This window comes from Hydra vulgaris, chromosome 02 (assembly GCF_038396675.1).
Source record: "Hydra vulgaris chromosome 02, alternate assembly HydraT2T_AEP".
In the NCBI taxonomy this organism is placed as follows: domain Eukaryota; kingdom Metazoa; phylum Cnidaria; class Hydrozoa; order Anthoathecata; family Hydridae; genus Hydra; species Hydra vulgaris.
The window spans coordinates 35,126,694-35,198,782 of record NC_088921.1 but is presented as its reverse complement, the minus strand read 5'-3'; the positions used below and the strand labels follow the sequence as shown (position 1 = coordinate 35,198,782).

The 72,089-nt window shown below is 27.8% G+C and overlaps 4 protein-coding genes and 1 pseudogene across 4 annotated transcripts; 3 read left to right on the top strand and 2 right to left on the bottom strand.

The window, feature by feature from the left end:
* The first annotated feature begins 1,486 nt into the window (after positions 1 to 1,486).
* Positions 1,487 to 3,333, top strand: LOC136076898 (uncharacterized). Its single transcript, XM_065790715.1, has 2 exons — positions 1,487 to 1,603; positions 1,754 to 3,333. The coding sequence occupies exon 2, from the start codon at positions 1,781 to 1,783 to the stop codon at positions 2,216 to 2,218; it is 438 nt and encodes a 145-aa protein (XP_065646787.1). The 5' UTR covers positions 1,487 to 1,603; positions 1,754 to 1,780; the 3' UTR covers positions 2,219 to 3,333.
* A 22,912-nt stretch (positions 3,334 to 26,245) lies between these two features.
* On the top strand, positions 26,246 to 32,031 carry LOC100203582 (lysosomal aspartic protease). The gene is made up of 8 exons (XM_065790714.1): positions 26,246 to 26,410; positions 28,005 to 28,131; positions 28,241 to 28,364; positions 28,451 to 28,569; positions 30,570 to 30,769; positions 30,989 to 31,111; positions 31,300 to 31,543; positions 31,634 to 32,031. The coding sequence occupies exons 1-8, from the start codon at positions 26,346 to 26,348 to the stop codon at positions 31,793 to 31,795; spliced, it is 1,164 nt and encodes a 387-aa protein (XP_065646786.1). The 5' UTR covers positions 26,246 to 26,345; the 3' UTR covers positions 31,796 to 32,031.
* Positions 32,032 to 34,601: 2,570 nt separating this feature from the next.
* On the bottom strand, positions 34,602 to 34,772 carry LOC136077582 (U2 spliceosomal RNA; annotated as a pseudogene).
* Positions 34,773 to 42,393: 7,621 nt separating this feature from the next.
* LOC100207189 (F-box/LRR-repeat protein 18) lies at positions 42,394 to 64,078 on the bottom strand. The gene is made up of 9 exons (XM_065790713.1): positions 63,974 to 64,078; positions 63,747 to 63,879; positions 61,722 to 62,625; positions 61,102 to 61,598; positions 60,513 to 60,592; positions 50,785 to 50,947; positions 50,005 to 50,146; positions 42,829 to 42,911; positions 42,394 to 42,755 (listed from the first exon to the last, which is right to left on the bottom strand). Exons 2-9 carry the CDS (start codon positions 63,869 to 63,871, stop codon positions 42,599 to 42,601), a joined length of 2,151 nt encoding a protein of 716 aa, XP_065646785.1. The 5' UTR covers positions 63,872 to 63,879; positions 63,974 to 64,078; the 3' UTR covers positions 42,394 to 42,598.
* A 5,436-nt stretch (positions 64,079 to 69,514) lies between these two features.
* Positions 69,515 to 71,006, top strand: LOC100207207 (uncharacterized). Its single transcript, NM_001309737.1, has 4 exons — positions 69,515 to 69,570; positions 69,687 to 69,862; positions 70,704 to 70,841; positions 70,918 to 71,006. The coding sequence occupies exons 1-4, from the start codon at positions 69,515 to 69,517 to the stop codon at positions 71,004 to 71,006; spliced, it is 459 nt and encodes a 152-aa protein (NP_001296666.1).
* The last annotated feature ends 1,083 nt before the right edge of the window (positions 71,007 to 72,089 follow it).

Genomic DNA, 72,089 nt, shown 5'->3' with positions numbered 1-72,089 from the left:
TATGCTTATAGGCGTTATGCCGATCTTACATACTGATGTTTGTTACGTTTTTTTATTATTATATATAATAATAATAAAATGTAACTTACAAGTTAAGGTTGTTCATTAAATTGGTCAATTAAAAGGCTAAACGAATATTGTAAAGTAATCCATCTGAGAAATCTAAATTGGAATTCCAGAATTGGTAAATGTACCAAGACACAGGAAGAACTCATTCAGAAATGTGGAAGCTTGCTGCTCTTTGACATTTCTTTGTATAAGCTAGAGGAGAAGATCCAATCAGATCGGCTTTGTTCCTGTAAAGGCCAAGTCGGAGGACAATCAGTTTTTTTGGACCAGAAAGAGGTTAGATAAAAAATTTTTGTAATGATTTTGAGTCATTGAGAGATTGAGTTCTCAGTTTTGAGGCACTTTTTAGCGTGATAAAACTTGGTGTCTTTTAGATACTGCTTTTGCGTGCATGTTTGAAAAGTCCAACCTTACATTTTTCAATTTTCCACACTGGTACTATTCACTAGAACTATACGTCACTTTTACATTTGACTTGGTTTGGTGCTGTTGTTGTTGTTATAGTTACTGTTGCTACATAGTTTATTTACTGCTCATCATCAAAGTTAGATTGTGTTGTTTTTTAGCTTACTGCTATTGTATGTTCAACATCTTTCAATCTTCAAAGTATTTACATTTATTGAGACACCTCCCTTAAAACCATGGCAACTAAAACCATGTTTACATTTTTTTATCATTTTTTTATTTTTTTCTTGTGTGTCAACATGTTAGATGCAAAACATTTGCTGCAAAGTTGTTTGGCAACTACTTCTCAACTTAGTAGCCGCAGTTGCTACAATGTTGAAGGTTAGACGCATTCTAGTTTTAAAAGCTTACTTTAGAGCTGATGCAATACAAAGTTTACTTTTGCTTTTGGTGCAGATTTAGAGTATACAGGCCCGGTTTTAAGCGTAGGCGACGTCGGCGACAGCCGACGGCGGCACTTTTCTAGAGCGGCATTTTCTTAATTTATTTTGTGTTTTCCCAAAAAAAAAAAAATTTTTTAATTTTTTTTTTGTAACAAGAAATTATTTTATTTTTTTTAAAAATTTCCAAGTTCTTCTACGTACTCACTCCATTTTTATAATTTAAAGTTATGGATTTTGTAGATTATAACATTTCCTATTTGTCCACAAATTTTTTGCTTAGGCGGCGTTGTATTTTACGGGAACTTTAATACATACTAATTTTTTCAAATAAATAATATAGTAATAAAAGCGTTTGTTTGTATACATGTTTTACATTTGGGATTTGGCGAAGAAGAAACAGTAAAAAAAAGTTTCTTTTTTCTTTTTCAGGGATGGATGTTAGCAAACCGCCAAATATACAAACAAACGAATTCTATTGGTTCATAAAATACGCTGACTAAGCAAATTAAAGTTCCAGAATATTCCTAAGAAACTTTCTTAAAAATTTTATTGAAGTTATTTTGAGATATCTATTGTAAATTGTTATAAAAGTGTATTATTAAACGAACTTTAACTTTGAAAAAAAAAAAAAATCATTATACCCTTTTATAAATTGAATAATATTTGTCTAACAATAATTTTTATAAGTAAGTAGTTAAAGTTTGTTTTTTCGTTTTCTTTTTCATGTATTTGAATAAACTTATTATTATTATTATTATTATTATTATTATTATTATTATTATTATTATTAAATATAAAAATTTAGGTATATGTATCAACGCTATATTTTTTTTAAGTTTAAATTCTTTAAACGATACAATATAATGGACCGTGGTAAGAGACAGCGCTTGTCTGGGTCACAATACAAGAAAATTAGGCTTCAACGTGAAGCAAATTCTGCCAAACAGAAGAATGCTTTGTTGCACTTTTTGAGCAGGTCATCAAGCGAAAAAGCACTGGCACCTATAGTAGCTTCAACTTCAAACCAAAATGAAGTTGAAATTGAAATCGAAAGCGGTGGAGAAATAGAATATGCGGATAGTGTTAGTGTTAATGAATATAGAAATTCTGGAAATGATATAACTGCTAAAGAACCAGAAAATGTTGATGAAGTGGAATTTATCTCCAATTTAAGTGAAGTTGTTGTACAGAACGTCGATGATATAGGACAAAATGAAAACAATGAAGATCAAAGTGGTGAAGACCCCAAAACCATAAAGATTTGCCTCTTAATTTTAATGATCCGGCAAAATGGCCTATAATAGATGGTAAATTTAAAGCATTGCTGATGAAGTAGGGTCCAATTCAAAAATTGCCGTCTTTATTTCCCGAAGATGAACAAGGTAGAAAATTTTCAAGCTTTCATTTTTATCGCCGAATGTCTAATGGCGATAAAATTAAACGCATTTGGTTGGTGTACTCCATTACGAAAGACAATGTATTTTGCTTTTGCTGTAAGATATTTAGTCTGAATAAATTCTCCCTGTCATCGCATGACGGCTGCCGAGATTGGAAAAATATTTCTGTTATTATTAAACGACATGAAACATCAAGTGGCCACACTACTGCATATCTAAATTGGAGAGATCTGGAGGTGAGACTTAAATCAGGGGCTACGATTGATCAAATTAATCAGAAAATAATTATATATATACGAAGGTCGTGATGAACCGATAGTATCACCAGAGCAAAACTTCAGAGTATCTTTTTTCAATCGAATATTGGACATCGCAATTCAAGCAATAAATGAAAGATTTACGCAATTATCGGAATATAACGAGTTATTTGGGTTTCTTTACAATATCGGCAGCAAACACTTTACGGATGATGAGTTATTGAAACACTGTAAGGACTTGCAGTTAGCGCTTATGTCTGATGGCCAATCTGATATCAACGGGGTCGAACTTTGGTATGAAATTAAAGCTATTGGGAGACGACTTGATACTTCCAATAGCGATCCAAAAAGTGTATTAAAATGTATTTACACATCTAATGTTGTCGAAGTATTCCCAAACCTTTCGATAGCTCTTCGCATACTACTAACGTTACCAGTCACAGTTGCTAGTGCTGAAAGAAGCTTTTCAAAGCTGAAAATAATAAAATCCTATTTCAGATCACAAATGTGTCAAGATCGTTTAGTTGGTCTAGCTACGATTTCCATCGAGAAAGAAATTGCTGATCATTTGGACATAGAAGATTTGGTTAAAGATTTCGCAGAATTAAAAGCTAGGAAAATTCACTTTTAATTACGATTTGTTTTTTATTTTTTCATGAATGGAATTTGTTTTGTTTTTTATTTTTGTATAAATTCAGTTTTTTTATTTACTTTGTTTTTGTGTAATTTTTCGTAATAAAATAAAAATATATTAAAGTTTGATTTTCAGTGTTTTTCTATTTTCCTTCAAATTGGAAATTATTGCATTTTTAATTTTTGCGGCGGCAAATTTGCATCTCGCCTACACATAGAAAACTGTTAGAACCGGGCCTGAGAGTATAGTAGCCGAGACGGTACAATTACTGACGCTGGCGATGGTGAAGTTGTTACTGGCATAAATTTTGATGATTAAAACGATAAAAACTTTTTTTTTCAAAAAGTTTCTATAAAACTTGTGGATGAAACATTTGGATTATTTTTCTGAGAAAAGCGCAAAAGAAAATTCATTAACTGTAAAACTTGAAAAAAATTATGTTAGTGTTGTGTGTTAGTGGAAATATTTTTTTGTTAACTACCATAATGTTTACTTTGGACAAAAAAAAAATATTTTTCGACTATTGCTAATTCTGACATAATAAAGTTAAAAAAAAAAGTTTGCTTGAAAATCAAAATAGGAAATTATTTGCGTGGTAATTTTCATTGAAATTAAAGTGCTTTTGAATTTTTGGTTTAATTACATACTCTGCAAAGAAATTTTGATATTTTTCGTTTTGTTTATTAAAATAACAGCTCGTTTTGTTTATTAAAATAACATAGGAGGTCTAAAAATCGCAAATATGAAGAATTTTTATTCAGTACAAACGCTTGGTACCTTTTCCGTTCCTTTAGAAAAATACTTTTAACTACACAAGTTGAAAGCAACATAAAAAAATGTAATTCTTATTTATAAGAAAATTTTTGATCCAAAAATAAAAGTTTTTTTGAATTTTAAAGAGGTTTAACTTCCTTTATTGCTCATTATTTTCTAAACTAGTTTTTAAAGGCTTGGTTCCTTTTCGCATGGCACGCCTCATAATTAAATTAATTTTACCACAGCTGAAACGTTTTGCAGTTGACAAAAATGTTCTAGTTGACTGAAACTTTTGAGAAATTTTTGAACATTGTCTTTGCATAAAACTTTTGAAGTGATTTACGCTAAACTCTTTTGACATGGTTATAAATATCTAGGGTAAGACGGGGGAAAATGAGACAGATTGCATTTATAATGATCCTAACTTCGCAGTTTATTGTTTTAATGGTTTTTAAAAGTTTAGTTGTGTTCTTAAATTATTTATTGTTAAAAAAAACATCTTGAGTCACTTTGAAAAGATGAAGAGAACGACAGCCATTTCATCTCTTGGCTATATGACAATTACGAATTTTGATGCGTTATTGTTTTAATTTTTTTCAGTGTTTTTTTATCTTAAGGAGTGGGAAAAAGTGTTATATTCAAAGTTAGTGTTTTATTATCATCTTTAGGCATTGCTCTTTCATTTCCATAAATTGATATTTCATTTCTATGACAAAATTGTTTATAGTGTAATAGATAATAGTGAAAGTCAATTAGTTAACTACATAAAAGAAATGGATTGCCTATAAGTGACATTCAACGAGTTGCCAGTATGTTGAAAAGTACAAAATAGTTCATCCATTAAATGAGTATAATGGTGTTGCAGGAAGAGATTTTTAAAGATTGTAAGTGGGTTTTTAAAGAGACATCCAGACCTTTCAATTAGAAAGCCTTAAGGGCTGTCTTTAAATTGTGTTTAAGGTTTAAACAGCAGTTCTGTGAATATTTCTTTCAATGATACAGAAGTTGTTACGTAGGGATGTTAAAATATGCGTATTTTGCCGTAAAAAAAAGTGTTGTAAAAATTAATCCGCATTTTTTTTGATTTAACAAAAGTTGAATTAGGCCAAACCAGACTGCACCTCTATTTTGGAGCTAAATGAAATCAAATTTTTTATTTATTTAAAAAAAAGGTAAACCTATAATTTGATTTATTTCGTGGTTATTTTTGTAAATAAAATATAGTGTAATTTTACATTTTAAGTCTTAGATGTTTTTCTGTGAACCACTGCTCCTAAAATAAGCAAAGGTCTTTTTTAATTCAAAGGTTCTTTTAAAACATTTATGAAACTACCAATCCTCAAAATTTGAAGTAAATCTGATGTGCTCATATTAAGTTTAGGTTTCCTCAAGCACCCAAGGTGTTTTTGTGAATTTGAAAATTTGAAGCATTGTTACCCTGAGTTCGCATATATAAAATTTCCGGATCACATGGTAGTTTTATTAAATTCCGATTGGTGCAACACATATTTTCTTATTTTGCTTTAAAACTTTGTACAGATTATTAAATTTTGTTTCGTTAAATACACAAGTTGGTTGGTCTACTGTTTAGCCTATAGTTTTAATTTTAGTGTATTTTTTATTAGATTTTTCATATTGAATATATCTACTATAAGTTGTTAAAAGAAAATTACAAGGTAAAGAAATAATTTTTACATTTTAGGCTAAAATCCTTTTTTAAAAATTTATAATTTATTAATTTTAATCTTAAAGATTTTTTTATATTTTTTAGTGATTCGTAAATCTCAAAATGCCTAAAAAAATATTATTTTTATCATCTTCAGTCTTTGTATGGTGATGTAACTTTTAATTCACAGATAACATGCCTCAAAGGACATGTTATTTTTTTATATTACAAAAATAAGTTTTCTTTTACTACCACAGCAAATATTGTTAGTGAAACATTTAGTTGTCAAACAACAAAAAATCAAATTAGACATTTAATGAACAACAGTGTTATTATATTCAAAAAGAACATCTCAAGGGATAGGTCAAAGTTTGAAAAAATTTGTTCTTTAGGACAATAGTTCCCGAAGCTGTTAATGACTTTTCTTTAACATCTACTCCAGCCTTTATTGAACTTTCTCAACCATCTAATTCTTCAGTAAATCAAAATTTGATAAATCCAAATGTTTCAGGGGTTGTGCTAACTGAAGTTCAAGTTGAAGATCCAAGAGAAGCCTATGTGACACCAATAAAAGCTAAATTAAAACGTCGTCTTACTTTATCATCACAATCACGTAGTGATGAAAGGAAAAAATATAGGGAAGCAATTTTTAAAACAAAGACCAAATTTAAACAAATGCCTATTGAAGTAAGACTTTTGAAGAAAAAAATTTGGAAAAAAAATTCGTTATTTGTAATCTTAGAAAAAAATTAAAATCTGTTAAGGTTGAAGCAGGTTTACACAACTGCAAAAGGCTGTTGTTATTATTAAAAAGACAGAGACAAAAATATCAGTAACTTAAAAAACAAAACTCTGAAATTCTACAACTTTAAGAAAAACTTGTTATTACTTCTCAAGTAATTAAATTACTTGAACATCAAAATCTTCTTCTTGAAGAGAAGATTCATAGTTTAGAATGCAATTTAATGGTTCAGAAAAAAAACAAAAAAACATATAATACAGAACTATGAGCACTTGTTTTTGATGCTGTGACTAACCTAGTATCTGCAAATTGTATTTCTTCTTTAATTCAAAGTTTTACTCAACATTTAGGTGTTACCATTAAAACTGTTTCTTGCCGCACTACTGTCGAACAAATGGTTAACTAGGTGTTATCACTGACCTCCAAACAGCAGAAAATGCTATATCTGAAAAGAATTTAACACTTGGATTTGATGGCACAATTCAGGAAGGTGTACATGCTAGCTGTATCCACCTTACTACTAAAACCGGTTGTCAAGTTGTAGCGCTAGATGAGTTAAGTGGTGGCACATCAGAGGACTACGAGCAGCATATATGTTCATAGACACCTAACTACTAAAACCGGTTGTCAAGTTGTAGTGCTAGATGAGTTAAGTGGTGGCACATAATATGACATACTAGCAGCATATATGTCAATCCATAGACAACTTAGCCAAAACTTATGCCTCTTTTCATTTAAAAGATTTTCAAGAATGTCGTCAAACTATAATTGCCAACATATCTAATACAATTTCCGATCGAGCTGTTACAAACGATGCCACAATAAAAAAAACTATTTCGTAGCGACTGCATGGCCGGAAATATTACTGTGCAACTAAATAAACTTTGGTACATGGATTGAAAAGGTGATCCTAAAGGATTTGTTTTATTTTAATTAAAAGAAGAACTTCCTAAAGGTTTACTTCCTAGATGCAGAGGAAATTGTTTGCATATTTCTTTTCATATTTGTGGAATATTAATTCAACATTATGATATTTTTAAAACATTTCTGACATCAGGTACTATTTCATGCGTTCGATTACAAGCCAGTTTATCCAATGTCTAAAAAATCCATTAAAAATCTAATCAAGATCACAAAATTTCTTTGATGAAGAGTTTGATAAAAAAGATCTTGTCTGGAAGGCTCTTGAATTCTGCCCTTAAGATGACAATAAGAAAAAAATGACTTCTTTTTGCTTGACTGCTATATCTGAAGCAATCAATAGACAATATAAGAAATACTTTAGTATGAAGCCCACAGAACAAATGGATTTTGAGACTTAGTTTGCAAGGCTACACAATATGGATGCTGAGGAAATGATTGGAATGTTTAACGCAGCACAGAAATTTGCACCTAATACAACTCTTTGTTACCAATCATCAAGACTGCGTGCCGGAAAAAACAATGTCATCAACTATTTAAACGGTCTTCCAAAACATGTTAAAGAGTCTGTGATGGAGTGGGCCATAAATTTTGCAACAAAAAAAAGAGAAATTAATCGATTAAAGATGTCTGAAGTCAATAAGGAGATGACATGCAGAGCAGAGGAAAAAAGGCAATAAAAGATACAAAAGAAAGGAAAAAAATATTAGATGAAACTTGTGGAAACGAGTTTCCAGACATTAGTAAAGCAAATTTTAATGATATTTTGGTTGTCATGTCTGGAACTGCCATAGGCAGAAATATATGCCATATTTGGTATGAAGATGAAAAAAGGTATATACAATGGGAAAATTGAAAAAATAAAGAAAAAGATACAGGATACATATGTTGTTGCTTATTGGAACAAGGAAGAAGATTATAATGATGCAATAGACTATGATATTACAAAAGTTCAACTTGCTTGTGACATTATACTTGGTGATCTCATGATGGCATGAACATCTTTAAACGGAACACTTTTATCCATAAATTTTTAAAATAATAAAGTTTAATTTTGTTTTTACATATAAAACTTTATATTTAGTTTTAAATTTTTTAATTATCCATTCAGTTTTACATTTACAACTAAATATTTGTTTAATATACTCTAAGCTTTATTTTGATGTATGATTTTTTAGTCAAAAGACAAAAATTTAGACAAATAAACATTTTTTTGCAAAAAAAAATTAAAAATTTTGGTTCAACTATTCATAGCCTCTCCATATATAAAAAATAACAACTTAAAAATCTCATAACTTTTGAAATACTTGAACTTCAGAGATAATTTTAGTATTTTTTAAAAATTCAAAATTAGAGGCATATATTTATGTAAATGACATTGTTTTGTTTTAAAATTTCAAAATTTTCTCATATTCCTATGTTATGAAAAAGTACAAGTTTGAACCTCATCAAATTTTTAACTGTGATGAATCAGGTATTACAACTGTTCATAAATCTGTTAAAGTTATAACAATAAAAGGAAAACATTGTGTTTCTTCTGTAACAAGTAGTGGACGAGGTGTAACGCCAACTGTTGTTTTAAACCGCTTACAGCTTTTTATAACATATAATGTGGTTAATGGTTATATGAGCATCCTGTAAAAAAATAACAAATGATCAACTTAGAGGTATATTCTCTAAAGATTATCATAAAGCTGCCTTTGTAGAAATTGCCTATGGCAATTTGTACATCTGGCTTTCGTACATCTTGAATTTATCTTTTGTGTCAGGATATACTTCCAGACATAATGTTTAATAATGACAAAAGCTCTAATCCCAACTTACATAAACCTGATAAAAATGATTTACAAGTTAATTCAAGCACCTTATTACCTTTGCCGTCAGGATGTTCAGAAAATATTGATTTTAATATAGTAATACCATGCTTTTCTAATATTTTAGCTATTTCAAAGATCACTTTATTACCAAGAAAAGGAGAAGAATCACAGATAATAACAACATCACATCATAGAAAATCACTATTTGAATCCTCTGAAAAATCAAAAAAGTTAAAAGAACAAAAAATAAATGGGTATTGGGAAAGGGTAATGAAAGAGTTAAAAGTTTAAGCGTTGAAAACTGAGAATGTCAATGTTTAAAATTTACAACTTGGGCTCATTCAGAATAATGTTAATTTTTGTTAATACTGCTGAAGCATTGTGTGATTTATGTGACTAGTAACAGTGTGTTTGATTATATGATTACCTAGTGACAGTTTGATTATGTATTATATTTGTTTGATTATATATTATGTATTATTATTAGCTGTATTATATTATAAAACATTTATCTTGCTAAACCTCTTAAAAATCTGTTTTGTTTATCATTATTTATTTGAATTACTTATTAAAAAAATCTCATTTTGCCACACATAGCGGGGCAAAATGAGACAGGATAGATATTGTTAATAAATGATCTCTGGTGACCAAACCACTGCAATTTTGCAACTCATATTTTGTTAGGTTATAGTAGGATGGTAGAAGATTTGAAAAATATTAGGTTTTTTTTCAAAAGTTCTTAGACGGTCTGTATTAGATAAATTAGAGCTTAAGTGTCTCATTTTGCCCCTCGTTACCCTAAATCAAATTTTTCAATGCAAATACATACAAACGGATAGATAACATATGTCAACTCCATCTACGGCTAAAATATAATATCTATACTTGGATAACTATAATTAGATTCATTGATCAGTTTTTACTTAATTATTAAACCAAAACCCATTTCCCAAGTTGAAAATTAGCTTAATTCAACCCCATAGTACTTAGTCTCCATTTTAACTCATAGCTTTATACAAAAAAGGGACACCATGTTTAAATCGCAAACTCAAGATGTGGTCTAATAAAAGTTGTTTATAATTTTCTTACTTATTTAAATCAAAGTAAAATTTAATTTGATTTATCAATTTTAAAATAATTTATCAATTTGACATGACCATTTTAAAATATATTTTAACACTAATCCTAATTCACGTTTCACTTTTGATGTTTTAATAAGATACTTTTGATGTTTTAATAAGATACTAAGGAGTATTATTTTGTTAAGTTTCTGCATCAAACATTGATTAAGTTATTTATATATTTTTCAAGCCAATATGCATCTATTTTACATTTTTACATTACATAACGTACTTAATATAAACATAACATATATATATATACAGTATTGGACAAAACATTTGCAACCAACATCGAACAATCCTAAAAAGTGTTCTTAATTTTACATGTCTTAAAAACGAAACGAACTATACTACCACAGCAAACAGTTCAGGAGTCTGGAGTCATAGCATGCCATGACATGAGCAATCAGCTGACAGGTGACAGCACACTGGCAGAATTTCGTTGACAAGTGCCATTTTGCAGCGTACAAAACAAGTGCAACTTTTTTGGTTTGTTTCATTTTCTTAAGTCTGGTCCGTGTCAACGTCACGAAAGTTTTTTAATAATTAAAAGAAGTATCCAGAAGTTTCCAGAAGCATGCAGAAGCTTCCAGAAGTTTCAAGAAGAAGCATCTGGAAGCATGCAGTCGCATCCAGAAATATCTAGAAACATTCAGAAGCATCCAGACGCATCCAGACGCATCCAGAAGCTTCCAGAAGCATCGAAAAGAAGCATCTAGAATCTCCAAAATCAGGGTTACACAGGTTCATTTTACTATATAAGAGACATGTAAATCGACATGTAATTCAGTCAGTATATGGAAGTCAATCAGTCAGTATTATCAAGACAGTTTATCGAAGTTAGTTTTATCAAAGTGTTTTATCGAAGAACATCAATACAAAAAGTGAAATACAACAAGTGTTTCGTTACATCAATACAGTCCACATCCAACCAAGACGTTGTGTTCCACAGAGTATTATTGTATCATCACAAGGTAAATGTAACACGGTAAGCCTTGAGTTGCGTGATTATTTTTATTATTTTTATGACATCAAGTGCAAAAATGGCTCCCGACAGTCTTGGATTGGAACTAAGAAAGAAAATTATTGGCGATTACGTAAGTGGAATGTCACAAAAAAGTATTTGTGATAAATATCGCGTGAAAAAATGGACCGTACCAAGACTATGTTCCAAATATCGTTCTACGGGGAAGTTGGCAGCAGATAACAAAGGTGGAAGACTGCGTTCCACCACTTCTAGAGAGGATTCTATGATCGTCAGATCCGTCAAGAAGGATCCCTGGATATCATCAGTCGAGATACAAAAGCAATTAGAGCTGCCTTTATCGGACCGAACGATCAGACGACGTGCTGTTAAAGCCGGATTGTTTTCTCGACGCCCTGCAAAGAAACTATTGATTTCATTAAAAAACCAGAAGAAAAGACTCCTGTTTGCTACATCTCATATTGACTGGAATGTGCAGAAATGGCGAACTGTCCTGTTCAGTAATGAATTGAATTTCAACATCATTGGAAGCGATGGCATTTGCCGTGTACGTCGACCGGCCGGAAAACGCCTCAATTTACGTTACTGCCATAAGACCGTGAAGCATGGTGGAGGCAATGTAATGGTCTGGGGGTGTTTTTCTGCTAACGGTCTAGGTCCAATACATCAAAACGATGGAATAATGGACCGTTTCATGTATAAAAATATCCTGAAAGATGTTATGTTACCTAATGCTGAATGGAATATGCCAATAAAATGGGTTTTTCAGCAAGACAACGATCCGAAACACACTGCAAAAGTAGTCAAGCAGTGGTTTCAAGACAACCACCTATCGGTGATGGATTGGCCGCCTCAATCTCCGGATCTCAACCCTATCGAGAACATGTGGGAGATTGTCAACCGCAGAATTAATCGTGAAGGTGTTCGTAATAAGGATCAACTGTTTGAACAAATCCAAAAGGCCTGGGCAGCGATTCCACAAAGTTTCATTGATCACCTGATCGAATCTATGCCTTGAAGATGCAAGGCTGTGATCGAAAACAAAGGATTCGCCACGAAATATTGATAGCGAAATACAGCTTGGTCAACATTTTGTCGAGTTGCACTTGTTTTGTCCAGAAGGAAATCAACTTTTTTTAATACTTTTAATTAATTTATTAATTTTCGTGTACAAATAATGAACTTTGTGATGAATAAAATTTGAAGAACTTTGTCTCTAAACAGTTACATAGTTATTTCTCTAAATTGAAAAAATGCAGCACTTTTATATAAAGAAACTAAATTACCGTTATTTGGTTGCACTCATTTTGTCCGATACTGTATATATATATATATATATATATATATATATATATATATATATATATATATATATATATATATATATATATATATATATATATATATATATATATATATATATATATATATATATATATATATATATATATATATATATATATATATATATATATATATATATATATATATATATATATATATATATATATATATATATATATATATATATATATATATATATATATATAGTTCTAAGTTAAGCAGCCTAAAATAATTTTATTTTCTAGCTTATATTTATTGGCTTCAATACATACATCGATTATCTTATAGCCTGCTGTCGCAAGGGAATGCCGCTACATCGACTGAGAGTTTGGCATAAGGCAGGGGGTCATCAGAAATATATGTCATCTTAGAGAATTTTTTTTATTTCAGTTGTAATAAAATGGAAAACTATGTAAACATGTGTTTTTATGAAGTCAACGTAACAGAGCGTAATGTTTTTATTTATTGTAATTAGTAATTAAAGAAAGAAAATTCGTGTTAATATTTGTTTAGATTTTATTTTCGTATATATATATATATCTATTTACATATATATATATATATATATATATATATATATATATATATATATATATATATATATATATATATATATATATATATATATATATTATATATATACATATATATATATATATATATATATATATATATATATATATATATATATATATATATATATATATATATATATATATTTATATATACATATATATATATATATATATATATATATATATATATATATATATATATATATGTATATATATATATATATGAAACTGGTCGCCAATTAACTATATACGTGAACGTGACAGAATTGGTGCTTTGATTAATATCGGTATAGAGTGCTCAATACAATCTGCTGTCCACGAAAAGAGGAAATCTGAAGTGTATAGGACAAGAGGGCAACTTAAGCTAATAAAAAATTATATTGAACGATATTAGGCATAAGTTTTAAAAGATTTAAAAAATCTTTGGATGGACAAAGAGTGAGGTAAGTTCCATGACACACTTTGATTAAATTTAATATATAGAATAAAAGTAATGTAACAAGATTTTTTTTTTGAGGAGGCCTACAAGAACAAACAACTGAAACAAACGTGGAAATACCCAATAAGCTACTAAATGATATTCAAACACAGAAAAAATTAATTCACTTGAAAATTTTCAATAAAAACGCCTAAATTAAGAACAAGTTTTGTTTTAAAAAATAATGAGAAGGAGGGGGGGGGACGTTTCAATTTTATGACATCCTTTTTAAGAGGGTAAAGGAAAAAAGAACAACCGGTGACAAAGGAGGGGGGGGGGGGAAATCGCACATGAACACATGTATCTTGAAATTTATTTCTTTTTTTTTCAGAATTCAGTATGTCCAGAATATATAAGGAAAGAGAAAGTTCTTTAAAAAAATACTTAAAGATAAATGTGAATGACGTTTTTAAAGTAAAAAGTATTTCTGGAACAGCTAAAGCTTAGAAAACTTTAATTATGTCTCTCAAAAGATATGTACATAAAAAGAAAAATTCTGCTAGTGAAATTGAATAATACGAAAATTTAGAATTTTCTAAGTATTTTCTAATAAAGAAGACAAAAAATCAATTGACTAATTGAAAATGACAAATACACTTTATTGTGGATTAGCCGACAGTAAGACAAGACAACTTGCATATCAATATGCATATGCTATTGCCTTCAATAGGAACAATGTAAATTATTTTTTTGAGAATTTAAAAAGTTTATTAGCGCGATACAACTTTGATCCTGAACAAGTTAAGAATACTAATTAGTCAAGGTATTACTACTGTCCATAAACTAAAAAAAAAAAAAAATAGCTTGCAAAGGTATTAAGAAAGATTATGTGCCATTAGGGAAGTATGACCAGATTGTAATTGTGTGTGTAGATGAAATGCTTTTTTAAACCATTTCCACCATTTATGATATTTCTCCATAAAACCAAAAACAAGAAGAGTGGACCTTCAGAAACAGAATTTCTACTATTCCATCTCATACATCCTAAAAACTACATCTTTTAGATCGTGGACGCCAAAAACACCAAATCAATTCAAAATTTATTATGATTGTTTTTTTTAAACATAAAAATTTTCATCACTTCATTTTATTTATTTTATTTAAGTGTGGTATGACATTTAAACATTTTATTTGCCCCGGATAATCTAAAACACTATCGCTTCGCATGTCAACAAGCCCAATTTAACGTGCCACATAAAATTTCTTTAATTGTGGAGTGAAAAATTGGGCTTGGTGACATGCAAGAAATAGTGTTTTAGATGTATTGTGATAAATAAAAACTTTAAATGACACGTCATGTTTAATTTTAAAAATTTGCGTGATTGCTTTAATTATAAATGCGCTTAATATTTAATATGATCCTATTGATCTAACTGATTTTATTACCTCTCCTAAGGATAAGGCTTAACTATTTGCAAAGTACTTTTCTTCTAATTCAACTCTTGAATCTTAGTGTCATACTCTTTTTGCCAATCCAATTAAACAAGTTAACCCGTTGTTAGACATTTAAATCACTCCGGTTTCCGTTGCTAAAGTTATTTCTCAATTAAACTTTTCTATGGCCTGCGGTCCAGACAACATTCCTGTCATAGTCTTACAAAAGTGTTCTCCAAAACTCTATTTAATCAATTTTAAACGCTGGACTGAATCTTGTTTTCCTGCTTCAGGAAAATAGCCATTTTTTAAAAACTCTGGTGAACATTTTAACCCTTCCACCATTAGATAAAGGCGGCGAGACTAGGAATATAGCTCTTGATATATCTAAAGCTTTAGATAAAGTTTAGCGTGTCTTAAGTTTACTTCCCTATCTTCTTAAATATCCGCTTTATTAAATTCATTATCGAAGCCTATCAGTCTTCACCATTTCTAGTAACTTCTTAGATACCTCAGAGTTCTATCCTTGGTTTTGTTTTATTTCTTATCTACATTAATGATCTGACAATCCTGAAAATCTTACAACATCTGAAAGATGATGTAAGATGTATGGAAATTTTCAACTTTCTAATGAAAGAATTAAAAATATTTGTTCTATTATTCATTCAGTATTGGCTTTTAAATAACTCCTAAATTTACTGAGGAGACTTACTTCTTTAATTAATAAAGTAAGCAAAAAACTTTTTTAGATTATTCAGGGCCGTAGGGAGGAGAAGGGGGAGCACAGGGGAGCACCTGCTTCCCCCCGCCTTGTCCTATTTGCGTCTTTCAAATGTAGTAGAATATTTACTTGAATAATAAAAATCAGAGTTAGTTTATAAAAATTAAAAAATTGGAATATTCATTTAATTTAATAGTTATTTTAGTATATATTTAGTAAATACAACACGGGCGGGTCAAATGGGGCACCGCTCTCTTAAAAAATAAGTTTATTTAATCGTCCATTTAGCGTCTAAAAACATTTAGCTTGGGTGCTATTGGTTGTTATTTCCCGCGCTACGGCACTTAGTAAATAAACAATTATAACAAAAATAAATAAACGTGGTGTGAGCTAAAAGGTTGTTTTTATACTTGATTTAGCTTCCTATTTTATCTGTTGTTTCATTTCAAAATTATATTTTTTTAATTTGAAATACAGTTTATTGGGTTGACTAATTAAGTCGTTGATTGATTAGCTGATGGTGAATGGATTTCTTGTTTATTTTTGTGTGTTGGTTTTAAAAATTTATTATAAACTTTTTACATAAATTTTAAATACAATTAATTAAAACATTTTGTAAAATAGAATATATTTTATTAAAATTTATGTAAAATAAAATATATTTAATTGTATTATTATTAGGGGAGTGCGGGGCTAGTTGCAACACTGCAGTTTAAAGGATTTTTTTTTACCAAATATTTTAAAATTATAACTATAATGATAACACGCCAGCTGTAAAAAACGGGTAGCGATTAAAAAAATTGCAAAAGTAATAATTGCGTTTTTTTGATTTAAAAGTTTTTTTGTTTACAACTGTAAACTCAGCAAAACTGAGCAAGGCCAATTTAAACAAAATATCTAAAAAAACAATGTTTAATGCAATACAAAAAAATGGTAGCTATATTATTTTATGTGTTAATTATTTAAAAATTATATTTTTAGAAACGTCACAATCAACTAAAAGAAAAAAATCAGGTTCAAAAATCAAGCATGCCAAAGAGCAAAAGGTTATGAAGGAAGCAGCCAAATCACTTACTAAAATTACAAATTTCGTTGAAAAACTGAGATCTACTCCAAACACTTTTGACATAACACAATCAGCTGACAGTGATAATAATGTAGCACAAAAATCTGGCAGTGATGATGATACAGCTTAACAGTCTAACATTGATGGTGATACAGCTCAACAATCTGACATTGATGATAATGCAGCACAACAAGGAGATACTTGTGCTCTTCTTTGTCATGATATTGGAATGTTAGACCTTGAAATACTGCCATTGTTACCCAATGCTGAAAAACTCTGTAAATCTGTATGATGAACAGCACCGACCTGTGTCAACACCACTTTCTTTATCAAATGATGGAAAAAAACGACGTTTCCCCCATTAAACTACTTGATAAATATCTTTACTTGATGTACAGTAAGGGAAAAAATGATTTATACTGTGGTGCTTGTATTTTTTTTTTTTGCCTGCTAATAGTAAGGAAAGTAAAGGGCGATTTGTTTTGACTCCAGCTGATGACTGGAAAAATTTAGCAAAACATCTTGCCAAACATGTTTCAAACAAATACTATTCGTATGCGTTGAAGTATTTGGATGATGCAAAGAGAATGTGCAACAATCCCAATACACAAATACACATAAAGCTTGATACAACATTGCAAGAATAAATTCGCTTTAACAAACTCATCCTTGAAGATTGCATTATTGAAGCAGTTCTTTTTTGGGGGGAAACAAGGTCTGGCATTCCGTGGATCTAGCAAAAAGATATCTAATACTAGTACAAGTGTCAAACAAGGAAATTTTATTGCATTGCTTCAACTTCTTGCAAAACATTATTCAGAATTACTACAGCATCTCAATTAACCAAGACTAAAGAATGCTACATATCGTTCTGGAACAATCCATGAATGAACTTATTGACATTGTTAATTATCATATGATTCAAGCTGATCTTCTCTTAGAAATAATAAAGGCCAAATTTTATACTCTTCTGATAGATGAAGTATCATTACACAACAAACAAAAGGTGGTGATTTCAATTTGGTTAGTTGACTTTAAAAATATTATTCGAGAAGAGGTTCTTGATGTTATTCCAGCTAACAGTATTACAGGTTGTGTTTTATATCATTTAACAAAGAAATGGCTCTTAGACCATGGATTAGAACTTGAAAATCTTCGTGGCCAAGGTTATGATGAAGCCAGCAACAAGCGACATGGTTTGGCAAAAGCTATTTTGACAGATAATAGCTTTGCATTCTATGGACATTGTCAAAGTCACTGCCTAAATCTTGTTATATCCCATAGCTGCGCTATTCTGCAAATACATAATGTTTTAGATAAATTAAAGGCTATAACATTATGAATTAACAATTCACCAAAGAGAAAATAACTGTTAATTAAAATATTAAAAAAAGAAGCTTGAGCTGCTCACAGAAATAGTCTCCTGAATATCTGTATTACAAGATGGATAGAGAATATTGATGGCTATCATTATTTTTTTGATGCGCTATGCTACATTGTTATATTGCGTGAAGTTATTGCCAATAAATTGCATCTGAATGTGCACAACAGTAAAAATAAAGGTTGGTCAAGCTGGACACCGGAAAATCGACAAAATGCTCTGTCTCACAAAAAATCTCTGCAAAACTTTGAATTTATTTATACACTGCTAACAATTATACGATTGACATTATATCTGAGCGTCAAAGCTCTTTCTTTACAAGGCCAAACACAAAGTAAGGTTGGCGCATACAAAGGAGTACAGAAAATTGTATTAGAATTAAAACACAAACGTGGTGCTTAGCTTGAACAACTATCTAATTCCATCTTCACACATGCTATAAGAACAACAGATTATTGGGGCGTTGTTGTGGTAACATCTAGGGTAGCTCAACGGCAAACTTATTGTCAGAACACTCCAGCTGATATTCCAAATGAGGTTTGCAAGCGTAACATTCTGATTCCTTTTTTTGGATTATATTATATCGAACCTCCAATTAATATTTAGTGAACAATCTTGTCAAGCTATAAGACTATTGTATGTTGTGTGTGAAAGCTTCAATATGTGATATAAGCGAAAGTCCTAAAGATGTTGTCAAAATCTTAAGTAACGATCTACCTCTGCCAGGAAGAAATTATTCGCTGGAAGAACCTTTGTAATAAAATGGAAGACCCAAAACCAAAAAATTTACGAGCTTCATTGTTGAAATGCGATAAGCAAGCTCTTCCAAATGCACATACACTCTTATGCATTGGCTGTACACTTCTAGTAACGTCTTGTGAATGCGAGAGATGTGTATCTGCGCTTCGCAGATTGTCAAATTATATCATAGCATCCATGAAGGACGAGCAGTTAGGAGCACTTACACCAATGCATGTGCATCGTGATAAGGTTGAAGCATTAGACAAAACAGAAATCGCAAAGTTATTTATTAAACTACATCCAAGAAGAATGGAGCTGCCACCCTTAATCATATAAAACCGATTTTTACAGCAATATTTTATTGTATCTTACTTAATTTGGTTTTCTAATTATCATTTTGTCGTATTTTAAAATTATATAATTCTCTCTATTTTGTATTATTGTATGCAATTTGTATGCCCATTTGGTGCCTTTAAAAAAAGTGCTTCAAGATATTCTGGTGACGGGCCTGCTATTTAAATCCAAATATATTTGATGCAGAAATTTGAAAACCTTACCTTCAAGAAGTAGCTGAGTTTGTAACATCTTGTGAAGATATTTCAAACTCAGCTACTTCTTGAAGGTAGCTCAGAACAAATAAAATTTATTATCTTAAATGCTAGTAATGTAACAAACAAGCCACATATAATGATAAACTAATAATTTAAAATTAAGCATAAATGTATAAATTTTTTATATATTATAGTATGTATAGATATATATATCATATCGGTATTTAGGTTGAATCCGCATTTGCTTTAGGAATGGTAAAGAGTTATATAAGTAAACTGCCTAAAAATGTCCGTGAGCTGCTGGAAACTATTGTTAATTCTTTCATTAGACATTTTATATTAGTTCGTTTCAGTTAATTGAAAATTAAACTTATATTATATATATACATTAAAATGATTTGCACTATGCAGTATCTTGAGAAGTTATTACCAATGTTTAAGTACTTATTTAAAAATTAAGGCTGAAAAACTGTCGGTATTTAACACGTACGCTGTCGAGCTATATGTAAACTATGCTTAGTTTCTTTGCCGAGCCATAATGTCTGCAATGATTAATTTTTGCCGAGGCTGTTTTTCGCGGTTTCATTCTCATTGACAAGGCGAGATATCAACATTTCAATAAATAAAATACTTTTAATCTAAAATAATTCTATAGTATTTTTTATTCTGAATATAACTGACAAAAAATAAACTCTACAAGTATACTCGTACTTTGGCAATGGAGAAGAAATTTTTTTCTCCAGGGCCGAAGTACGAGTTTACTTGTAACACCGTAATGAGTATAACTCATTGCGGTGATTACACCTTATCAAAATGTAATTGAGAACTTGAAAGTTGTAATTAAGAAACGTAAGATGTAATTTAGAACATGAAAGTTGTAAATAAGAAATCGTAAGATGTAATTGAGAAGTTAAAAGTTGTAATTGAGAAATGTTTATAATATAGATTATCACAAAGAGGTTCTTTGTATTTTTAATTTTGTTGCCTTAGTTTACCTTGTAATATTAAGTTTGATCCTAATTTGGTCAAGGTGGCTATATGAGTTGGTTTTCAATAAATAATAATATATTATCAATAAGATAAAAAAGAGATTTGTGTTTGGCGGTAACTCCATATCTTCCAAGAAAATTTCAATTTCCGCTAAAGACCCAATTGTATGCTGTCTTATATTTGACACTTAAAGTTTGCGCCAGAGTCGCAAAATGACGATTGGGTTGTCATTTCGTTCAGCACATTCAATAACTCATTAGATGAAGATAAAACATGTTTTCTTTCAACTTATTCGATTGTATGTATTTCATGTCTACAAATTGAACAAGGTGGTTCTGGTTGTTCCAAAAATGGATGTAAACAAACTTAATGAAATAAATGGACGGATTCAATTTAATAACAGGCTTTCTGTTTATAGTGTATTGACAAATAACACAATGGCCTTTCAATTCCATTACTGAATTACTGTAATGCTGATGCATACAAATGCTAAATTTGATATTATTAACTTATTAAAATGCATGTACAAGAAGATTTTTTAAAATGATGTTTAAGCTTACATTGTGAATTTGCAATTACAAATAATGTATTCTCATTTCCATATTACGATTTCTTAATTAGAACTTTTGTTTTTCCAATTACATATTGCGATTTCTTATTTACATGTTGGGTTTCTTAATTACATTTTAAAATTTCTTAACTACATTTTGTGTTTCTTAACTACATATTATGACTTCTAAATTACATGTTGTATTTCTCAATTGCATCTTACTTTTCTTTATTACAACTTTCAAGATCTCAATTACATCTTGAAAAGGTATAGTAATGTAACTTATTTGATGCAATATTATTATAAATAGTGTTTCAATTTTTTTACACATGCACATGTACATTGGGAGTTATCATGAAAAAAGGGTAATTTATATTTTGTTTCCTTAATTCTAAATTGTTGTGTTTTTTAGACTAGAAGCTAAAATATATTTGATAACTGCATTATACTGCATGTTATTAAAAATGTGAAAAAAATTTGATTTACACAACGTTTACAAAATGTTTTTAATATATTAAAAAACATTTTAGTGTGCACTTCGAATTTTTTTACACAGTATACTAATTAATGTGTTTTATAGATCAGTAATTTCTTTTTTATAAATTGGTAATTTATAAATTTATCTATCTCATATTAGCTTAACATAGATATTCCACATTTGGATCAGTACATATGATTATGGAAGATTGTGAGGATAGTGAAGATGATGATGTTGAAGATTCGGGTTCATTTTTCGCTTATACTACTACGTCTTCAAGCTTGACTGTATCAGAACCAGGTTTTGAAGATAATAACACTGAAGAAAGTGATGGCAATCAGTTTACAGACGTTCATCTAGCAGCCACTGCAGAAGATTTTTTAATGCCGCCGAAAAGAGCTAGAACAACGGGTGGTCTTGCTTATTGACAAAATCAAAACAAAGCTCAACAGGTAGATCTTATAAGTAATATTTTGCTTGACAAAACAACTTCTGAAACAAATCCATCTAGAAATTCAAAGCAATCGAAAGATGAGCCGAATATTTTAAAACAAATTTAGTTAATGCCAAACCTGGTTTGAAGATAAACATGGAGAGCAAGAAAACATTAGATTTTTTAAGACTTTTTGTCACAGAAGTGCTTATAAATACTATGGTAGTTGAAACTAATCGCTACGCAACGCAAGAAATAAAAAGCAGTGTCCCCTCAGAAGAAGCTCACGTTTTAAAAATTGGAAATCAATAAATTCAGAAGATGTGTGGCAGTTTCTTGGAGTTCTTCTTCATATGGGGTGTGTCAAAATGCCATCTTTAGAACACTATTGGTCTAAGAACAGTCTCTATAGACTATATTTATTATATAGTCCCTTATTTTCTAGAATAATGCGACGAAATAAATTCCAACTAATGTTACGGTTTTGGCATTTTATTAACAATGAAGATTTAGGTAGTGGACGCTTGTGTAAAATTATTGGACTTCTCGATCACTTATATAATACAATAGATAAAATCTACTGTTGTAATAAAAATATATCAATCGATGAGTCAATGATACTTTGGAAGGGACGTCTTGTACTCAGGCAGTATGTGAAAAATAAAAGACATAAGTATGGTACCAAGTTCTATGAACTTTGCGAATCAGATGGTATTGTACTAAAAGTAAAAAAATACTCTGGCGAGACAGCTCTTGGTAAACATTTGTTGGGACAAACGGGAGCTATTGTTTTAGACTTAATGGAAAAATTTCTGGGAAAAGGTTATCACCTGTACACCGATAACTTTTACAATTCTTTTGAGTTAACAAAGCACATGATAAATTAAAAAACATACATTTGTGGTACTTTAAGAACTGACCGAAAGTCAAATCCAAAAGAATGTACAAAAGCAAAATAGAAACAGAGAGACGTTATAAGCAGAAGCAGAGAGGGTGTAGTAGTTGCTAAATCGAAAGACAAAAGTGACGTGCTAATGATTAGCAACTTGCATTCGTTGCAAATGATTGAAGTGACAAACAGAAGAGGAGAGAAGAAAATGAAACCCAATATTATTAAAGATTACAATCAATGATTACAAATGTATGTCAGAAGTAGATAGGGTGGAACAAATAGTATCATATTATGATTGCCTAAGAAAGACAATTAAATGGTATAAAAAAGTAGCACTTCATCTCTTTGATACTTTTTTGTTTAATGCTTACTGTCTAAACAGCAAATATGGACTAAATAAAACAATTTCCTTGTTTAAGTTTAGAGAATTGTTACGGATTTATTAGGTGAACGTTTGAATGAAATTGTGCCTCGAATCACCAATAATAGCTTCCACTACTTGTCTTTAATACCACCAAATGAAAAGAAAAAATTCCCAACAAAGCCATTTCGAGTCTGCTCTAAAACAAAACGTAAAGAAACACGATATAAATGTGTTGATTGTGAAAATAGACCTCCGTTATGTAATGGCGAATGTTTCAGAATGTATCATTCAAAATAATAGGTTTACACTTTGGTTTTCATTAAATAAAATTAAACCATTATCAATATTTTACTTTTATCTGTTTTAAGCTATTTCTGTCTTTATCCGCATTTAAATTAGTTCCTTGGATTTTTAAAATAAAAAATTGAATGTAATATTTTCTATAATCAAATGTGAAGCTAAGGGAAAAAAAAAAAAGTGAATAGACAAAGCCAGTCATGCAAAAATATTATTTGAAATAAGTTAGTATAACTACGAGTTTACTCGTAGTTGGCAAACTCACGACGCCGGCTTATTACGAGTATTCTCGTAGTTGGCAAATAAATGACGCCAACTTACTACGAGCCCTCGTAGTTGTACTTACGAGTATACTCGTAATTGGTAGCGAACGTGTTAAAGGGTTGGTGGTGCTTCAAAGCCATGGCGTACTTTATAACAGGCCTATTCACCGTGCGGATGACGTCATAAACTGGAGGCGAGTTTTTTTAAGCAGAAAAAACACAACTAACGTGAATTCAACTTGAATTTTTATTTCCAATCAAAAAATACTAAATAATTTTTTTTACAAATATAATAAATTTATACATAAATTCAGTATTTTATGTTGGTTTTTTTTTTAAACTCAGTGTTAAATAACAATGCTATTTAACACTGAGTTTCAAAATTTTTTGTTTTTGTTCTTTTTCTGATCTTGGTGAATACAAACTACAATAGTTTTTAAAAAGTATGTTCGAAAGTATAACACCATGTTTTCTATTCATATTCAGTTGATATGATTCTGAAATAAGCATCATTAGATTACACAAAGAAGAAATGATAATTGATAAGTTTGTGAATTCTAACAGCTTTTGAAGATTAAAATCACCAGGAGAAAATATTGCAGCTTTGTTTGGATCACGCATACGTATATCTGCATAAGGGCTATGAACATTTACAATTCTCCAAAATTCAATTATTATTGAAAGAAACAAAATAGTATCATCAACATTTTCCAAGTCTGGATGACATTTTAAGGCACAGACTGTTTCTTCACAAAATACTTTCAGACAAGTTGAAACTTTTTGTCTTTCAATTGTTTTGGGGAATACAGCAACATCAGTAAGTTTAGACATTTTAATCATTTGCTTTGATTCCAATTTATGCAATGCTACAATGTGAGACCACTTAGCAACTTTTTTTTCCTTATTAACATAAAACTCAAGTTCCTGAGTCTTTTCAGTTATCCAATTATTGCGAATATTTTTTAAAAGGTGCACAAAATCATATAAAAGATAAATATTATCTTTTGTTTGCCAAGGTACGCCGCCTGTCTCAAATTTCTTAAAAAAGGCCTGATTTACCCTGTTACCATCACAAACTATACATACAACATTACCATCTGCTGCTTTGATGGCCGATAAAAGAAAGTTAGTTTGAATTGGTTTCACGTACTGGAAGCATTTACATAGAAATTTGGTTTCATCAAACAAAGTAACCACCATAAAACTCAAAACAGTGTTAGCAAGAACATTTGGATTGTTAACTGCTTTTCCAAACACTGTTCCCCCATGGTACTGCAACATAGTTTTAACATAAACTTCATCTAATAGAAGAATACAATTTTTATGTCTAAGGTCAGATAAGTTTGAAAACACTTTTTGTAGAAACATATCTTCATGAACAGATTTTACTTTCGATGTTAGTCTTGTTAATGTTGTAGTGCTAGGAAGTTGAAAATCTTCTCTCAGACGATTATATGTAGTACGTGACATTGAAAAATATTTAAATGCTCTTATTATTGTTTCAACAGAATATTTTTTATCTGTGACAAGTTTATCACTCATCGAAAATAGTTGCTGTTCAATAATATTTTTTTTACTGTTTATCTCATAAACATTGAAAAATCGAACTGCTTCTACAATATGTGACCATCTATTTAATATGGTAATTCTGTTCTGCGATAGTGTTTTTATTACACATTTGACTCCACAATGAAATGCTTCGCACTGAAAATTATTATTTATTTTCAGAACAAATAATGGAACACCGGTGTTATGAAAGAACTCTAATGATTGAATAAATACTTGATTGTCTGTTTTAGTGTTAAATAATAGATCAACTCCATTAAAGTTGTAACTTTCTATGTTCGTTTTCAGATCATTAAATGATTTTATAACGTCTTTTAAATTGAAAGCTGATAATTCGTCAGGTTGAAAATTTCTAGATTCAGCATGTAATCTTGAAGTAGTTCTAGGACAACCAGATGGTGAAGGTTTTACACACGTAAATACAGATTAAACTTGGTTTTACACACGTAAATACAGATGGAGGATCACGAGGTCTTTCTTTTCCATAGTCTTTTTTTAAAACTTATCCAACAGGCCAGTGCAAGCCTTTCACAAACTACGGTGTCTTTTTTATCTGGTATATTTTCTCTTGGTATAACTGGCAACCACCTTTTTCTTTCCTCTGGTATTCGAGGAAGACGAAAAGTTTTTTCTTTAGAACTTTGATCATAATTTCCATTACAATTAGTGACACAGCATTTACGACCCATGTTTATTACAAATTTAAATTTTTAACTAAATAAATAAATAGCAAGAGCTTCGACGCTTAACAGAAAATATGGTTTAAAAAATGTTAGCCTCCAGTTTATGACGTCATTCGGACGATGAATAGGCCTGTTACAAAGTACGCCATGTACAAAGCCCTTTAAACTATGACTTTTTAAAGCGAAATCTTGTGAAAATCACATGATTGAAAAACGTGTAAACCAGGTAACAATTTAGCGCAAAATTTTAAAGTTAATTTGTTCTCTATTTTTTTAAATTATAGAATTATAGACAACTTAAGCACTGTAACATAACTGCAGAGAAGTAGAGTAGGTTTTTTTTGTTTATAATCATTAACATTGGGCCTCGTAAGTAGCTAATAAAATGAAAGCCCTATCTCTGACGATCCTACTGTTATGTGCATCCCTGATTTTTTCAGAAATTCACAGGTGAATATCTATTTTTTATTTATCTGGTAGTTGATCGTCTAGTCATTTATCTGATAATTCCAACTTGTAAATATTATTAGTAGCTTCTAATATTTTTTCTCTTTCCAGCCATATGTAGAAAGTAGTAAGTTTTAAATTATGACTTCACCTATATATTATCCACGTCTTAAAACCACTGTTAAAAAAACTTGCATCGGGAATGTTTTTTTAAAAGAAGTTTTTGAAGGTAAGGATTACTAAGTACCAAAACACATCAAATTTGTTTGAAAGTTTCCATATAAATTAAAAAAGGGATAGGGAATCTAATGGAATGGGAAGCCTTTTTAACATTTATACATCGTTTCTTAGTTCTCAGTGTTTAAAAACTTTAAGGACAGTTTGTCAAAAAAACACTTTTTTAAAAAAGGTTTCCTGTAAAATGAGCAAGTATAATCTTTCCTCTATTCAAACCAAGTATTTATTTATGTTATCTTGAAGAAATGGTATTTAGGATTTTTGTTTAGAAATTATGTATATTATCCTTTCCTTTGTGTGTTATTTGTTTTGATTTTCGGGCTTAATTATTGGCGTTTTCTTATTTTAATTTGGGGCTATTACACAGCTATTTTCCATTCTTAAGTATTAGACGTTTTGGTAAAAAAACCTTGAGTTTTTCTAGCACAAAATTCACTAACATTGGATCCACCTAACCTCTAATGTTGAAAGAGCCTTCCTTTGTTATATCTTTCTAAGGTCTATACAACCATGATAATCATTGTTAAATATGTAGACAAAAAAAAATCTTCTGGAATGGCTAACTACTTAATCTTTTACTCCAACATGTTGGAAACAATGTTTGAGTAACAACTAAATCTTTAACTCCAACAGAGTAAAAAATTCAATTGAATAAATCTTTTTTTTAAAAGATTCGATTATTCCAAGCCAGCATAATTATAAGTTAAATAAATCTTTTCCTAGAAGATTTGTACTGAAGCTGGCTTTAAATGTTTATAAATCCAATTATTAACATATAACACCTTGGCCATAGCGTTAAACTTATCCTATATTGGTCTTTTATTTATGCTCATTTATGTTTGTTTAATAGCAGCAGCTTTTATTAAAGCTAAAAATTGCTCCCAATGGTCATTAAACAGCTGCAACACATTGTTTTTATTAATACTTTTAAATAATTGGCTGTTAAATTCCTGCATTAATGCAATCAACAACTTTTACAGACTTTTGATTTTACATGTGTTTTAGAGTTTTCATTTGCTTGAATCAAACTCTAAAAATTTCTTATACAAGTCGAGCAGTTTAAAAAATTTATTGTAAAGATTGTCACAAAATCAGAGTTCTTTTTGTATCAGATACAAAAAAAACAACTAAAGAAACAAAATTTTTTATTTGCCATAATAAATATCTTTCATACGTAGATTTTGCCTTACTAAACCCTAACATCAGTTGTCGTTTACAGATAGTTATATAGTATAAAGTGTCATTGAATAAATGCTAGCTTTAATTAACTATATAAGAAAATATGCATATTCTTTTATAAAGTAAATATTTTGTTTGCATTTATTTTAAAAAGGATAACTACCTTTATATTTCATCTTAGAATAAAAATAAAAAAACTCGAAACGACTGTCAGGCGCACTCTACGAGAGCAAGGTTTTGATTTTCAAAAACTTGGTTTTCAATCGGAATGGGGAGAATCACCAGAAGTTCTTCGAAACTATATGGATGTATTTATTTAACTTTATTTAGATGTATAATTAACTTTATTTATTTATTTTTAACAAAAATGAGTTAAGTTTCATTTTGTGTTGGTGAACCTTTAATTTGTTATATTAGGCACAATACTATGGTGATATTTCACTAGGCACTCCTCCTCAGCCATTTAAAGTTGTCTTTGATACTGGATCATCAAATTTGTGGGTTCCTTCATCACATTGTGGCTGGACTGATATTGCCTGCTGTAGGTGTTTTTATATTTTGTGTTGATTTTATACAGATTTACACATCTTAATTTTGTTTAGTTTTATTTCGATTTTAACTTTTAAGTAACTCACAACAAATATCATGGAGATAAATCAAGTACATATGTTCAGAATGGCACAAAATTTTCCATTCAATATGGTAGTGGAAGTTGTTCTGGATACCAAAGTATCGATACTTTACAGGTTTTTAAATAATTTTGTCATATTAATAAAATTATTAGTCAATGTGGAAGCTCACGTTTTTTTTTGTTTGTTTTTATATCTCTCCTCCATAATTAGATTATTTTTGCCATTCTTATTAATACCACTTTGGTTAACTTTTTTTAGTTAGGTTAGTTATTAAGAAGGTTGTTGAAAAAAAAAACAACTCAATTTTAATGTTGCTGCAATGAAACAAATTTTAAAGCAAAGTTTAGTTTACTGTTTATATATTCCTAAAAAAGTTTTTTACCCCATCCTCAAAAAATTTGTTTATTTTTTTTTAGAAAATAATAAACATTGAAATTACTCAGACCCATAAATGTCTCATAATATGTCCATAAAAGTACCCCTAAACTAAAAAAGTGAACTTTTTTTTCCTTGAAAAAATATTGTTTTTCAAATTCAACAAATCTTTTACTTGTAATATTTATACTTTTCAAGGAGCAAATTTAATGATTGCAAATTGCAGTATTTGGAAATGCTTCTGCTTTTTAAAAATTTAGTTTTTTAAAAACTGCTAACTCTGTTTTTATCACAAAACTCAGTTGTTATTCAATAAGAAATAATAATATTTATCTTGAAGTTTAAAATCTCATTATAAAACCATATTATTTATTAAACATACTGTGCAAAGTGATATCAGTGGTGTACACTGGATTTTTAGATGCTTGAGTTTTGACACTTGCAGGCATTGTGCAAACTCCAAACTTTTGTATGTTTATGCTTATATCAAAAAAGAATGTTTTGCAAAGAATTGGGGTGATTGGAGCTTGGGAACAAAAAAACCCTAATTTTTGGGCCCACCCAGCCCTTAATGTGGAAGCAACTAGGTTATATAATATTTTCTTTACTATTTTTATCTAAATTTATATTCATCAACAAATTTCAAATTTCATGCAATAATTTCTTATTTTTCAAAAACTATGACCATATAAAGTTTTAACCCCCCTCAATTTGAGGGGGTGTAAACATTGCAGGGTCACAAAAACTGAACACTAAAAGATTATTGCATGAAACTTGAAACTTGTTGATGAATATAAATTTTAATAAAAATAGTAAAGAAAATATTTTATAAACCTGTTGCTTCCACGTTAAGGGCTGGGTGGGCCCAAAAATTAGGGTTTTTTTTTCCCAAGCTCCAATCACCGCAATTCTTTGCAAAACATTATTTTTTGATATAAGCATAAACATACAAAAGTTTGGAGTTTGCACAATGCTTGTAAGTGTCCAAACTCAAACATCTAAAAATCAAGTGTACACCACTGGATATATTAAAAATGAAATATCTGCAAATCACAACACTGTAACTGTATTTAATTATCTTTAAAAAAAACACTACGTTCATTTCTAATTTAAATCTTATTTTCAATGTTTTCTTATAAATCAAATATAACTGTCAGTTACATGCTTGTAACTCTCTGACCCAGATATTTTATGTAAAAATAAAGATAGAAATTTAAATTTTATCTACATATTTTAAAATCTTTTCATTGTTATTATCAATTTATGTCTGATTTAGAACATTTAAATTTTTAAATAATTCTTTAAAGTTTCCCCCAACAAAGATCTGATTTTATTGTTTTGTACAATGTGCAAATAGATTTAGTATAATTCTTTATTGGTTGATTTTAAAATTACCGTGCATATTTGTGACCTTTGTAATGATTTTTTTATAATTTTTTTATTTATAATACTTCAACTAACTGGTGTTTAATAATAAACAAAATGTAAGTTGTAAGCTATATGTATGTTTTATGTAAGTTTTGACTGTTTTTAATTTCTCAGTCATAAATTTACTGTTTAATTTTTTCATTAATTTTTGCTATATAATAAATTGACCCTTTTATTAAAACTGTTCACAATTTTTCATAAACTAAGAGTTTAAAAAATAAAACTATTTCCAGAGTTTGCAATCACTTAATTTGTCTTTTGTGTAATATTTTCTAAATAAGCTAGATCATATATGACCTTAATATTTGTAGGTTGCAGACATTATTGTAAAAAATCAAATGTTTGGAGAAGCAACCTCTGAACCTGGTATTGCTTTTGTTGCTGCCAAGTTTGATGGATTGTTAGGAATGGGTTACAGTCAAATATCTGTAAATGGTGTTGTTCCACCATTCTATAATATGGTTGATCAAAAGCTTGTGGAGGATGCTGTGTTTTCCTTTTATCTTGATAGGTAAAAAAATATATATTTATTCCAAAATCATTTTAATACTTTTTTTAAATTAATTCTATTTAGAGTGACTTATAGTTACAAATTAAGTTTTTTAATTTAATTATGCTCATATTTTTAATTACATTTGCTTTAAGTATTTATATATAAGTATTATAATGTTAGTATTTTAATATTAGTTTTTTTTTGTTATTTTGACAAATAAAAAAAAATATTTTTTAGGAATGTTAATGATTCTACTGGTGGAGAACTTTTATTAGGAGGAGTAGATTCGTCAAAGTTTGTAGGAGATATTACATACACACCAGTTACCGTTGAAGGCTATTGGCAATTTAAAATGGATAAGTATGGTTTTAGTAATACCAACTACTTTATAGTTCTTTTTTTCAAATTTATTAAAAAACGAAATTATAACAATGACCATTTGTTATAAAATTTTTCGTTTTATTTACAAATATTTTTTTGCGTTTAAAGTTTATATAATTTACTTATATTTAATTATTTTATAGTTGTAATTTTATTTATAAATTTAGGGTTGTAGTTAATGGTGAGCCTATGTTTTGTGCTTCTGGTTGTAATGCTATTGCTGATACTGGTACGTCTCTGATTGCTGGGCCAACAGAGGAGGTTAACAAGCTTAATCAGATGATTGGAGCTACACCTATAGTTGGAGGGGAATATATCATTGATTGTGCTAAAGTTCCGACTTTGCCTTCTCTTGAGTTTTGGATTGGTGGAAAGAAGTTTGTACTAAAGGGTTCTGACTATGTTTTAAAGGTACCTTTTTATTTACCTTTTTGTGTTTAATTTTAAAGTTATCAGAAGCCGATTATAAATTATTTTTTATTAATTTTATTTTATTTCAAGGTTTCGACATTAGGACAAACGGAATGTATCAGTGGATTTATTGCCATAGATGTTCCTCCTCCTAGAGGACCTTTATGGATCCTTGGAGATGTTTTTATTGGTCCTTATTATACAGTTTTTGACCTCAAAAACAATCGCGTTGGATTTGCTAATACAAAATAAGGAGTTAAATAATGTTTATTAGTTTTTAATATCATCTGCTCTTACATATTTAAACTTCCAACTGCTGATTGCTACTGTTTTGTTTTTAAAGATTTTAACTTTCAGTTTTTTTTTTGTAATTTATTAAAGTTCAACTTATCTATAAATAATTTTATATGTTATTAGATTTTTTTAAATGTAGTTTATTTTATAGGTCGTCTTTTGCGATTGAAAATTTATAATAATTATTCTTTTAATTTTGCATTTTTTATTTAGTTATTTTATTACTCAAAAGTTGATTTTCTTTCGATTGTTAAAAACTTGAGCAAGAAAAGTTTCGATGCATAACCTAATAGGAATGAATACGCTAAAAGTGCGGACGTAATAGGAATGAATACGCTAAAAGTGCGGACGTAGCGCAGTGTTTAGCGCGCTCGCCTCAAAAGCTAGAAATTCATGATTCTAGCTAGAGATCCGTGATTCTGGGCAAGTTTTATAACATCGGTAATGATGGATGCGTGAACTTCCTTTCAAATGCTTTTCCACGGTGCTCTGTGATAAGATCGTAAAGACTTCTTGGGGCGTCTAAATTTAAAAAAATAATACATCAAATTAAAACGTTCAAGAATATATCATCAAGAGGCGGTGTTTTCTTTAAGCTTGTTAAATGAGAGTTAAGAAAGATCAAAATTTTTAATCTTCGAAATAAAATGCTTGATATTTCAAAATTAAATTGATAAAATAAAGCCACGAAAGTAACTCGAAAAGCATCAATAAATCAAATTTTTTACCAATAGATTTATTATTACAAAAATAAAAGCTAAAAGTATTATTTTTTGTACTAAAAAGCGGAAATAAACTTAATTTACATCTAATAGTTCAATAAACTAAAGATTGACATGTTTTGAAATCTTGTGCAGTCTTGTTAATTTTTAGTCTAATGAACTATTAAATTAAAAAGTTTACTTTTCGCTTTTTAATACAAATAAGGTTACATGTTTTAGCTATATTTTATTTTCTACTTATTAGTGTTTTTACAATAAGTTACGGTATTTAACAATGCGAATTATTGTTACGTCGCAATATTATCAAACTGTTCAGAACTTCACTGCTCAGGAAGAGTTGTGATATATCTGTGTGAGCATATCTGTGTTCCCTAGATATGTTTGTTAAATGTTGTCAACAACACTGCACCAATATAAAATGTTTCACATTTCGATATATATATTGATATAAAATGTCCCCATTTGATATATATATATATATATATATATATATATATATATATATATATATATATAAATGTAGCTGCAAAAATTAAATATCAAACAATCTTTAAATCTTCCTTGACATCTAATAATGCTGTTATGCCTAATCATGAACTATGGAGAAACTACTAGTAAAAAAAACAGTAACTTTGTAAACCTAACAAAATTTAAGGTTTAGATGATGTCAGCAGTAACGTCATTATTAAACCAATAAAAGGTATAACAATATCACTTTTACATATTTTTGATTTATTTCTGAAATAAAACCTTCGCATTTTTAGGTTTTTCCTGAAAACCTAAAAATGCGAAGATTTTGAAGCGTATTATGACTTTATTCTATCTTAAATGTTAATAATATTCTTTACAATAAAAAGTTTGGATATAAATCTAGTCATTTTTGTATCTAAAATTAATATGCTACTAATTAAACAAATACACGGTGTAAGAATTTTCAGAAATATGGATCAATTCTTATAGACTAAACTTCTTTTTAATAAATTCAAAATACTCAACGTATTTTAACTTTTTTATCACATTCTTATGTTTATGTTCAAAGTTGATAATAAAACAGCACCCATCTTATTTAACTCATTTTAAAAAAAAATTATTGATGCTCAACACGATTTTCAAAAAAAAATTATTTGTAACCAAAACATATTATTCTGCTATCAGTCCTCGTTTAGAAATGTGTAAATAAGTGAGAACAAACTTTTAATATGTTCTTTACATATTGTTATACAATTTTCATATTATAACTTTTGTATATTATAGTTTCTAAAAAACTTAAATAGTTGGAAAGTTTGCAGATATATCTGCAAACTTTTCAACTTTCGAAAAGTTTGCAGATATATCTGGTATCTCAATATTAGCTAAATAATGCTAAAAATATTGCACCAATAAAAAATGTCCACATTTTGATATATATAGCCAATATTGATTTTCAATATTGGCTATATAAACTGCAATATAACGCAAACATATTTTTTTTTTCATTATCATATTATAAAAGCACGGAGTTTGAAGCAAGTCATTTAAGAACGAAAACAGTAAATGCATATAAACGTGTATATGCATGTATATAAATGCATGTATATATATACATGCATATATATATATATATATATATATATATATATATATATATATATATATATATATATATATATATATATATATATATATATATATATATATATATATATGCATATATATATATATATATATATATATATATATATATATATATATATATATATATATATATATATATATATATATATATATATATATATACATATATGCATCTATATACATGTAATTTTTTCTTTTTTATTTACCGACCAACTAGAGACACCTGCAGCTGAAACTAGACTTACACACGACCCTAGAAGGCAGTGTTATTTGGGAGCCGAGACTCCGTGTTTTGGCCCATTTAAGGGTTAGTTATGGCCCACTTAAGGGTTTATTTGCCACTCAACCGAAACGGAGCAGCGCCAACTTAATGATTTATCTCCATTTAACGTCCGAAGTGGACAGATCGCTTTGCGATTTCCGGACGTAGAAGGAGACAACGAAAAAGCGACTACGCCAAGAACCTTTGTCGACTGTCACGGTTTTGATCTTGCGCTATTTCTGCTTTCTAACAACACCGTAAACAATAGAGAGATGGTCTGGATCTAAAATAAGAACAGATACTACACTTGATCTTAGCCAATAGGCCGAGAAGCCTAATGGCTAAGATCCTATATGTATACATGTCTTATACGATACATGTAATATATGTATACATGTAAGCGATATATGTAGCGATACATGTATGTATGACCAAGTAAAACAAAAGGTAACGCAACTAAGATTATAATACATCTTTAGATTATTGTTTCAATATGGTTTAAAACCTACCGAATTCTAAAGTAAAAATCTAATAAAAGTAAAAATCTAATGAAAGCCTATAATTAACATAATTAAAATCTAATAAATTAACGAAAAAATATCAAGGCAATTTGTTTACTTAACAAATTTTGTTACATACGCCTTTGACTACAAAGAATGTCAATGTTAAAATGCTAATGAGACAAAGTTGGCATATCAATATTGGCCAATATGAGCATACCAATAACGGCTCCAATATTGGCATTCCAATATTGGACAATATTTGTATTACAGATATTCGAAAAGTCTTTTTTTAAATCTATTCATCACTTATTAAATCTTATTTATCACTTTCGAAAAATCCTTAAGGTAAAAAACAGGTGAGTATTTAATCTAATATTCTTAACAATCTTTTTCCTTTATAAAATTGACAAATTTTTCAATAAACGTTGTAAAACTATTACTGAATTTTTAGATTTTTTATTTCGACGCAAATTGTTTTTTGTAAGCGTATATTTTTTTAATAAATTAAATTTACTTGGCTTCACTTGTTCTTTGTCAAGTTTTAAATTATGGTTAATTACAAGCTAAAAAATAAATTTAGTTTATAAAAAATTGTTATACTGTCACCGCGGCACAGGCTTTAGAAGCATGAGACCGAGGATTCAAAGTTTGCTCTGAGTATATCTCGCACTATTGGTAAGGAAGGATTAAACTTCCTAGCTTAATACTTAGAAAATAATAATACTTAGATAATAATAACTTAATACTTAGATAATAATAGAGGATTGAACTTCCTAGCTTAATACTTTTCTGATGTACTCCGTGGTAAAACCGTTAGGTTTTTTTGGAACACCTAAAAAAACAAAAAACAAAACAAACAAAAATTTTGTTTTATAAAACTTATGAATGTTCTAAAAAAATTTCTCATTAAATAAATATGTTTTTAAAACCCGAATTCGGTTTTCAGTTAAATTCGGTTTAGAAGTCCAAATTCGTCTTTCATTTAAATTCGAGTCTTAAAAAGTCAACTTCGCCAGTCTTTAGCATGGGATAAGTAAATTTGTCTTTAAAATTGATATGACGAGCAGCATGCTTCTGTTGACGATAAACAGGCTCCAGTTTAGATTTATTAGGATTAAACCAAGCAATATTATTTTAAATGATAATGGATAAAGGAGAAATATATTTGAGTTAGACTACGTTGGTCTAAAACACTTTTAGCTTTATACAATATACTTTTAGCAGCTTTATTACACAAAAATTCAATGTACTATTTCCAATGGATCAGTTTCATTGCTATAAACAAACTATTTTCTGTTGCTTCAATAACTTTTAAGTAATATTAAAACATTTTCTTGAGTTCCACAATACTCTATCTAATTTTTTAAGTAGAATTTCCTGATTAGTAACATCAAAGCTTTTAATAACTCTATGAAAAATCCCAAATAATGCATTTTGGGAATTTTCAAAAGGTTCGGCAATAATATGAGTAGTTTGCAGTATTGCGAGTGGTGTTGTTTTTTTGTGTTTTTTTTTAAACCCGTATTGACTGACATATAGTATATTATTTAAAGTTAGATGATTATAAATTGTTTTAAATAAAATTTTTTCTGAAAATTTAGAAAAAACAAACAAAACAGAGATTGAGCGATAATTTGTAACGTTGGTTGTATCAACTATTTAAAAAGTTAATTATTTTAGATCTGGAAAAAACTTGGGATATTTTTAGATCTGAAAATATTCCCTGTTTAGTAAACAAAGTAAAACTTTAAACAGTATATGTTTTAAGGGTTCATACGAGTCAATGACAACAGTAGCATTTATACAATTGTGACCAAACTGATTTGTTTGACTTAAGCACTTTAAAAAATTGTTAAAATTTTTTAAAGTATAATTCAAAAATAGCAAAGTCCTTAAATTGTTTCTGAAAATTATAATTATTTATACTGTTTGCCAAAAAAAGAGTATTTTTAGCTTTAGGATTTTCGATTTAGGAAAACTGATACAAGAAATTTGTTTAACTCATTGCATATCATAGGAAAAAAATTTATCACTAATTGTAAAAGTGTTGGACGTTGCGCATGTTCTTGTTTTCTTTCTTACATGCTCGTAAGTTATCTCAGAATTTCTCATGTGCGTTTTGAATTATGCTTATTCATATCAAGTAAATGAGGTAATTTTTAAAAAATTTTTCTACGTCTTTCAAAATTTTTAGCACAATTCTTATAAAGAACCTTAGTTTCCTCTGTTTTGTTTTTAAGCATATGATATATAATTTTTGCTTGATTTTAAAGGATTTTGTGTAGCCTTTAGTAAACCATGGTGACATTAAACCTTTAATTTTTTTATTTACAGTACATTTTGGAAAATTGGTATCGTTTATTTTATAAAAAAAGTTTTAAAGAATGTGTCAGAAGCTTGATTAGCGATTGCAGAATTTTTTACTTAATTTCAATGAAGTGACTGTTCTTAAAAAATTGTTCTTAAAAAGTTTTAAAGAGGCTTGATTTGTATCTACAGAATCTTTTATTAGTTTTTAATGAAATAGAGACAATTGTTCTTAAAATGATTTTAAACTTCCTGAAGTAAAACGTTTTGTAAACGTTACTTTTTCTGGGATATTCTAACAGTAACAATGTTAGTTGAAAAAAAGTTGGGTTAAAAATAAGAGATATCGATTTTAGTTTTACCTTTTTTGAGAGGTTTATTAAAATCACAAATTGTTATGATATTGTCGATGAAAGTAACTGATGTTGAATTTATTCCTTTAGATTCGTTAATTAACGGATTCACGTCGTATTTATTATTAAACTTTTTAATTCCACAACTGAAGTTGTATTTAAAATAATACAAATTAATGTAATGTATTAAATAGTGTAATTTCTTTTCTTAAGTCCTTTTTTTTTTAAGTATTATTTAAAAATACATTGAATCTTTAATTTGACCAGAGGGTGATAGCTTAATGATGACTTATCATTAATTTTTTTGTTTTTTGGTTATTATTTCAACTGTTAAATTTCTTTTTATTTCTTTTTGTTATTATCTCTCTCGTCTCTCCTTGTTACTCCCTTATTACCTCTTGTTATTATCTCTTTGTTATTAGCAGAATTATTCTTATTAGGTCTAATAAGATAATAAGATTGTTTTATCTTTAAAAATTGAAAATTTTATGACGTAGGTTCTGTTTATTTAATTATTTTCACTTTTTTATTTTTTTCTTACTCGATGCATCCATTCAATTCACCAATTGCCATGAAGTTTTTATTATTTATTTTCTAATTCCTCATCCTCCTTATTCTAAAAGTGTTATGTCATTTTCTATCCTCGAGCTCTACCAATTTATGCTTCATGGTTTCTGTTACACTATTTTCTAAGTTGCATGCATCGTTGCGTGTAAGTCTTGCTTCTGCAAGTTTCACTGAGTTTTTATCATATTTTTCGGTCAAGAAATTAATTTATTACTATAAACCTTATTTTAAAGTCGTTATCTTTATAATAATAACAACTGAATACTTTTATTCATATAAATATATATATATATCTTTTTATTCATATATATATATATATATATATATATATATATATATATATATATATATATATATATATATATATATATATATATATATATATATATACATAATACATATCCGCAATCACTAACCCTTTCGAAACATTGTTTCAATAATTTTTTATCATAAGAGGCTGCTTTACCTATTTATAAAAAAAGAAGAGTACAAATTAAAATTTAGGGTAGATGCCAAGGCATCAGCCTGTACCAATCAATAAAGACTGGTTTCTAAAAAATAACATTGCTTCATTTTCAAAGCGGTGACCGCGACGGAAATTTTTAAAACTTTTAAGTCTCATTTCACCATATATACTTTAAAATGCTGGAAGTCGACTACCAGTTATTTAGCTGTTTTTTTATGTTTAGCCTTGAATCTGTGTTTTGCTCAAAATTTTTTATAATTTAATCGGAAATTTAATAGGATCAGTAGAGTACATGTTCTGAATGTTAATATTTATTTCTGTAATTTTTCCTCTAAATGTTGTTAAATACCTTTGCAAATTGCTTAACTGTAAAGATTTAGAAAAAAACGATGAAAATTTTTTTTTTTTTGGTAGCATTCGTCACTATATATTTTACATACAAGTTAATATTAAAGTTAATACTTTTATACATTTATTAATACAAGTATATTTATATGTATACATTTATAAATAAGATAAAAATTAAAATGATGACAGGAGCAAGTAGAAGATATATTATTATTATTATTTATATTTGTTTTAGGAACGGTATTTTCTTTAGTAGATTTTGTAAAGATGAATTTTTTGAAGTACTTGTTGAATCATTATCTAAACTATTTATAGGAGTAGCATAAAATTTTCATTCCATTACACAATTATTATTATATTTTATTGTTGTTAACTTTTTAAGATCAGAAGAAACAAGGTCAACATTGTAAGTTTGGTTTTCTTTGACATAGTCAACATCAATGACGTAATAATATAACTAGATGCGTAACTCGCAGCTTTTTGCGTATAACTTAGTGAAGCCGGCGTCCGGCATATTACGGTACGGCATAGAGAGTTATATATCTAAATAATAATCAGTCATGAAATTTTGATAAATTAAACTTGATTAATTAAGCATCTATAGAGATTTAATTTTTACTATATTTTCAATTTATATATATATATATATATATATATATATATATATATATATATATATATATATATATATATATATATATATATATATATATATATATATATATATATATATATAAATGACTAATGTATTTCAAATTTTTGTATAATTTTATTTTATTTGAGACCAGACATGACCTAAATTTAAAATATTGATAATGTTGGGGATTCGTAAAATATTGAGTTCTTGAGGCATCTATAATGATTATTAAAGCAAATTTCAAATCACGAACATTTACAAAACTAAAAACATATAAGTTTCAAAATAACAGGGCCGACAACACGGGTTGTGAAGTGGGGGAGGGAGAGGGAGGCACAATTGTCAATCCTTAAAAAAAGTCTGCTATACTTAAAATTTCCTTAAAAAAAAAAAGTCCTTTAGAAAAAAGTGTGTGAAGGGGAAGGGGGGGGGGGGAGGGGGGAGGCACGTGTCCCCGGCCTCCTCATAAAAATGATCAACATGCAAGTCCTTATAAAAATGATTCGACTACATCTAAATCAGTCGATTTATGTATGGATTGATGGACTTGTTCTATGAAACTTTGAATAATAAAATAAATAATAAACCTAACTATAAGTAAACAGCAATATTTAAAAAACATAAAACTACTTAGAAATTAAAACTAAATAAAATTACTTAGACATTAAAAAGAAAATTTCCTAAATGAAGATTTGAACCTTCAACCCTGTCGGCCACGCCTCAAAAAAAGCATTTTATACATCCACAGAAGAACGCGTATAATGCATTGTTTAGAAAAATTAAAGTATTTAAATGTTTTTTTGCGTACAAATAAGACTTTTATAGCGTAAACATTATTTGCACGCACGTACAAATAATGACTTCCTAATAGTAAAGTGCAATTCGCAAAGTAAAATGAAATAATAAATAATATTATTTCATTTTACTAAATACAATTATTAGTACGCCTTGTAATAACGTATACAATTGATAATAGTATTACTTTTTAATTATAAGTGTATTATTATTATCGTTTGTATTAGTATTATACTAATACTAACGACAGTTAATAATAGAATTATAGTAATACAAATACAAAAACAAGGCGTGTTATACTTATTATAAGTGTTTTATCATACCAGTGAAACGACACGCCTTGTTTTTCGTGATTTGTGCATTCATATGCACAGCATGAAATAACCATATGCTCTGCAATTTTTCAAAAAGAAGTAGTTGCTTTTAAAAATTTAACAGTTAAAACTTTTTTGAGAACTTAAGTCCAGTTAAAGAGTCATATATCTCTATGTTACGCTATCAGAATTTAAGATCTTTGCCGTAACGCAAGATGGCGGAGGCTGGTTTCACTTTTTAACTTAAGTTACACATCCAGTTATACCAAGGAGGTATAATAGCTTAGTCTATGATAACTCCTTGATTATATTTAAACGTCATTGGTTATGATCTACCAAGCAACAAGCAGCCATTTTTGTAAAGCGATAGCTGAGCTGGTCAAATAATGATGCGGATATTACACTTGACTTTTATTAAACTTTGTAACAATGTGACTCAGGAATTTATGTATCTTTTATTTTAGACTTTAAATTGCTCTTTATTTTTAGAATCTTCTGAATTTTGAATTCTTTTGGTCTGTTATGATAACTGTTTTTTGTACAATTTTTTTAAATCTTTTTTCTTACAAGACGTGCTGAACTAAGTTTAATTTGGCAAAGCAGAATCATAGGAATTTAACCTTTTTTACTCCAACAAGGCCACTTTTGAAGTTGTTCAGTACATGAAAGTTATAGTGTTTTTTCTTAATTTTAATGAATGTGTTTTAGAAATAACAATAATACAAGAACGTGGCAACATAGCCCTCCCACACCAACTGGACATTCACAAAAGTATTTCTGTGGAATGTTATTTTTAAATAATATTACAGTAGGACGAATTTGTTCTACATAAGATTTTTTTATAAGTTCTCTTACAAACAACGTATTAGTTAAACCAAAATCCGTTAAAGCTTTAACACTCACATTTTTATTGCTCGTCAAAGTAGAATATCTGTTTTTTTTTGTCCTAAACAGCCTTCTCTTTTATCTAAAGCGTACTTTTTAAATATATATGGAATTATAAAAGGGTACAACGAACCGTCACTATTCCAAGGAGCAATTAAAGGTGGGATGCTTGTAGTATTCAAGAAAGTTACGAATACGAAACGCCTTTCTGCCTTTTTTTCTAGTTTTGAGTTAGGGAAGAATACAGTTTAAATTTATCTATTCTGATACATAACTTATGTAAAGTGCCACTTGTAGATAAGCCATGGTCAGTCAGCCATTTTATACAATCGTTTTTTTTGTTCGAAGTATCATCCATTGTTTTTTATTAAAAAAAGATTTATATAATATTTTGTAATAGCGATTTGATTCATTTATCCCCTATAAAATTGCACAGAAATCTCATACTCACCCTGTATAAAAGTCCCTAATTGAACTTGAAGCATTATTTTAATTTTTGGTTTAATTAAAGACTCTGCAAAAGAAAACTTTTTATCTTTTTTGTTTTGCCTATTAATTAAACTCTGCGTTGCGTAATTTACCTTTGGATAAAATAAATATTTTTTCGTCAACCATTCATGTTGTTGTTGAGCATTATTAAAAATTAGCTTCTGGTATCCGAAAATTTGAATCACACGACAAAAAAACAACAACAAATTTTTAACTGAACTCAGCGCGCGACTATGATTAATCGTAAACTTTCGTCATTGTTTCAATAGTATATAGACACATTTAAGCTACTAAGTTATAAATTTTTAAAACAAAATTATTTAATTATAATTATGTACAAAAAAATCGTTGTGATTATGATATATGTACAAACAACCTGCGATTGTAATCAGTGACGGATCCAGGGGGGGGGGGGAAGGATGGGTGGGTGGGGTATGCATCCCCCCCCCAACCAGAATCTGAATCACCAGAATCCTGCGATAGTAATAGCGTATAAATATCAGGGAATAGTTTGAGTTTTGCACGATGCAACGTAAGATTCAAACTTTATCACATCACGCAAGTAGATGTAAGGTACTTTTTTAAGCCCTTCTTCTGTGAGTGAGTTAAGATAAGAGAGAACGGTTATACAAGACGAACGTCTCGCTTTACCAAATCTAAATGCAATAAATTGTATTCATATCGTTAAAAATAAAACAATTCTCTAGTTAACATATAACTGTAACTCACAAATGATTAAGCTCTGTGTGAATTTTCTTCGAATCGGATGCTGATGCTCCAGAAAATAAGAAAAAACCTACAAGGTTTTGACACTAAAAAAAAAAAAAAATTATTTGAATAAATTAATAGAATCAATCAAACAAAAACAAAACTTTTACCCCAAATTTTATTGAAAAAGCATCTTCTTTAGTTAACTTTTACAAATACGGTCTTAAAAGTATTTTAAGACCATATTTGTTGAAGGATTTTGCTTGTTTGATTGTTGTAAGAATGATTGTAAGATCGTATTTGTACTACTTGTAGCAAGCAAATTAAATAATGAAGAGTCAAGATATAATAGAATGTAATCTTATTTCCTGATCTGGTTTTCTCTTTCGGATCGATAATTGTCTGTTTAAATTGCGCTTTAAGAAGAGATATCATTCTATTAAAGTTTTTTAAACTTTTATTTTATTAATAATAAAGAAACTTGTACTATTATGGAAGGGCAGAAAATCATTATGGATTACCGAAGAACAAGTGTATTCCAAAACTTTTTTGAAAAATAAAATAAAAAAATAAAACAAGTTGATTTTGATCAAAAGCGATAAAAGAAAATTAAAAAAAAATTAGCAGAGTTTCAGTAAAAGATGAAACTGGTCATGGCTATGTATCCAAATATGACCAGGATGCATAAAAAGCTCTTTTCACTCAAAATGCTTAAGTAACCCATCTTGAATCTAAGGGAGAAGCTCGTGGTAGTATTAACCTGTTTTTAAAAACCAATTTCTACCACTTGTAAAAAAAGTACATTGTAAGTTAGTACAACTTTACTTGTACTAACATACATCTAATTGATGTTTAACTGTCTGCATCAAACTTTAATGATCATACCATACTGATATAGACGGTAGAATAACTACATAAAAATGTTCATTTTATTAAATGTTCTTTTTTTTCAGATCAGGGATGCAATCGTAGTTCATGCAGCCGATGAATGTAATTGCAGCTATCAAGTCACATGAAACTCTTTTCAAAATATTATAAGCTTAGTATTATAATCAAAAACTTATTTCAAAATAAACTAATTACAAAAATTCACTTCTTAAAAAAAAAGAAAAAAAAAAAAGATTGATGACAAAGTATTCATCAGTCTCACACAATACTTGAAAGTGACTTACATTGTCAAGCATACAAGAAGAAGTAATCAAATACTTACTGATAGTTAAAAGTTCCACAAAAAGATATGGTGTGATTAGAGGTCAAAAAAAAAAAAATTTGGAAGAATTAGTGCCGTTGGTCACCTTGGACAATAGAATAACAATCCACAAAGTTTATATAAAAAAAAGTTTTGCCAGCAGTTCAAAAATATGGCAACAAAGAGTTCAGCGACAATTGGAATTTTTGGTAAGGTTCAAAAATAGTGCAAAAATTTTTTAGTTGTAATTGACAAAAAAAAATTGTTTAACAAACTTGCCTCACCTTAATCCGTTGGACTACTTTATTTGGGATGAATTTGTTTATTGAATAAACTAATGTAAAGTACAATTAAACAAAAATTTAAAGCTTTAAATTTTTCATTTTAATGAAGCTTGCAGTTAAATGAATTTTTAGAAAAATCATTGGAAATTGTGTGCCCTGAACTTACAGACTAATGTTTCATGCCTATAAATAACATAAACTATTTGTATTAATAAAAAAATGATTTAAAGAGAGAAAAAACAAAAAAACCAAACAACCAATATCACTAATAGGCCAGGTGAATAAATAAGGGCTCATCATTTTTGGAGTAATTGCTCAACTTTATGTGAATAAAATTTTTGAGCAAGTGCTCTTTTTTATGTAAAAGCTTTTACTCTGAGCAATTGCTTATATAAGAAAAAAAGTGCATAAATAAAAAAAGCGATAACTTATAAATGGTGAGCAATTGCTTTTAATTTTACGAGTATCTATATAAGTGGCTTTTTGTTTTATTTTTGATAATTGGATATTCATTTTATCTTTTTGCTACTTTATTTTACTATTTTTTGACTTTTCATACATACATACATACATACATACATACATACATACATACATACATACATACATACATACATACATACATACATACATACATACATACATATATATATATACATATATATATATATATATATATATATATATATATATATATATATATATATATTTATATATATTATATATATATATATATATATATATATATATATATATATATATATATATATATATATATATATATATATATATATATATATATATATATATATACATATTTTCTATCAGTAAGAAAAAATACATACAATGCAGTATTATATAAAATAATATACACATAACCGGGACAAAAAGAAGACAATGTTTGCATATATATATATACATACATATACTTTATTCACATATTTTTGAGTACATTGAGCCATGAGCATTCACTTTTTAACTTTTACTTTTGCTCACTGCTAGTGAGTAAAATTGTTTTTTTTTGTTCAGCCAGCCTAATATTTGGGGAGATAATAAAATAATAAAAATGGGCCGTTATTTTTGAAATCTCGTTAAAGTAACAATTATAAAAACCTGAATTGTCTCTTCATGAAAAAGAGAATCTATATCTGATTTCGCTTAGACTAGATTTAGTTTTGAAAAATAAAACTTAACTTTTTTCAGAGAGATCTTCAAAACTTTTTTAATAAAAAAGATGATTAATTCTAATACTTCAGTTCGATATAATATCATAAATTTGAATCAATAACAGGTTTAAAGATTTGTATTGATTAAATCATTTTTAGGATTTACAGTAATAATTATATGGTCAAGAAAATTAAAAGCATTCGATGCCACATTAAACACTTTATTGGATTTTTGGAAGATATTTCTTGAAGTTAAGTATCATAAATAACTGAAAAATATTAGAAAGAATTTGATTTTGATTTTTGTTTCAACGTGCAAATCCGAGACTTTGTTTTCCGTGTCAAATCAAAGTATTCGTAAAAATATTAGAAAGAATTTGATTTTGATTTTTGTTTTAACGTGCAAATCCGAGACTTTGATTTTGATTTTTGTTTCAACGTGCAAATCCGAGACTTTGTTTTCCATGTCAAATCAAAGTATTCGTAAAAATGTTAGAAAGAATTTGATTTTGATTTTTGTTTCAACGTGCAAATCCGAGACTTTGTTTTCCGTGTCAAATCAAAGTATAACATCTTCGATCATCCTTAAATAAACCAGTGAGGATTTGTCAGAGTTAGTTTAAAAAACTTACCAGTTCAGCTCAAAATTTTATTTATAAATAATTCTCTAAAATTGTGATGATGTTTTGCACATGTAAAAATGTTTAACAAGACAATTGTAAAACATTGAAATAGCAGATTGTAAATTTTAACTCCAACAAAACTCAGTTATTTACTGCAAACAACTATCGCAGTACTGTCAACATTCCTATATTAATGAATGGCAAACCTCTCATTGATTCTTCTTCTTTATGTCTTTTTGGATTATCTTTTACTACTGACCTTTCATGGAAATCATATATACAATCAATTGCTAAATGAGCATCCATTTTCTCTCTCCTGATTCTATTCTTTACCTCTACAAATCTCTTATTTATCCCTGTATGGAATACTGTTGTCATATTTAGACTGGTTCTTCAAATGATGCTCTTTCTCTTCTAGACAAGATCCAAAAACTGATTGTAAACGTAGTTGGACTTGCTCTATGTGCTAAGATTGAGCTTCTTTCCTATCTTTGTAACATATCTCTTTTTTCTACAAATACTATCATGGTCCTCAAAGGAGCTATCAATAGTGGTTGCTTGCAGCCTTGTTGGGAGTGAATCAGAATAAAAAAAAAAAAAAATTATGCTGTAAAAATTATTTTTTGCTGAACAGCGAAAAAGTTATCTGTTAATTGTAAAAATTTAAAAAAATGTTTAGCAATTTGTTTTTATTTAAAAACTTTAGTTTTATTTTGTAGAAACTTTTTAAACTTGGTGCTTTATAGTCATAAGCAAATTTTAAAGTTCAATTCAAATACATTAAAAAAGAATTCTTAGAAATAATAATTAAACAAATCAAAATAGAATTTTTAACCAAAATTTTTTAATAGTCATGCAAACTTTTTATTTTAAACTTAAATTTATTTTGTTTCCATTCATAATGTTGGAAAAATTAATACCCATTGCAATTTTTAAAAAGGTTATGGCCTGTATATGCTTCTTCATACTAAAAATGATTATAATCGTTCTATAAAGGAATTTCATCATTATCATTCTATAATTTATCTATTTTTTTGTGTGTGCTGGTTTTGAAGAAGCAATGACACTTCTCCCTCAATAAATAAAACTGAAAACAAACTTAAAAAAGATTATTTTGAATTGAATTCAAATCTACAAGAATAAGTTACTAAAAAATTTATACCTTAACGAAAATCTGACAAAGCTATTTTTTTTTAGAATGAGTAATGAGTAAACTTAAAAAAGAAATGAGTAATTGTTATTACATAATAACCAGATAGCTGTAGTGGTGTAGTGTTAAGCGCTGCTTTGTAAGTAAGATGCTCTGAGTTCATACCCAAGTAGTAACATCTTCAACTTGTTTCTCTATGCAACAGTCAAAAGATACTCAAAAGTTGTGTTTTAGAGTTAAAGATTTTACAAAAACAATTTAAAAAAGTGATTGCATGTTATGTGATTGCACTGAATGCTACCAGTAGCAGAGTGATAATACTGACTTGAAAAAAATTACTGGAGAATTTTTTTTAAGTCAGGATTATTACATTTTACTGGAAGAACTTAAACATATTATTGGAGCGAATAACTGGAACATATTTGCTGGAACACATTACTGAAACATAATTCTGAAACAAATTAATGCAACATATTACTGGAAGACAGTTATATTTTTGAGTTCTTCTCCCTACCCCTCTTCTCCTCCTTCCCTAATTAACTCTTTCACTACCGCAGTTTTTTTAAAAAACTTTTCGCCGTGAACGCTCTAATTAAAAAAAAAAATTAAGATCACATATTATTCAAAACTAATAGAAATTCAAGTAATAAATCTGTTTGAAACCATAACAAACTATATATATAAAGAAAGCTAAAAAAAAGATCTTTTTAAATATATAAACATTAAATACACAGCGTTTCATACTGGAAAATGCAAAGAGTTCAAAAACGTTGTTTTTTATTAAAAGAAAAAAAAATTAAATCAAAAATAAAATTCTTTTATATATTTTAAGAATAAAATATTTTAAAAGACATTTCTAACAACTTACATAGGGAATGGAATCATAAGTAATAAAAATAGTTTTACTTTTCTTTTGAGAACAGAAAAAAGCTAAAACCAGTTTTTTTTTAGAACTGAATTTAGAAATATAAAAAAGGAAAAAAATCAATTAGTTTGTAAAATGTGCTTAAAAAAAAAAAAGTACTTTCAATGATAAAAAAAATTATCTGGAATGGTAAATCAAAAAACAATTTTTAGAATGCAAATGAGGTTCATTACTGCAGCCAGAACATATAAAATTTGTGCGCTTTCTATTGACAGGAGTACTACAGACTACACAATTTCTATCGCTTTCAACATATTTAATCAAATGTCTTTTCTAAGACTGGATTTGAAACTTGTGGAGCTTTTTTTAAAAGTGTAGAATTATCTTCAATAAGATTCTCCATAAATTTTTTTAGAGTAATTCTTTTTGAATTATGTGGACGAGTTAACAAATATAATATGTAAGAGTTAGCTTGAGTTACTTCTATCAGCCAATTAAATATTCTTTTCCACCAATTAACTGTCTTTCTATCTAAATTACTGTAATATGAAACAGATTGGTCTAAATGATCACAACCATTCATTGATAGATTGTACCAGTGAATAATTTCTGGTATTTCCCTGACTCCTTTGCGACGAGAAGATACTACAACAACATTTTTTGCAAACTTAGTAGAAACAGCTACTACCCTTTTTACTACATTTTTTAGCTTTCTTATCTTGCCACTGAATAAGTAAAATTCCAGATTCACTGTGATAACAATTTGTTTGTAGATGTTTCATTCTACAACCTTTTTGGAACTTGATACTATCTGGAAAATTCTTGCGATTTTTTTGTAAGGTTCCAGCGTAGTGAAATGATTTGGATGTTAGATAGGAGATCAAAGAGTGTGTTGTGTAATATCTATCAGCAAAAATATTGTGACCCTTTCCAAGAGGTTTAAGTAAGTATTCAAAATTTTTTTCCGATTGTTTCATTCCATATGCATCAGAGTTTTAAGATGTATCACTTCCAAAGTAGGTAAGGATGTTAAAGGCATAGCCACTAGCACTGTCACACAAACCAAATGTTTTAATGCGGTATTTTCTTGGTTTGCTGTGGTTATACTGTTTATTTTTCCATCTACACTTTATATTTAATGACCATTTCATCAACAGAAACATCTTTCTAAGGATAAAATGCTTTTTGATAATTTGCAATAAGATTTTTCATAAATGGTTCAATTTGTTCTTTTGCATGGCTTTCTTGAAATGGAGCAACATGAAGCATTGTGATTTTCTTGAGATGGAGCAACACGAAGCATGAATGATTGAAATTATGATGATTTTTAATCATCATAATTTCAATCATCATTTTAATCATTTGTGTTTATCTTGTTTAGTTTTATCCTAAAATAAGGAGTTGATTTAAAGACATTTTTTTGAATACATGAATTTACCGTAGGACGATGTTAAAAACAGGTCTAGGTTCGTCCCTGACACCCCAGTGCAATGAACTTATTTCTCTATGAAGCAGCCTCGTTCATCAAGTGTTTCTGAGTTTAAGGCTTGAAAAAAGGTTGGTAGCAATAACATAAAAATAACAACAAACAAACAAAAAGCCTCCTCCGCTGTAGTGGAATCCTTAGCCATGGGGAGGTAAATATAATTATGCTTTCTACAAGTATTAGATATTTTTACTTAAAAAAGAACTGATAAAGAAATTAATTGATTGTGCCTATGACTAGCAAATAAATAGCAATTTTTTTTTAGTTAAAAAAACAATTTTTATGAAGAAAATACTTTTTACATACTAAAATAATATTTTTTTGCTTTCAATAATACCATTTAAAAAATGTTAAGATTCACAAAATAATTAGCAATTGTTAAAATAAATTACAATTATTAAAACAATTTTTATATTAGATGTAAAATATTTTACCTGATAAAACAAGTTTACATAGTGTTCAACTTTTTTTGGAATTTTCCCATTTTTACTGATAAGACATAACAACTGAAGATTCTTACAGGAGTGGAAAGCTTCAAGGATGTTTTCCTTCAAATGGAAATAAGGCTGATCCAATCTATATGATAGAATTTTGTTATAAAAATTGGATGACCCTATATATCATAGATATAAAGTCTATATACCAGATATAAATAACTATTATTGGGATTATATTTTCTGTTTCCAATGACAAATTATAATAAATTATAAATCAAAACAATAAATTATAATAAAAATAATATTACTTTACTATAATATTTTTGAATGATGAACTAGATTAATAATTAATACCAAATCAATTCTTTTAAAATATATAATAGTATCTCCCCAAATTTTAATGTCAGTATCTCGCCAGGTTTAAGGAAACTGTAAAATATAATATTTAAGCTTCTAGTTTCAAATTTAATAGAAAATGTTGGTGTTAAAAAAACATCTGAACATGTTTAGTAAGATTTAATAAGAAAAAAAACAAAGAAATAAATTCGCAAACAAATGAATAGCAAAACTTAATATTATACTATTATCAAATATAAATACAAATAATTAAAATTCTTTGAGCAAATCAAACACAAATAATATTCAATCCTACCAACTTAAAAGAAAAAAAAAACTGAGCTTTTTAACCTAACTTGAAATATTGCTTTTTGAACTTCTTTACCCATCTTATGAAAAATATTGATATAAAAAATAATAACTTTAAAGTTAAAAATTGACCTAAACTTCTTGAGTCTTTTACAATTTAGAACTGCTTGTCTCAATGATGAGAGAGATCCTGAATGTCCACTTTGTCCACAATGAGCAATTGACAGTTCTTCTAATAAACAACACGAGCCAGTTATCTGACATAATGAAGAAAACATTCCAACACCTGACAAGCCTGAAAAAAGTTAAAACTACATTGAATTATACTCCAGAAATTTTGTAAGAAAAATTTTTACAAAATTTCTGGAGTATAAAAAAGTGTAAAAATGCTTAATGCAACTAATAGGGTGTATACATTTATATATATATTATATATATATATATATATATATATATATATATATATATATATATACACCCTATATATATATATATATATATATATATATATATATATATATATATATATATATATATATATATATATATACTAATAGGGTGTATATATATATATATATATATATATATATATATATATATATATATATATATATATATATATATAGTGAACTCCTATTTCAAACCTTCAAGGGACCTAGAAAATAGTTTGAGTTATCAGGACATTCTATTACACGAACTTTTGCAGACAAGTAAAAACAATTCAAGTTATCAAAAGTTTTGATTTCAAAGGTAAAAATAATACATTATAAATTAAAAAATGCTCTTGCTGCACTTACTGCAACCATTCCTGTAAGACAAACTTTACTGTGCTTTCCCGATATATACATCTCAGATTGAAGATTTAGTGACTTATTAGGTTGCATTTGAAAAAACAATCCAAATTCATCTGCATTATATATTTCATCAAATTCATACCTGGATAAAATTGTAGGGAGAGTTGTTTCCTTCAATGGCATGGTCATTTCAGCTGTACATGAGTTACCCTCTTCACATACCGTCTTTAAAGAAACATTATACCTGATTTCCAATAATCAAGCCAACCATCAGATGCTTAAAATTCATTTATATTAATTTTTTCAGCAAGCTGGAAACAATAGTTTTTGCGTTGATGTTAGGTTCTTGTACCCAGCCTACTTTAAGGTGCAAAACAAACAATTTTTTATAAAGAGTTTAACTAAAAGTACAATGCCTGAAGCAACTTGTTCAATATATGGTTGTACTACTTCTCGTTATTCACATGATATAGCTATATTCAGTCTTCCTAAAGGTCAAGATGACTATAATGTTGAATGGAGAAGAAAATTGATATAGATTATCACAAAAGATCGTTTGATGGATTCAGCTTTAAGAAAACAAATTGTCAGTGAATCTTTACATTTATGCAAGAGGCATTTTGAAGATCACGAATTTAATAGAAATAGGCTTTGTGTTCACATAAACAAGTGTGCGCGTGTGTATATATATATATATATATATATATATATAATATATATATATATATATATATATATATATATATATATATATATATATATATATATATATATATATATATATATATATATATGTTTATATTTCTGATAGTATTTATAATTATTATTTTAAATAAATCTATCATTAGTTCATTGTTTTAAAAATATTATATTTTTTATAGATTCAGCCAGAGCAAGACTTTTACTAGGATCTTTACCTTCACAAAATTTACCAAAAAAGAGTGTTCAAACATCTAGGTAAAAATTTCAAAAAGAGAATCTATGTTTTAATTTTTCTTTTTTCATTTAAAAGTAGTTTTTTTCTTTTTCTTTTTTTAGTTCCTTAGCAACATCAAAACTTCCAACATTAAGTATTGACTTGAAAAAAGATTTCCGTGAAATTAACAAAGTTCAAAATGATGTACATTCTTTTTATAAATCGTTTTCAGAATTTGTAGATTGTGTCAACGCTCTTAAGTTGAAATTATGGGAACTTGTTAAATCAAAAGATTTAGTCAAAGTTTTTAAATTAGACAACATTCACCTACACGCCAATATGAAGTATATATTCAACCTAGCCTAATATTTACAATACAATGTTTTGCTTAGAACCTGATAAGCATGAGATATATTCTAATCATAACAAATCAGTTAAAAACATTACTTTATTGAGTATTATTACTCTTTTATCAACTTACTCATTATGTCAGGGTGTTGCCTCTGGTTCAAACATTTTAAAAAAACGTATTCTTACAAAGTTGTACAACCCAAGTGTTTCTTCAATTACTACATTTGAGAGTGAATTTAACAGGTCAACTTTGTGTTTGTTATTGATAAAATCTGGTGATATTTGTAATGAGTGTAAAACTTTGGAATTGTCACGTAATAATAAACATCATAAGGCTGTAAAATGTAAAGCTGAAACAATCACAAAACCTGCTCAATTAAATGCCCCTATCTCAATAATTTCACCTGATAGAATTAAACTTACTTTGCAAAACTATCAATCTGAAAATGCTTTTTTGAAACAAGAAATGAAAAATATGCAAGAAGAAATTCAAAAAAATTCATTTCAAGTAACCTCTGACCTTGATGATGACATGAAAAGCCTAATGTCAAATGCTTTTGATAAATATGTTTCACCATTTATGAAGTTCTTTTGGAATGGGCAACAAAAATACCTATTATCAAATCCAACATCAGTACGATATCACGATATCATCCTATGATTATACCGTATTGCCTTAGCCTTTGTGTAAAGTCTCCTAGCGCATATGAGGATATTCGCTTTGATAGAAAGTCTGGTAGTGATTTTTTTGTATTACCAAGCCGTCATTGTCTTCGTGACTTATAGAATTATATTCATTCTCAATGTGGTTTCAATCCTGATATTGTTAAAGAATTTAAATCAAAAGTAAAAGATTTTAGTGAAATAGAAAAATATTGTAGTTGTTTGATGAAATTAAAATTCAAGAAAGTCTTGTATGGGATAAACACACAGAAGATATCATAGGATTTGTCGACCTTGGCGATATTGACTATGCAACTTTACAAAAAGTTGATGCAGTAGCAACTCATGTTCTAGTATTTATGATACACAGTATAGTTAACCCTTTTAAGTTTACACAAGCTAATTTTGCTACACTTGGAATATCATCAACCCAAATTTTTCGATTATTTTGGAAAGCTGATGGTATATGTGAACTGGAATGCAAGTTAAAAGTTATAGCAACAACTTACGATGGTGCTACTCCTAACTGAACATTTTTTTAAATGCATTCAAGCTCTTATAATTTTAATGATAAAAAGGATGTAGATGTCACATAAAACTATTAATCTACATTGTCCTGAAAGGTATATTTACTTTATATCTGACCCCCCCCCCCATCTTCTTAAGAAAACAAAAAACTATTTATAGCTCTGACTCTGGTAAATGTACTAGATACATGTGGAATGATGGTTTATACATTCTATGGAGTCACATAGCAGACATTTTTAAAGAAGACCAAACATGTGGTTTACATCTAATTCCAAAATTATCATATGATCACATTAAATTATCATCTTTTTCTATTATGAACATCAAATTGGCAGCTCAAGTTCTTAGCAATACTGTTAGTAAAGTCCTTCTTATCATGGCAAACCTATGAAGGAAATTAAATTACTGTTAATTGTTAAAGTTGATAAAATTTTTACTTTCTAATGGTGTGTCTTATGTATTAACAGAAAGACTTTGTCAAGATCCACTTGAAAATTATTTTGGGCATAAACGCCAAATTGATTCTCGCAAAGATAATCCATCTGTGCGTGATTTTGGCTATAATGATAATACCATTCGATATCAAAAAGTCTTCCGACCTATAAAAGATGGTAATTCCCAGGAAGAGGTTCACTTTGAGATTAATGAAGAGCCAGTACTATGCAGAAAGCAACAAAAACTTCTCTCTAATACATTTTTTTAAAACGGTTATTTTCATAGCCACAAATTGTTAACACATTATTGGCTAAATGAACAGATACTTCACGACCCAATATTAATTGATTTGATCAACAAAAGATGAATACATTTAAATAATATTATACTAGGTTGTAATAATATAAAATTTTTTTCTTTTCTTGCTTGAATAGATTGACGTTATAGGCAGGGTTGACACTCGTGTATTAGACAATTTGAGGTTAAAATTTCATAATTATTAACTTAAGTTAAAAAATGTAAATACATCATAGCCCCAGTTTTATTTATATAGTTGCTTAAAATCTTTAGCTAAAAAAAAGTATTCGTGTTGAAAAAAGTCATTTGTTAAGCATTTTTTTGAAAAAAAAAACATTGAATTTTCTCGGCTGATTTCATAAAATATAGACTACTGAAAAAAACTCTTTTAATATACATCAGGGGCGGATCCAGCATTTTTTAGTCTTTGAGATAGCTAACTTCCAGACATGAAGCAAACTCCAAACATTTATATGTTTATTCTTACATCAAATAAGGATGCTTTGCAAAAAATAACAATGATTAGAGCCTGGGAACAAAAAAGCTCCAAAATTTTCTTCCACCCTGTCTTAAACCTGAGGAAAAAGGTTGATAAAATATTTTGGCAAAAATTTTGGATCATTTTTGTTCCCAGGCTCCAATCATCGCAATTTTTTGCAAAGCATCCTTAATTCACATAAGTATAAACAAATGTTTATATAAATAAATGTATTGGAGTTATAATTGAAGTTAGAGTTAGTCTACTGAATGATTAAACTTGATTACAAGGGGAAAGGGGACTCAAGAAATGATGAAAAAGATTTGAATGCTTCAAGTACAAAAGTGCAATACTCATGTAAAATTTTTTACAATCTAATTTTTTTCAATATTTTAATTCATAAGGATTCAGCTTTTTAAATATGCGATTTGTAGTTAAATTTTAGGTTAATAAAAATAAATTTAAAAAAAAGAGCAAACAAAACATAAATTTGTGAAAAAACATTCTGCCTTCAAAACATCATGAACAAAAAGTTTATACTATAACCCTCCCTGATAGTTGCTTATTTCATATACTCTTAAAAATATATATTGATCAAAAATTATCTTAGGTGCCAAAAAAATGCTCTTGTTTATTAATTTCTAATTGGGGGACTTAATAAACGGGTGGGTGGGAGTTTTTATTTTTATTAGTGCATTTATATTTATTTTAAGGTTGGTTTACCCTAAACATTTTATTTAGTTTTGAGATATCATTCCCTTGTTGATAACAAGTAAATTATAATAAACAGATTTTTAAACTTAATTTTATTAAATAAAAAAATTTAATAAACAAACTCAATAAGTTCAGAATAAATAGGAAAGTTTCTGAAAAAACTTAGAATATGGTAATAAATACCATAAAATGTTGGCCCTAAATATTTTCTAAAAACTATTAACTGTGTAAAGTTTCTAATCCCCACAAAATAAAGTCTTTGTAAATTTTATATAGTTATATCTTTTGATTTCAACTCCCATTTAATGAAATTTTTTGCAAAGCAAAATCCTTATTTGACTAATTGGACTGATCATAGAAAACCTTTTTCTAATGAAAAGAAAACAATTTAATAAAAAACTAGTAATATATATATATATATATTCTGATACCACAAAAACGTTTTTAGTCATTTGTAGCTATGAAAATAGCTGTTTTAAAAATTGAGATAGTATCAGATAATTGTTTTCAATTGTCAAATGTGAAAGTAACATAATTAAGTTGTTGAACTTTAATTTTAAATGTGGAACACTGTGTATTTATTCCTATAAAAATTGAACCAATATTTTCAAAGATACATTTGTAAAAATCTGAATAAAAATTTTCGGCATTTCCTTGAAATAAAGATATAACTGGTTTTATAATCTGGTATGCTGTGTTAGCTATATCGAAATTAATCACATAAACTTTAAAATGATTTTTTATGTACTCAAAACAATTATTTGATGAAAGCTTTGCAACACTTCTTTCTAAATATATTTGAAAGTCTTCAAGATCAAGAGTTTCTACTGATATTTTAATTTTTTAAATAACTTTTAAGAAATTAGAATTACTTGATAAAACATCAGAATGTTTAATATTTACATGACGAGTGAGGCCTCTAGAGCTCAAACATTTTTTGTTACAAAATAGACAGGAAAATGTTATTTATGGTATATCTGAAGCATGTTGTTTTTCAGCAACATCATTTAACAAATCCTGGTCAATAACTGCAAAAATAGAATCAAACTCGTCTTTATGCAACTCAAAAATAGGCTCAAAATTATTTAAATCTTTTGAACTTTCAGCCATCATAAAAGTTTATTTTGCACCTTATTCACAAAGACTACCCGATTTTTAACTTAAACAATAAAACTATTAAAAACAGCCTGCGTTTCCAGACTTTTTTTACTAATGCATGATAAATCTTTAAATTAAAGTTTTACAAGAATTTCATTTTATTATCTCTTATTAAAATAATTCTTGTTCCACATATTGCTGTATAGTGCTATTTCTGGTGGATGACAAAAGAAATCCACAACTTTTCAAATTTCTTTTACTGCCTTGTTGTAATAGTTATTTCAGTAATAAGTTTAGATAAATAGATTAATAAATATTCTTATACTTAATATAATATACTTTAATAAATATTCAGTGGTCTTGTTTATAATTTTCAACAAACAATTCACCATTTTCAAAGTCATTAAAATTACTATACAATTCTGATTCTAAAAGTTTTAAAATAATTTTATCATCACATATTTTTTTTACAAAGACCTAGTTTCTTGCTAGTATTGTAGAAAATATCCATCAGAGCCAGATGAATAGCATTATTTATGTACTGCGCGCAGTGAACATTTACATCCAAAGTTATGCATAGCATATACACAGTCAGTTGCCAATGCAATGGTATGTTTTTTAAAAGTGATTTTAATACTTTTTTAAGTTTTTATGACACTAATTATTCTAGCTAGCCCTAGATTAAAAATAACTTACAAATAATTATTACAAACTATTAAATAATAGAGTGTCTTATGAAAAATCTTTTTCATAAGAAAATCTCCCGAATTAATTGAATCTAAATTCAGTAGATCTTACTATTGTATAAATATTACAGCACTTGTTATTTGGGTATATTCATGTTAATAAACTATTTTATTAAAAACAATAAAAAATAAAGTTTCAAAACTAATAAACTTGTATAAATTTTACTACTTTTTATTAGAATTATCAACATATTAGAAAACAAAAATATTTAACAAAATTAAAACATTTTTTTAAGCTAAAAGATGAGTTTACCGTTGTATTTGCCAATTAATGATAAATAATATTCAAATATCAAATACTATATATTTGCTAAATAATATTTGAATAATTGAACCAAATACTAAACTATATGTAATTGAAATTGTTAATATCATTGCACATAAAAAGCCAAGCTAGAGCTGGTAAAGAAAACTGCATGTAATAAACTTGAATCTTTCCAATGGGCTGAAGAGACAACCTCTTTTTTTTTGTTTCAACAAGCAAACTTAATACAAAAACAACAAGTCAACTTAATACAAAAAATACTTTTAATACTGTGAATTAAATACAGCATCTTGAATTGAATTAGCAGGGATGGCGATGTGGAATTGCAGCTCACCAAATATTATTTAAAAGTCTGTATAAACAAACAAAATATGCTCATTAATCATCTGACTAAATATATACTATACTAAAATAAACAGAATAAGGAAAGGATTTTCTTTCTTAGACTGAATAAGGAAAGGATTTTCTCCCTTATTTCTGACTTAAAATATTTTTGAAAAGACTTTCAAAAATAGTCTGGCATGCGAGTATTCTCCATAAACTTTCCCCATATGGTATATAAAAAAGGTTTCAAAATTATAGAATCTTTCTCCAATAATAACATTAGAGCTATTCTTAATGAAAAGCATTCCTTTTCTTTACCAGTAGCCTCAGGGACATCACAAAATAGCACCTTATGCTGCATATTCTTCTTATATACATTAATGATTATTCTGTTAATCTTACCACTAAAGTTGTTTTATTTACAATTATTTATTCTTGCTTGGTTGACTTTAATTTTGAACATAAAGTATAATCTTTATGTTTTTTTTAAAAAAAAAGCCAATTTAGAAGACTAGAAAAAGTTTAAGTTTTTTTAATTGATAGGTTGCCTGCCCAAATCGAAACCATCAGTTGATGTAGCAAGACTCCTTGCATGTTCTACCTATTTGTCAGTGATGTAGCAACACTCCTAGCATGTCCTACCTAATTGTCAGTCGATGTAGCAACAATCCTCACACATTCTACCTATTTTGTCAGTCAATTAGGCAGCACTCCTCGCATGTACTACCTATTTGTCAGTCCATGTAGGTAAACAGTAAAAAATAAATAAATAATAAAAACAGTCAAGATAATTTTTTTTTAAAACTAAAACAATAAAAAACATTCTAGTCTATTAAGTTGCAATTTTGTGGTTTTTTAAAAAACATTAAAATTAAATTTGTTTCCCCAATTAATTAGTTTTCACATAAAGTGTACTTAATTTTGTCACTTTTAGATACAAAGAGTCATTAAAATGTTTGTGGTTTTGATGTTTGATATTAAATAGATAATTTTCTAACAATAGACAAAAGATCAGTGCCAGTAATGATGTTTGCATTTTGATGGAAAAAAATAGTTGGGGTAGGGAACGTCAAGTAGTCTTGTTAAAGAACAATAAAAAAGAGGTTTTAAAAATGATTGTGATAGACACTACAAATGTTAACATTTAGAAAAAAAGTGGTGCGATAAAGAGATTAATGACACATTTTGAAAGTGTTGGCTTTCAGAAATCTCTCTATGTTGGTTGTCAACACCATATATTAGATAGATTGTTAAAGTTATGTCTGGATGACTTTCTTGGATTTCTCAATTCACCTGAACTGTCATATTATTTTGTTGAAGCAATATGTAGTAAATATGACTATTTAACATTAAACTTCGACAATAGTGGCATACAATTGAAGAAGAATGAACTGAAATGGAGAGATGGCATGTAGTTTTTGAAGCATCTGATTAATGTAGTGAAAAACTTTAAAAGTTTACCAAATATTACCCAATCTAGATGGAACTCACAGGCAATATCTTGACTATTTGCTTACATACTAATTTCTTCAGACAGACAATGACTTGAGATGGCTTGTTGCTGGAAAATGGGCAGATATCTGGTTTTCAAACCAAATGTTTAACCCTGAAAATGGTAAAGAATTGGAGAAAGCCATTAAACATCATCCAAAGGCTATCAATACATTCACGAAGTTTTGATGTGATAATTCTTCACCAATAAATATGCAAAGATCCAACATTTGTGCCAAACAAGCAGTAAAAGTTTTAGAAGATATCAAAAGTCTTTGCAAATCTGAATAAACTTTGTATTTGAAATATTTATTAACAAATCACAATTAAAGCAAATGCAAACCTTTTTAGCTAATGCAGTTTTATCAATATAGTTTTTAAACATTTTGATGTTTTGTTAATTTTATCAATATAGCTTTATTTATGTGATATATATCTTTATTACTTATTTAAACATATCAATCCCTACCATGTCCCTGGTAGTACCGCGCTCAACTTGTTTCTCCACACAGCGGCCTTGTTCGTCAAGGTATATAGAGTCGAGAGAGGGTTATAACCACAATTAAGTAGCCTCCTAGTCTTTAAAACCATAGAACTATGACAATTATTCAGTTAATAAGAGGTTTTATTAGAAAACACATTAAAAAATATTGACTTTTTCATTAAAAAAATCTAAAATGTATTAAACAGTTTTATAAATTTTATAATTTCAAAATCAAAATATAAATCCCAATTTTAAAAAAAAGTTTAAATTTACTACCTGCAAGTGTCAACTTTCTTAACGATTGAAGCTTACAGATTGAAAAGAATACTTTATCTTTTAGATAAAAAGTTGGAGGACTAAATTAAAAATTAAATAATTGCTTTATATAGTTGTTGACTAATGAGCATATGTGTGCAGAGACGCCAAAAGGTTAATTGAAAATTTCATTATCAACTCTAATATCATATCATTTTGAAACTTGTTGATAAATGCCTAATTTAAAATGCAAATTTTTTTTGTTAGTTTAAAATTAATTGCAGTTCAAAAATGAGATAACAATTTTTATTTGGTATTTTTATTTTTGTGTCCAATTACCATTTTTTTCCAAATTTAACATCAGTATAAATAAAACTTTAAAGTTTTCCTCATGATTGAAAGACATCTTTTCTCTAAGTAAGCCTTTTGACACCTCTATGCATGACCTAGTTACTAGGTCATACAGAGTTGAAACCACCAGTAAATGAAACAAGTTTGATGAACAGTTGAATAAGAGAAACAAAAATGTGTTTATTGTCAATGAACACAGTTATCAATAGTTTAAAACAAAATTTAAAATTAAATCTAAATTACATCGAAAAAAACATACCAGAAATATTGATCTTTCTGACTGTTCATTCCGCCAAAAGCTGAATTAAATCCGGTATCAACTACTTCTAATTCTTCAATCTGTACACAGTATTCCACAATAAAATCTAAACCACAGCCACTCTGACAAACTAAATTTTCATCTTCAAGAGACAAACGAGTATTTCTTGTGTAGTAACTTCCAGATTCAGATGTTTCTAACTTGAGTAATTTGCTTGGAGTACAATGAGGCGAAAAACCAGTGGTTAGCACTAGACTAGAAACAGATTTTGAAGTTGACATTCTGTGTAATGTTTCATTTTTGTCATCAGTGTTAGGAAACATATTATTCACTAAACCACATGCAGGTATTGCTAGAGCTTTTAATGTTTTAATTTTACTGACCGTTTGACAAAGTTTATTGACATCAGTATTAACAGAATGTATGTGTAATGAAGACAAATTTAACTCTTTAAGATGTCTACAGTGTAATGCTAAAGCTTCTAATCCATGTAAATCCTATTATATATAAAAGCATCAAAATTATCAAAATTTATTCAACAAAAACAAACATACTAACAAACAAACAAAAAAAGTGGAACTAAGGGAAACAATAACACTAAATTTTAGAGAAAATCTTACCTTTTCAATCCAATCATGACAAGATGATAAATTAAGTGAGACTAACATTGGATTATTTAGAGCTACTACTTTCATTAAGTTTAGCTTAAACAAACTGACATTGCTTAAATTTAGATGCTTTAATTGTTTTAAATTAGAAAGCCATGCCATTTGCTCTTTTCCAAGAATACAATAACTTAAATCAATTTTTTTAAATGATATAGTTTTAAAGACAGATTTTATATAATTCCAACAAAAAGAATTTGATGTTCCAGGTGCTATAAGAGCAGTGAGACTACCAGTATCTGCAGCTTCCCTAACTGTTTGTATAATAAAGTCCATTACAATAAGATTAAAATGAAGGTATCTATTGACAATCACAGCATCCCTTAACCGCACTAAAAACTTTTCTTCACTTTTTATGTAGAGAAAATATGAATTTCCAATGGTGTTGAAGCACGAGGAGTGATCACTAAAGTATTCCAAACCTAACTCATTTACAAGTATTTCATTAGAGTCAAAAATTGGAAGAAAATGTTCAAAGCTGGGTAACGAGTTAAACCGCAGCATTATACTAGTTAATCTTTTAAACATTTTTTGAGTTTGATGATATGTTTGAGTCGGCAGACCAGTTGTTGGATGAATAAGTGGAACCAATGAATATTTGTCAGGTACACTCCATGCTAGTTTTGTGAGGTAAGGATTATTATTAATTATAAGCTCCAAAGCACTAAATTGCAGATTTGAGCCTGTCAAATATAACTCACGAAGATTACAACAAGACTCAAGGGCTAGTTTTAAACTGTTTGAAGGAATCCAAAAACATTCCATTAGCGACAATGATAACATTTGTTCTTTATATCGATGCATAAGTGTGTGTATATATTTGGCTGATAATAACAATTTATTTTTAAATGAAAGAGTTCTAAAAAAACAAATAATTGTTTAAGCTAATAAACATAGTAATAAGTGACGAGTAATATAATTTATATACTTAAAAATATATTAAACATATTCCATTATACACTTATTTAAGTTTGAAACTTGTTTTAAAATAAATCAAAAACAAATGCTTATTTTTAAATATGATTTTCCAAATCCATGCAAACTATGCATATTAGTCTAAAAGTATAATATATATATATAATATATAAAATATAAGTCTATGCATATAAGTCTAAAACCAAAAAACATATGGAGAAAACATTATGCCACCTGATAGAAAAAAATAAATTTAAATGAAAATGTAAATTTATGTAAGTTTTAATCTTTGAAGGCTATATGTTAATGATTTAAAGTTTTTTGAATAGTTAGAGGGGGTTGAATAGTTTTACAAAAATGCAAATAATTTTTAAACAGAACTATAAGCATATGTTTATGTATAATTTGAGACCAATATTTGCTAATACAATTAAAAAAAAAATCTTAAAAAATTGAAAGATGCAAAGACTTAGATAATAACCCTCATTTAGATAGTACTCAAAACCTTTTAAATGTTTTGCCATTATCTTAACAAGGGTTAGCATGATGATCAGCTGTTGTAACTTTTATGATAGGAAAATTACTTTCAAGTTGCTATAGCGAACCCTGCTGCCATATTGATACATAAAATGGTTTAATTGCACTTTTAAAAGATTTTATTATGTTAGCAAGCATTTGTTATGTGACATTGTACGCATCAATATTTTCTTAGAATTTAAATATACATTAGTTTATCCAAGTGTTAAATATTTTAAATTTAATTAATTAAATTTAAAAAAGATCAGCATATTAGGGAATTCTAAACTGATGCCAAATCTGGCCAAACACAAACAAAAATAGTAAGAAAAGCAATGTGAAATTCCTGATTAAATGCTCATTCACAGTGCTCTATGACAAGACTATAAGATTTACTTGAAGCATCTTAATAATTAAATAAGAAAAAAACAGTCTCAGAGTCCCAAAATATTAATAGACTCCCAAGACTCTGGACTCTATACATATATAGGAACTCTGAACTATGAATTCTACATCCCTGATAAGAACATATTAATATGTAGTAAATACCTGTATAAAGAGACATCTCTGGCAACATTACAAAATCTTTTATTTACTTGGGAAATAACTGTAATTTCATCTGTATGTAAATGTTTGAATATCATCAATAATATTTCATCTGTCAAACACTCCATCTATAACACTAAATAAATAGATTTAACAGCATAATTTTTAAAAAACTCCATAAGTTTCATTTGCGCAAAAAATAAAACTACTTACAAGTATTGTCAACTTACTTATTTTGTTCTTATAAAATGCACCTCCATCAGCCTTTTGGTAAAAAATCACTTTAATTTTAGTCATAATATACTTTTAATTGTAAAATCTATGTAAAAAAAATTATATAAATGTATTATATATATATATATATATATATATATATATATATATATATATATATATATATATATATATATATATATATATATATATATATATATATATATATATATATATATATATATATATATATATATATGTATATATATATAGCCTCCCTTTCTCTGCCTGTCCATTTACTTTTTAACATGTACATTTTTGTCCAGAACTTATTATTAAAAAAATTTGTTATTAAACATTTCACTTTACACAGTGTCTAATTTTATGTCTGATGCATGAATGATCTAATTAAATATTGCATTGGAAAAAAATTAAAAGAAGATTGTCATGAAGTAAAATTTAAAAAAATCAAGAAAATGAAATATTTTGAGGAATTAACAGAAAAAAGTCATGAACATGTGCACTAACGATGTAAAGTAAATCATATTCGATTTTTTTTGTCATCGCCATGAAAAGGTCTACTTGGATAGATTTGAGACTTTGTATGATGTTAGTTTTGTTGTGATCCGTTTAACAAACATAAAATTAAATTTGAAAGTATTTAAAAATAAACAGGACTAATGAATTATTTAATAGATAATTGTTTATTTAATGTTTTATGATTTTGTTACTTTTTAGAATCTGCTGATACTGAATAATCAGCAATAGCGTTGCAAAAGAGTTTAATAGCAGGTTATAAGCATTGTACAGAATGTCAAAAAGTGTTGTAAAAAACAACAAAGATTATGAAAGTGATTCATGTAAACATAAATGTAATGATTTTAATGAATACAATTTCAAAAGAAAACTTTTATTGAAGCATAAATATCTTTGCTTCTTCGCCTTCTAAAACTAGTAGCTCATAAAGACAGGGTCAGCTATGCAAAAAGAAAGATGAATAAAATCCATACTGCAACCCAAAAAGAAAATAGCAACTGTTTTAGGAGTTTCTCCAGATTTAATGATGAACCCAAAAACAAAAGAACTGTGTTGCAAAAGTAAACAAGGCTTGGACTCAATAATGGAATTAATTAAATTATTTTTCTGCTTGCCTAAGAATGATAAAAACTACATGGTATTTGAAACAAAGTCATGGCAAAATGGCAGAACTGTCTAAAAAAAAAAAGAATAATAAGAAAGTAAAAAATAAAGTTCATGAATTTTACTAATCAAATGAGCACTCTTGAATGTTGCCAAGGAAAAAACAGTATGTCTCAATCCAAATTGATGGTAAAAGACATTATTTACAAATTTATTTTAACTTTATCTAGAGTTTCATCAAATTAATTTTCATTTTATTGAGAGTTCTTTAAAACCCCATTTGATATCAAGATTGGGTTTTCTAAGCTTTGTGAACTTAAACCAAAGTGGTGTATTCCTGTTGGAAGTGCTTCAGGTCTCTACTTAGTATATGTTTATGAGTACCACCAGAATGCAAAATGTTTAGCATTAAAATGACCAGATATTTCAGACTGCAAAGATTTCTTGACATAAGTTATATGTGACTTAACAAATCGAGACTGCATATTGAACAATTGTGATAATTCCCCACAAACCAGGGAGGAGGCAAAATAGTTCAGGCTTTTTTGTTTGCAAGCTCCAATCATAGCTCTTTTTGCAAAACATCCTTATTTGACATAAGTATAAACATACAAATGTTTAGAGTTTGCTCCATGTCTGGAAGTTAGCTACCTTGTGTCTTTCTGACTCATACAATTTACAATTTTTAAGTCTACTGCAAATTTCTCTTTTAGCTCTTTAACTTTTTTATTTTATTTTCTGGTCTTCCGACTTAATTAGCGAATTTGTTAAAAAAAAAAAAAAAGTAAAAAATAATTATCTAACTTTTTATTTTACTGCCAGTTTTTTTCTACAGCAGGATCATCAGCAAGAAAACATCTACAAGTTAGATGTGTTTTTACAAGTTAGATGTTTTTTTAAAAGTTAAGAAGTGTTAGAAGTGTTTTTTACTTATTTTTACTAGAGGTATTTTTTACATATTTATTTATTCTTTGAAAACATAGAACACTCTTTTTGTAGAATACACTAGCAGATATTTTGGTATAACAAACACCTTTTATGTCTAGATAGTACTTACCCAAACATATAGTTGATGTAAGCACTAAAACACTACAGGTTATTTCAGTACAATTTGATCAACTTTAGAAAAAGTTTAGTGCTCCTTTGCATATATGTACACTATGTAGCTCTTAATATAAATATTCCCCTTAAACTGTCAACTGAATTTATAATAACTGAAAATTAAAAAAAATAAGATCAGAAAAATTTCAAAAAAAAAGAACTTTTAAAAGATTTTAAATTTTATTAAAAGAATGGCTGCATTAATTATAGCCCTCAATCAGTATACTTGCTTGTACAATGTGACTATATCTACAAAAATCAGTTGATGTACATATGTACAATAGATAGTTATTGTGTCTATCCTTTAATAAGATATACAGTTACTGTGTCCTTTATTAAGATATACAGTTACTGTGTCCTTTAATAAGATACACAGTTACTGTGCCCTTTAATAAGATATACAGTTACTGTGTCCTTTAATAAGATATACAGTTACTGTGTCCTTTAATAAGATATACAATTACTGTGTCCTTTAATAAGATATACAATTACTGTGTCTTTTAATGACTCATTGTGTAAATCTTTACTTTAATAATTATTAATAAAAATATAATAAAAAAATCAAACAATAAAAAAACATAAAAGAATGAATAAAACAAAATCTCTTCAATAACAAAAAAACTTGAAAAATCAAAAAAATTTACTTAAGTACAATAAAAACATTTTTTTTTTTGCTTAAATCTAATATAAATTAGTATTTAAAAAAATAAATTATAAATTAGTATTTAATAAATTAGTATTTATCTTATAGGTTAACACCTATCTTGTTTTTATGAAAAACATTTAAACAATACAACTCAATTAAAAAACCTTATTTCATTAAAAATAAAAAAATTGAATATTCAGGAAAACTGTATTTGTTACTGATTTACAACAAGCATGCAATTTAAATCTGAATCTTAATATTCCTCTTTGATTTTAAAAACAAACTTACTATCATTAACAAAGACTTTATAAACAGCCATTTTGATATTTTAATAAGTATAAAAACAAGCATATTTCACAAAAGTTTACAGAATTATTATGTGTAGTTTATAAAAAAAAGTACCATAACAAAAATTAAAAGGATTTAAATTAACACTGTTTAGCAAACAATTTAAAAAGTCTTAATTAAAATATAAATAAAAAACTTTATAACGAAATATAAAAATATACATATAAAACCTATATTAGATAAAGTATACAGGGATAAAAAGGTCTCATAATGCAAGGCCAAGACCACCTGTTGCAAACCCAAGGTCTTTTAGTGGAGGTTTTTTTGCATTATTCTAATAAAAAATTATTTCAACAAACTGACGATGTAAATATTATTCAAATTACTTTTTAAATAAAAAATAATACAATATTTAATCTATATTGTGTTTGTGTGTGTGTTGCATAAATACTTTATAATGGCATAATTAATAAATAAGACCAAGGCTATAATTTTTGAATTTACATGCATTACAAGCAACTTACAAACAGTAACTCAATGAGAGAATGACGCATTTGACGCATTGTCAAGAATATTGGGTAGTATCAATAAGTTTTAGTGTAATAAAAATCATAGTGAAATTACTTAAAATTCAACAGGAATTTAAATAACGGGAAGCCAAAGTGAAATATTTGTTTACTTTTTTTTACTTCATTTCTAAAGTAATTTGGTTTTTGACAGTATCATAAAATATTCTGTTGAGAGCAGTGTCAGATGCAAAAAGATAAGAAAATTACGGAAATCCAAAACAACACAAAATTATATATATATGTGTATATATATATATATATATATATATATATATATATATATATATATATATATATATATATATATATATATATATATATATATATATTTATTTATATTTATTATATATATAATTTATTTATATATATATATATATATATATATATATATATTTATTTATATTTATTATATATATAATTTATTTATATATATATATATATATATATATATATATATATATATATATATATATATATATATATATATATATATATATATATATATATATATATATATATATATATATATATATACACAAAGTATAACAAAAAAAAAAAAAACTATGTTATTATAAGTTTTTAAAAATATCATCTTCAAGTCATAAAATCATTAACTTATTAGGAGAAATAATAAACTTAAATATAGTATAGTTAAGTTTAACTATATTATAGTTTAACTTTGTTAAACTATAATATAATTAAAACTGTTATATATAGGTTATAATTTATAATTAAATTATATTTACAACTATAATTATAGACCATAATTTATAGTCTGCAAGAAACACAAGTAGTTTACAGTCACAACTGAAGTATGCAATGTTTATAATAAAGTACGCATGTATTTAATATAGTACGTAAAAGACCATACTCATTTTGTAGTTGCTTTTGGTACTGAAATATATTGACACATTTTCATTGTCTAAAATCGACATTTATTTTTATCTATAGGTATGCGCCGATTGAAAGAGCCTAATGGTTTCTTTTTTATGAAACTTTTTATGCGATATTATAGTAGCGTATTAGGAGGACCGACTCAAAAAACGTCGTCTAATCTTATTCATAGTTTTAGAACCTAATGAGAAACAAAACAAGGGTCAACGTGAAGCTTTTTTATCAGCTATTTGGCTATTTTCTATATAAGTTTAAAAAAGCTTCACATTGATTTGCAGGTGTTACTTCACTTAGGAGTTTTTTAATTTTGTTGTTGTCGATATTTGTGCAAATAATATTACAAACTAATTCGAGCGATTAGCTTTACTAGTTCGATTCGAAACATTTCAAATCGAACTATTTTTTACTTTTAACAATCGGAACCTTGAAGAAAATCAAAACTTAAAACTCTTTTCTCCCGTAAATCGTGTTATCAATTCAATTCTTATTTAAATCGTATTTACTAAACTCAAGGGAATAATTTTAATTAGTTAACTTATTAAGCAACTTTGTTTTATTAAAGCTTTAGAGGTTTTTGTTTGTTGCATTTTATTTACCAAATTTATATAAAGATTTAGTAAGATTTACTTACATTATTTATTTTAAAGGTTCGTTTAAATTTGATTGGTTTAATTAAAATTAGGTTGCTTGCATTAAAAAAAACATAAATAATGTTATATATATAAAAAATAACATAACGATCGTTTTTGTTTTTGATTTATGTATTCAAATTCTGATATATATATATATATATATATATATATATATATATATATATATATATATATATATATATATATATATATATATATATATAAACAAAAAATTAGTTTGGAAATTTGCAGCACTAACTTTAGTTTAGTTTTATAATCAACCACTCGATGACTAACAAACGCAAGTTTGTGAGAGAAGAAAAGGTTGAAGCAGACAGTGATAAGTATTTATTTGTATTTATTCGTTTTAAAGTTTGGTCTTTAAATACGTTACGCTTTCAAACTTGATTCGCTAATGATCTTTTCACGCTATGGAAATTACTGTTGTTACTTTTTAAAGGATTGGAAATGTAGAAGACGAGGCACCGAAGCAACTAGAAGAAACTGATCATAACTTATCCACAGATTTAGATAAACCGCTAAGCTCTTTAACATCTGAATCAATAATTAACCATGTGCAATCTATAATTGATAATATGGAAGTCAAAAGAAAAGACGACGAAACCCTAATCGGAGGTTCGTAACATTTATTTTGTCATAATATGTTACATAGTCATGGATTGGTCCTAAATTGTTTACGTTTTACAAATCTTCCCTTCTCCTTTCTGTCTCCTTTATCTATCTAATAACTTTTCCGTTTACGTTTTGTTTTCGTAAATAGTCAAAATTTTGATACCACTTGTATCGGTCCTGTAAGACCCATCAGCAAATTTTTTTATTTTTAACACTTGCAACTTTAAAATTAAAAATAATTCTTAATAAATTTTGAAATAATTCTTTTTGCTCTGTTAAAACCCTTGTCGTGTTTTCTCAAAGTATTACGGGGTATGACGAATGAATTTTAAAAACTTAAAATTTTAATTGCTTGAAAAAAGAAACATAGTATTTGGATTACAAGTAAATGCGATTATTGGCTCTATCTTAATGAACCGATATTAGTCCTCGGAATTAGGAAAATGAGGTCGACAATTTTTTTGCCGACCTTGGAAGTCGGCGTCAGGTCGGAAAAAAAAATTGACACAATAGTTTTACCATAAGATATAGAGTTGAGGTCGGCAATTTTTTGCTGACCTCAAACAATTTCAGGTCGTTATCGCCGAATGCCGACTCTAATTCCAAGAGCTGCTTAAATAAATTTCATTTAAAATATATTTTATAAAAACGTTAAACAGCATCTAAGAAAAACCTATTTTATATTGCTCAAGTTACTCTTTACAATGTTTGTTTCTTTTCTCTTGCAATTATGGTTTTGCTCAAAATAAAATGATGCAGAACACTTTTAAAAAGCTTTTAAATTCGTGTAAATGACATTTAATTGGAGCGAAAAATAATATTTTGTTAAGCACATTGTTTTAAGAGTTTCGAAAATCTATGGAGATACAAACTGAGATCTGGTGTGATCTTTTGGAAAAGACACTTGCAAAAGTTTACATGAAAAATAACAATACTTGTCAAGAAAAGTTTCAACAGCTGCATACCATATTAGGACGAATAAGTAAGTTGTTTGTAATTATGAGATTTCTTGAGTATATGGTTATATTTATACTTTATATTTTTATTCATTTTTTTAGGTCAGCTTGAACAAGAAATGTCTTCTTTTAAACAATCTTTAAATTCATTGTATGCTGAAGTACAAGCTACCTATCCATCATTGCAGTAGCAAGCACAAACTATTTTAATTTTTAATCATAATGATAAAGTTATGGGTGTCTATGTATATAAAACATTTAAATATTATTTTATTGTTTCTTGTTAAAGCAAATGCAAACTCAAAGTTTTAATAAATTTATTAACCATGCTCTAGATCGGAGCAATATTAATAAATTTATTTTTTTTAAAAAACCTACTTTCCTTGTTGTGACATTTTGTGCCATTTTTAAAAACTATCGCCAGTTTATCACGTAACTTTTTTCTTTACAAAATTTGCTTGTCATAATTGATGGAGTCACATCGTCAAAAGCAATTTTAGATGCGGCAGTAAGTTTTTTTTTTATGTTTTATTATTCGACAATTTCGTCTAGAATGATAAATACCAACTTTTTTTTGGAGTTTCAATAGAAAATTTTTCATTAAATTTTTTTTTTCTAAATAAGTATTACAAAAAAAAAATTAAGTAATGAAGAAACAAAAATACGTATAAATAAAAATTACAAATTTCGTTAACTTTATTAGGGGCTGTCCATTAATTACGTCAACAAAATAGGAGTGAGGAGGGTGGTTCTGAAATTATTTGGCAACTGTTGACAAGGGGGAAGAAAGAGGTTAAGACAAGTTGACGTCAACACTGTTGCTTTTTTAAATAATTTTATTTTCTCAAAAAAAAAATTTCTACTTTTTAAAAACAGTGTTGTGCTTTAAAAAGAGCCATTACATACAGAACTAAATAAGCACACACGAGATGTTTACTCGTAACATTATTATATTTTCAAAATTGTTGTTGTATAGTCTGCAGTACAAACAAAAAAGATTTATGCAAGTGTACATTATACTATTTAAATGTTTACCAGGGATTGGCAACCTGGGGATCACAAGCCTTATATGGTTCTTTCAAGTCAAGATGCGGCTATTTAGCTCCATGCGCAAGTATTAATTTATTATTTAAATAAAGATGTTGGAAGCTCTTTAAAAATTGAAACTTTTTAAATTGTAACTTTTGGTTCTTCCGTCTCAAAAGGTTGCCGACCCCTGTTTTATGCAACTTGTTAAATGCATTTTTTGTTATACTAGACTCAATTGGAAATAA

What these genes read in the sequence shown, in the direction of transcription:
- LOC136076898 (XM_065790715.1), top strand. Translation starts at nt 1,781, where the DNA reads ATGGACCGTGGTAAGAGACAGCGCTTGTCTGGGTCACAATACAAGAAA.
- LOC100203582 (XM_065790714.1), top strand. Translation starts at nt 26,346, where the DNA reads ATGAAAGCCCTATCTCTGACGATCCTACTGTTATGTGCATCCCTGATT. An exon ending in TTCTTCGAAACTATATGGAT is followed by an intron (nt 28,132 to 28,240) that starts GTATTTATTTAA and finishes TTGTTATATTAG; the next exon opens with GCACAATACTATGGTGATAT. An exon ending in AAAGTATCGATACTTTACAG is followed by an intron (nt 28,570 to 30,569) that starts GTTTTTAAATAA and finishes TAATATTTGTAG; the next exon opens with GTTGCAGACATTATTGTAAA.
- LOC100207189 (XM_065790713.1), bottom strand. Translation starts at nt 63,871, where the DNA reads ATGGAGTGTTTGACAGATGAAATATTATTGATGATATTCAAACATTTA. An exon ending in AAGAAAGTTGACACTTGCAG is followed by an intron (nt 50,948 to 60,512) that starts GTAGTAAATTTA and finishes AACTTTTTTCAG; the next exon opens with GCTTGTCAGGTGTTGGAATG. An exon ending in ATGTAAACTTGTTTTATCAG is followed by an intron (nt 42,912 to 50,004) that starts GTAAAATATTTT and finishes TTTTTTTTTTAG; the next exon opens with TGTCAAAACCTTGTAGGTTT.
- LOC100207207 (NM_001309737.1), top strand. Translation starts at nt 69,515, where the DNA reads ATGACTAACAAACGCAAGTTTGTGAGAGAAGAAAAGGTTGAAGCAGAC. An exon ending in GTTGAAGCAGACAGTGATAA is followed by an intron (nt 69,571 to 69,686) that starts GTATTTATTTGT and finishes TACTTTTTAAAG; the next exon opens with GATTGGAAATGTAGAAGACG. An exon ending in CGACGAAACCCTAATCGGAG is followed by an intron (nt 69,863 to 70,703) that starts GTTCGTAACATT and finishes CATTGTTTTAAG; the next exon opens with AGTTTCGAAAATCTATGGAG.